This window comes from Hibiscus syriacus, unplaced genomic scaffold, assembly GCF_006381635.1.
Source record: "Hibiscus syriacus cultivar Baekdansim isolate YM2019G1 unplaced genomic scaffold, ASM638163v2 tig00110393_pilon, whole genome shotgun sequence".
Lineage (NCBI taxonomy): Eukaryota > Viridiplantae > Streptophyta > Magnoliopsida > Malvales > Malvaceae > Hibiscus > Hibiscus syriacus.
In genome coordinates this window covers 1,604,056-1,676,144 of record NW_024062721.1, presented here as the reverse complement: position 1 = coordinate 1,676,144, position 72,089 = coordinate 1,604,056, and the positions used below count along the sequence as shown (strand labels likewise).

At 33.7% G+C, this 72,089-nt stretch overlaps 3 protein-coding genes and 1 pseudogene across 3 annotated transcripts in view; all 4 read left to right on the top strand.

Moving 5' to 3' along the window:
* The first annotated feature begins 25,133 nt into the window (after positions 1-25,133).
* LOC120123448 (CTD nuclear envelope phosphatase 1-like) lies at positions 25,134-28,778 on the top strand. The gene is made up of 6 exons (XM_039142339.1): positions 25,134-25,566; positions 26,688-26,816; positions 26,890-27,010; positions 27,138-27,219; positions 28,029-28,182; positions 28,290-28,778. Exons 1-6 carry the CDS (start codon positions 25,297-25,299, stop codon positions 28,368-28,370), a joined length of 837 nt encoding a protein of 278 aa, XP_038998270.1. The 5' UTR covers positions 25,134-25,296; the 3' UTR covers positions 28,371-28,778.
* A 3,403-nt stretch (positions 28,779-32,181) lies between these two features.
* Positions 32,182-34,664, top strand: LOC120123479 (putative serine/threonine-protein kinase-like protein CCR3). Its single transcript, XM_039142362.1, has one exon. It carries the CDS (start codon positions 32,244-32,246, stop codon positions 34,638-34,640), a length of 2,397 nt encoding a protein of 798 aa, XP_038998293.1. The 5' UTR covers positions 32,182-32,243; the 3' UTR covers positions 34,641-34,664.
* Positions 34,665-42,133: 7,469 nt separating this feature from the next.
* LOC120123543 lies at positions 42,134-67,995 on the top strand (annotated as a pseudogene).
* Positions 67,996-70,198: 2,203 nt separating this feature from the next.
* Positions 70,199-72,089, top strand: part of LOC120123466 (hyphal wall protein 1-like) — a 5,752-nt gene continuing 3,861 nt past the window's right edge. The window contains 2 exon segments of the mRNA XM_039142352.1: positions 70,199-70,634; positions 70,720-70,843. Of these exon segments, the coding sequence (XP_038998283.1) occupies positions 70,445-70,634; positions 70,720-70,843 (314 nt within the window). The 5' untranslated portion in view covers positions 70,199-70,444.

Below are 72,089 nucleotides of genomic sequence, written 5' to 3'. Positions count from 1 at the left end.
TACCCTTCAAACTTTCCATAATTACTATTTAATCTAACTCTGAAATATTTCTATTTAAGTCCTTGAACTTTTAACTTATTTCAAAATTAAGCATAAAGTTTCCAAAATTTACATTTTAGTCACTAACTCTGATTTTGGGATGTTACAGTATGAATGAACCCCAGGATAAGAGAATTAATACATGTATGTGAAAGAACGAAAGTGATTATATGTGCACATGTGAAGTGAATTATGTGTTTATATGAAAAGTGATGGAAGAGATATGAAAATGAGAAAAGTATTTATAATTAAGCCCATGTTATTTAATATGAGAGCTGTAGGTATAATTGGTATGTCAAGAGTTGAGGGATTAACAGTGGTCCTTCGGAACATAGTGGTCATTTGGGACAAATATTCAGTGCCCCTAGTGGGAATTTATTCGAGCTGTGGTGACAGCATTCGTGCACAACCTCAGTGTACTCATGTACCTCCTGTTCTCAATAATGTATATGGGCATTCAAAGATAAAATGAATGAAAACTCTTATAAGACGTAAATGTTCATTTGTGCATATCATGTTTATATATGTCATAGTGTGGTATCTACATGTGCATTACAATGTTATAATGGATTGATAGTAGTACATGTTCATGATATTATTATTATGTGTTCATTTTATGCCTCACTAAGTCTGTGACTTAGAGTGTAAGTGATTTACACATAGGTACCAAGAAACCAGAAGATTAGAATTAGGAGTGGCAAGGACAACATCACTGCTAGAAGATCATATCAGAAGTAACTGATAAAGTATGTATTTTGTTGTGTATAATGTATTGACATGTAAGAAATGTGTTAGTTACGAATGCTATGATATATTTTGTATCATTCTGGTCAAACTTTTATAAGTCAACAACTTTATTGTAACGAAAGTTTTAAAATTTCTTTGATTTTCTTTAAGAGTTAAAGTTTGAAAAGTCAATGTGACACCTCAGACTCGGATCCGGGTCGGGTACGGGTTGGGGTGTTACAAAAAGTGCAAAATGCATGTGTCAAAATGGGAAGAAAGATCAACCGTAAGGGTATTCAAATTAGAAAGCCATCGAATAACAGGCTTCAATCTCGGGCAACCCAACGGATTGGGTTCAACAACTATCGAATCAGCTGGATGTGCTCGGTAATCAAACTGCAGTTCAATGTTAGGAGATGTTTTCTTCTATTGTTTGTCAATCAACGCCAATGGATTACACTCAAATGGTAAGGGGTTTAGAGGGCATTGAGAATCAGACTTTTAGGGAAAGTTCGATGGCTCGGGAAGGATTCGATTGTCAAGTCGAGCAGTAAGTGTAGTCTCTTTCTCTTTGTTATTTGTGACGTATTTTTTTCCTGGAATTGTCAGGGCTTAGCTAACGACAAGTTTAGGAGGATCTTCTAAAAGCTTGTCCGTGGAAATTGGGTGGATGTTGTGGCCCTCTTTGAACATTGGATTTTTGGTTTTACTATGGATAAAGATGTAGCAAGTTTTGGTTTTGCAAATTCATTTAGGGTGGAATCTCATGGTTTCAATGGTGGCATTAGGCTACTGTGGAAGGAGATAATTTAGATAGAGATCTGTCATATATCGAATCAGTTTGTTCATAAAAGAGTGCTCGTGGAGGACAAAAATGGTTGGATTCATTTTACGACAATTTATGCTAGCCCACAAATGGAAAGAAAATGTAATATTTGCGACCAACTTGAAAGTCTGGACCCGTGTGGTAATGCTCCTTAGGTTGTTGGTGGTGATTTCAATGTTATCTTAGATGATGGTGAGAAAGCTGGTGGGGGTTGTAATACTAGTGGCGGAAGTCGATTATTTGTTGATTTCATTCACCGGTGTGGCTTAGTAGATCTGGGTTTTATCGGTCCACCATTTACTTAGTCTCAAGGAAATCTACAGTAAAGACTTGAACAGTGTCTTGCTAGTTCTAATTGGCTATTTTATTTTCTGGACTCTAGGGTTACTATTCTTGAACAGATTGGTTGTCCATTACCTACTCCTTCTCTAATTGTGGCAATCTAGTCCGAGATCTCTGAATCGAACTTTTCATTTCATTGTTGCCTGGCAAGACCACCTCACTTTCATGGACCTTTTGATGGGTCATGGTCTGTGGATGGTCCGATTATGGGGAATATCCCGGCTTTCAAGCACGGGCTAAAGAGTGAACTATGATGACGTTCGAGCACATTAGTAAACGAAAGAAGCACCTCTTGGATTGAATTTAGGGTATTGATAAGGCTCTGAATTGATCCTCTAACCCTTTTTTGGTTAAGTTCATAGATAAGTTGCAAGCAGAATTGATCACTATTTTAGAGCAAGAAGAAAGTCTATGGTGTCAAAAGGCATGTGCTCAATGGGCTCTGTATGGGGATAGGAATACGAAATATTTTCATACAGCGACGTTGTCTAGGAGGATGAATAATAGAATTTTAGCTCTTGAACGAATGAATGGTAGTTGGTGTACTTATTCTAAGGAGCTAATTAATATGTTCTGTGATTACTATCAGTCCCTCTTCACCACATCAGGTGAGTCAAGGAATGTGGTAAAGTTGAAGGAGCGTTTTAAGGTGCTCTACAATGTGGAGTATAATTCTATGGTTGTCCCAATTTCGATAGATGAGGTTAAGAATGCGGTCTTTAATATAGGCAACTTTAAAGCTCTAGGAATTGATGGATTATGTAACACCCAAAATTACAAATTACGGTTAGTAGTTTCGGGTTTACCCGAGAGGTAAGTGGACCATGTGAAATTACAAATTAAGTTGTTGGGCTTAATTGTGTTGGCTTTGGGCCCAATTAGTTATAAAAAGGGGATTTTTAAATATGAGATAAAATGTAAAAGACCAAAAGTGCAATTAAACCCTTGAGTGAAATGGAAGTTGATTTTAGGGTTTTTATTATGTTTTAGACATGGGTTCCTCCCACACAACTCTTCATCATCTTCTTTTTTCTTCTCCTTCCCCCTTCATGCTTTCATAACCTTAGGTGGTGGTAAGATTTCATTTTCTTAATTTTATTAAGTCTCAAATCCATCCCTCTTACTTCTTATAACATCCTTATACCCATATCTATATAACGGTCAAAATATTTAAATTTTACACTGCATGTACCGATACCCAATGAAGAGGTACCAATACCCTACACTCCCAGCAGACTTTTTCAAGAGTGTTTTCACACTAAAACGGCTCTAACATCACCCAAATGATTCACAACAACTAGAATCAATCCAAGGTGTATTTAAACAAGTTCTGAAACCATTGATAAAAAAGAATTCATTGAGAAACAAGAGAGAAAGCATCAAACATCAAGTTTGTGCATTTCAAGCCAATTTTCCTTCAATATTCATTTTACTTTCAAGAACACATATTGTGCTCATTTGTAATCATCTTTGAGTGTTCTTTTCTTGTTCTAGAATTGTGTAAACACATTGCCTTGTGAGGTTCTTCTATAAGTTTACGAAATTTGTATTGTTCTCTTTGAGAACATTCTTGAGAAAAATAAATTAGTGAATTTATGGAAAATCCTTAGTGTGGATAGCTAAGGTAGTGGACGTAGACTTTGGTTGAGAAAGTTGAACCACTCTAAATCGCTGTGTAATTATTTTCTATTTTCTGCAAAAGCTTCCACCAAAAATTTTATTACCAATTTACCCTCTCTTGGCTATTTCGTCGATCGATTAACTCAACAATTGATATTAGAGCCTCATTCATTTGAATGTTTAATCACCTCTTGAGTCGATTCGGGAAGATTTATATCGATATTCAAGTCATCAATGACCTCCACTTCAAACTCCAACTTCGGTCTTGATTTTATGCCCGTCAACAAGCCTCTTTTCTTCAATGGAGCTAATTATGCTTATTGGAAGAATAGAATGAGATATTTCATTCAAGCAAGTGATATGGGAGCATGGAATATCATAGAAGACGGATACTTCATTCCTTCCACTCATTCAAGATTAGGGAGTGAAACAGAGACAAGAATGTTACAGCTAAACTCAAAGGCTATCCATATTATTTTTTGTGCTCTTGGACCAGATGAATACGGAAGAGTTTTATCTTGTACAACCCCCAAAGAGATATGGGATAAACTACAAGTCACTCATGAAGGCACAAACGAGGTAAAAGAATCTAAAATTAGTCTTCTAACTCATAGCTACGAAAATTTCAGGATGAAACAGGATGAAGACATCAAAGCTATGACGGATAGATTTTCCACGAATGTTAATGGTCTCAAATCATATGGAGAGATCATTCCAAACGAGAAGCTTGTAAGGAAGTTAGTCTACTCCCTTCCAAAATATTGGCAATCAAAGAAGACGATGATCATCGAGGCTAAAAACTTAAAATCTTTGACCCTCGATGAGCTTATCGGTTCTCTCCTCATGCATAAAATGATGCTTCAAGATGAGGTAGACCTTGAGAAAAGAGATGAGCCAAAGAAGGAGACGGAGAAGAAGAAAAATTCTGGAATTGCTCTCAAATCCACGAAAGATGAGAGTGATTCAGATGAAGATGAAGATGACGATGACGAGGAAATGACATTATTTGCCAAACGATTCAGAAAACTGATTAAGCCCAACCAAGGAAGAAAATTCAAACGAAATGAAGACTTCAAAACTGAATCGAATGAGAAAGACTCGATCATTTACTACGAATACAAAAAGACGGGTTATGTCAAATATGATTGTCCATAATTGAAGAAGAAGGGTCAATCGAAGAAAAAACACAAGGCTCACGTGGCTACATGGAACGATGATGAAGGTTCCGATGAAGAGGAACAAGAAGTAGCAAACTTGTGTTTAATGGCCATCGGGGAAAGCTCTTAGGTAACCTCTAGCTCATTTAATTTCAAAGATTATTCTTTTGATGAGCTATTAGAGGAATATACTGGTTTGGCTTCAGATTATGAGAAATTATTTTTAAAATACAAAAATGATATTTCAAAATTGAAAAACGAAAATAATCTCATGTCCAAGATCAACACTGATCTTGAAAGTAAAATCAAAGATTTGCAAATCAAACTAGATGAATTTGAAAAGAAAAATATTGATTTGCATAATTTACTTTCAAGAGTAAATGATGATCATAAAAAAGTTTGATGATCTTAAAGCTTCTTTTGATAAAGTTGGAACAAAACGTTTTGAAAATTGAGAAAGTTCAAAATCCAACTTTGTTAGAAAAAGTTTTAAAAACTACAATCATAGAGGTCCCCGAAGAACCTCTAATGGAAAAATTTTTAGAAGTATATGGGTTCCTAAAGAACTCATTACTACTAAAGATAAGGATATCCTACACAAATGGATACCCAAGGGGACTAGGATTTTGGAATCTAATGAATATGGACCCAAAAGAAATTAGGTACCAAAAATAAAAAATTAATTTATGTTTGTAGGAAAATGAGCATTGCTACAAGACACGAGAAATAAATTCAAACTCATGGTACCTTGATAGTGGATGCTCAAGACACATGACCGGAGACAAGAGCCGATTCATATAGATTAACGATAAAAATGGAGGAGATGTGACTTTTGGTGATAATTCAAAAGGTCACATTGAAGGTATAGGTACTATAGGTAATACCTCTTTCATACAAATTAAAGATGTTTTATATGTGAATGGGATAAAACATAATCTATTGAGTATTAGTCAATTTTGTGATAAAGGATACAATGTCTTATTTGAAACTAATGGTTGTAAAGTTATTGACATTACATCTAATCGAATTATGCTTGTTGGTCATAGAATAGGAAACATTTACATGATAGTTGGTTATGGCATAGGAGACTATGACATACTAGCATGCGTGTTTTACAAAGACTAATTCAAGAAGATTTAGTAAGAGGGTTGCCAAAGCTAAAATTCGATAAAGATAAAATCTGTGATGTTTGTGCTAAAGGAAAACATCAAAGAGCTTCCTTTAAGTCCATTAATGATGTATCAACTAGTAGATGACTATTCTAGATATACTTGGGTTCTATTTTTAAGTACTAAAGATGAAACATTAGAAAAATTCATCACGTTTTCAAAAGTAATCCAAAATGAAAAAGGTTACTCCATAACTAGTGTTAGGAGTGATCATGGTACTGAATTTGAAAATCTTGAATTTACTGATTTTTGTAATTCTAATGGTATTAGCCATAATTTTTCAGCACCGAGAACCCCTCAACAAAATAGAGTTGTTGAGAGGAAAAATCAAACTTTATAAGAAATGGTTAGAACCATGATTTGTGAAAACAATTTGCCAAAATATTTTTGGGCGGAAGCCACAATACCGCTTGTTATGTTATTAATCGGTTAATGATTAGGCCAATTTTAAAGAAAAAATCCATATGAACTTTTCAAAAATAAAAAGCCTAGCATTAGTTATTTTCATCCTTTTGGATGTAAATGTTTTGTTTTAAACAACGGTAAAGAAACTCTTGGCAAATTTGATTTTAAAAGTGATGAAGGAATTTTTCTGGGTTATTCCTTAAATTCTAGCTTACCGGGTATTTAATAAAAGAACTTTTATGGTAGAAGAGTCTATACATGTTGTTTTCGATGATAATCCCCTTCCGAGGAAGGATTCTTGTGTGAATGATGATGTAGGTATTGTAAACACAAATGATGTTAGACATGACGTTGGAGAACCATCATCAAAGGAAGAAACGAAAGATGAGGAAACTCATGATGTTCTCGAGAATCCAACCATTGAAGAAAGGGAAGTCTCTTACCCAAGAGAATACAACTATGTCAAGGATGGTGAGATAATAGGTGATTCATCCAAAGGGGTAACAATTCGATATTCTCTTAGAAATATATGTAATTATGTTGCATTTAATTCATGCATAGAGCCTAAGAATATTAAAGAAGCATAAATGATGAACATTGGATTATGACTATGCAAGAAGAGTTAAATCAATTTGAGAGAAGTAAAGTATGAACATTAGTTGAAAGGCCTAGTAATAAATCTAATGTAGGTACTAGATGGGTATTTAGGAATAAGCTTGATGAAAGTGGTAATATAGTGAGGAACAAGGCTAGACTTGTTGCTCAAGGCTATACTCAAGAAGAAGGCATAGACTATTATGAAACATATGCTCTCGTAGCTAGGATGGAAGTAATTAGAATGTTATTAGAATTTACATGTTTCAATAAATTTAAATTATATCAAACGGGTGTTAAAAGTGCATTTTTAAATGGTTTTATAAAAGAAGAAGTGTATGTGGAACAACCTCCTGGTTTTGAAGATTCAAAATTTCCATATCATGTTTTTAAATTGACAAAAGAACTGTATGGTTTACAAAAAACTCCTAGTGCTTGGTATGAAAGATTGTCAAATTTTTAATAGAAAAAGGTTTTTCAAAAGAGAAGGTTGACACTACATTTTTTTAAAGCATAAAGGTAAAGATTTATTAGTAGTTCAAATTTATGTTGATGATATAATATTTGGTTCTACTAATGATGCTCTTTGCCAATAATTGTCTAAGCTAATGCAGAGTGAATTTGAGATGAGCATAATGGGAGAGCTCTCATTTTTTTTGGGACTCTAAATCAAGCAAAGAAAAGATGACATCTTCATAAATCAAGCAAAATACGTCAAGGATATGCTCAAGAAATTTATATTGGAAAATGGGAAACCTCATGCCACTCCAATGAGCTCATCAACAAAGCTTGACAAAGATGAAGGAGGTAAATGTGTAGATGTTAAATTATATAGGTCTATGATTAGCTCTTTACTTTATCTAACCGCAAGTAGACCGAACAATATGTTTAGTGTTTGCTTATGTGCTAGATTTTAATCATGCCTTAAGGAATCACATTTACTAGCTATTAAGAGAATCTTTAGATACCTTAAGGACACTATTAGTTTAGGGCTTTGGTATCCTAGAGACTCTAGCTTTAGCTTGCATGCTTTCTCTTATGCGGATTATGGATGATGCAAAATAGATAGGAAAAACACGTCCGGTACTTGTCAATTCCTAGGAAATATGTTGATTTCATGGTTTTCAAAGAAAAAAAATTGTGTTGCATTATCTACCACTGAAGTGTAATATATTTCAGCTGGTAGTTGTTGTGCACAAGTTTTATGGATGAAAAAATAACTTTTAGATTATGGAATTGAAGTAGGTACCATACCTATCAAGTGTGACAATACTAGTGCTATTTGTCTCACTAAATATCACATCCAACACTCTAGAACTAAGCATATTGAAATTAGACATCATTTCATTAGAGATCATGTCGCTAAAGAAGATGTAGTTCTAGAATTTGTTGATACTTTGCACTAATTAGCGGATATTTTTACAAAACCTTTAGATAAAGAAAGATTTTGGACACTTAGGAGAGAATTAGGTTTAACTGACCTATCTTCACTTAGTGTTTAAAATATTTTTTTAGCACTTTTAAGTAAGATTGAAAAATGCTTATAAAAATAATATTTTTTATTGTATTCTTTGCTATTAGTTAGGGGGAGTTTATGATCTTTAGTGAAAATTAATTATATGTTCAAATAATGTTTAAGGATAGATTTGATTGATTGAACATTGTTAATTTTCGATATATGAGTTGTCAATACCACTAGAGCTAATTAATTTAGCATTTTGAGTATTTAAATATATATTTTTAACTTTTCTATGCGCCAGGTATCGATATCCCCTTGCTAGGTATCCATACCCCCTTTGAATAGGTACTGATACCCCATTAGGTTTTGGCCTCTTAAACCCCCAAATTATCATTTTGTTCAAAACTCTCTTCTCTTCTCTCTCATACCGTTCACCCTCTTTCTCTCACCCATAATCTCTAATTTGCCCAAAATCAACGTTTCAAGTCAGAATCTCTTCAGTTTTCAACTCCTAATCTTGCTAGCATCATTAATTTTGTGCAAACAACATTAAAATCCACTCAATCTTCATCTTTCAAGGTAATTTTTCTAAAACAACTATTTTCTTGATTTTGAACATAATATTAGTTTTAATTAGTTCTAGGTTGAAATAGTGATCGGGCATTGCTTAGATTTTGTTTTAAAACAAGAATCTACAACTAATTTAATCAAAAACACAAGATTTGATCAAAAAAAATTTTAAATTTCGAAAAAAAAAATGATTTTAAAATCGTTGTTTTTTATTTAATTATGTTGTTTTGAAAACTCATATTGATTTTCAAACATAGTTTTCAAATTTTGCCCATTAGGATTATTTTAGAGAACCTTGAAATATTGATGAATCATTTGAGTTTTGGGATTGATTATATTGCATACATATGTTTTAAATTGCAGGTATTTATCCTATTCCGATTTCTTAAACCATATCTCATAAATGTCATAGGTCATCCTCTAGTCGTTCAAACCAACCACCAAACCCACCACCTATTCAACAAATTCCTAATCTCGATGATCCCGAAATGACAATTCAAAACTCATGTTTTAACGAACCTGGCCGTAGGGATAATATTTACCATAGGTTTGTCTATCTCTACGAGTCGTATAAAATTCGAGAAGAACGTATCCCTTCTTCTCGAGCCATGTTAGAAATGAATTTTAGATATCTTCCTACCTTACAAGCTTGGAAATTTGATAAACTTTTTCAACTCAAACCATTTGTTTACCAACAACTTGTTCCAATTTTCTATTCAAATGTTGTTTGTATCTAAAACCAAGCTAAAACCAAAACAATAGGATTTCGATCCTATCTTCTAGGTCAATTCATTTATATTGACTCGGAATACATAGCTAACGCATTTGATTTAGATAATAGCGGATTAGATAATGAAAAATAAGTAGTAGGTTCTCCTTACAAGGTCAAGTTGAGTGCGAGTGTGTTAGATCACCACGATCCTTTTCTCCATCTGATGTTCTCTTGGTGGTTTAGACCATCCGGAGGAAAATACTCCACTTTTAGAGCTTTAGACCTTTGGTGGATACATAGTATCCAGAATAATAAGAAAATAAACCTACCTCAAATTATCTTTTCTGAACTCGTTGAAATCGTAAACCTTGTCCCTAATAAAAAAGTTTGTGAAACTCTAGTTTACGGTTCTCTTCTGAGTAACCTGTCTATCAAAGCCCAGCTTAGAGTTCGGCTTGATGTAGCATCCCTCTCAAAAATAAAATCAATCTGACATCTTTAAAGAAATCAGGATGGAAGAAGGAAAATGATAATTGGGTTCTATCCACTAAGAAAACACATGGAGTTAGTTCTTCACGAGCTCCACCGGCATCAGACGATAATCCAGAGCTTCAACAACTTATGCAAGATATCGACGATATTGATGATGAAGCACACGAGGATGAGCCGGCACAACAAGAGGATCAAATGCCTCCATATTTTAGATCGTTTTTTGAGTCATTTGATCTAAGGTTTGCATCCATAAAGTCCTATCTAACTGCTATGGGGTCTCAACAACGGGAGATGAACAAACGTTTAGATGTGCTCACACTCGAGATACGAGCATGTTATCATCCTCCTCCTGATCCTCCTTTAGATGACTAGACCTATCTTGCTTTAGTTTTCTTGGATTTAGAACCTATTGTTAAAACATTTTGAATGATTATGGATTATTTTGTTTTGGATGTTGGATGTTTAACTTTGAATGCTTATATTTATATATCTGGTTTGGTTGGATTTTTTAAATTTGAGCTTAACGTTGATTACGTTTTTGCATCATTTACATATTAGTTGCAATATGACCAATTTATCATTTCATATTGTTTATGAATATTGAATTATGGAACTAATGGCTAACATTTCTCGTGATTGTGATCTTAGCAGTTTAAGCTATATTTATTTAAATCAATTGGCTAATATTACAAAATCTTATTTAAATTGTTTTATCGACTCTTTTTGATTTAACAAAAAGGGAAAGAATATAATAAGGGGGAGTAATAATTTTCAAAATTGGGTTTCAAAAATGATTTTCAAAGAAAATCTTAAAATTACTTAAATGTTTTGTTATATTAAAAAGGGGGAGATTGTTGAAATTTTTTTGAAGTTTTGATATAACAAGTTAAATGCTATTTGATTTTAAGATTTTATAATCATTTTTAAAGTATATTCGATTAAATTATTCGAATATCAAAATATTACTCCAAGTTTTTCAAAGGTAAATTTCAATCCTTACTTAAGTGTAAAATTGTGTTTTAATCTTAAAATATTTTTAAATAAATTTTACAAAGTGTTTCGAGCCTTAATTGAGCCAAAAAATAAATTTAGATATAAGGGCTTCGAGAAAAATAGATTGCCCAGAGGGTACCGATACCCCTCCTAGGGTATCGATACCCCTATGCAAGATTTGGCTCCGACAATAACATAATGCCCTACGGTTACCGATACCCCTATCCATATAACGATCAAAATATTTGAATTTTACACTGTAGGTACCGATACCCAATGAAGAGGTACCAATACCCTACGCTTATAGCAGATTTTTTCAAGAGTGTTTTCACACTACAACGGCTCTAACATCACCCAAATGATTCACAATGGCTAAAATCAATCCAAGGTGTATTTAAACAAGTCCTGAAGCCATTGATAAAAAAGAATTCATTGAGAAACAAGAGAGAAAGCATCAAACATCAAGTTTGTGCATTTCAAGCCAATTTTCCTTTAATATTCATTTTTCTTTCAAGAACACATATTATTCTCATTTGTAATCATCTTTGAGTGTTCTTTGCTTGTTCTAGAATTGTGCAAACACATTGCCTTGTGAGGATTTTCTGTAAGTTTGTGAAATTTGTATTGTTCTCTTTGAGAGATAGTGTTTTCAAGAATTTGGGCTATAATTATTGAGGGATTTGTAAGGTTGCTCTTTGTCTTCAAAAGAAAGACAAATTAGTGAATTTGTGGAAAATCCTTAGTGCGAATACCTAAGGTAGTTGACGTAGACTTTGGTTGAGAAAGTTGAACCACTATAAATAGCTGTGCAATTATTTTCTATTTTCTGCAAAAGCTTCCACCAAAATTTTTATTGCCAATTCACCCCCTCTTGGCTATTTCGTCGATCGATTAACTTAATAAAGACTTAGTCTGTGAGGGACATAAATGACCCAACATACCTAAAAATACTCGTAGGAGTAGGCTATATCGAGTGTAACCATATTAAGCGTAATACACTAAAGTATCTTTAATCGAGAACGTATACATATAGTTGGGATTGAGGATCAATACATGAGATACCCGATGAGTAGTACGATAAACATATCAGATTCAATACTGACAAAAAGTATGGGGCTTTAAGAACGTTAGTGAACTGGGAATGGATAAGTCGTTCCACTACTTCAAGGGTTTTGGGAGAAGTATAATAAGAGCATTAGGAGTGTTGTTACCTAGTATTGAACCCGAGTCAGGTATCGGGCTAACTAGTGATTCAGTCAGTGAACAATAAGCATAATCGACAGAAATTTGTGAAACACCTAGAGATCTCTCTAAAGTCAGAAATGACTAAAATGCCCTTTAAGTACCAATTAACCTTTCCTTAACATCATGAGTGAGAGGATGAGCGAGATAGTTTAGGTGAGAGGAAATGACCTAAATTGACTTTAGCAAGATCGGTAACGAGTAACTAAGCCACTTTGATTTCCTTATAAGGGCATCGACTAACGTGTATTAAGAAGTTATCTTTAGAGAAAGACTTACTATAATAACGAGATAATAATAATTGTGTGATAACCATAAGAGCCTTATGAGGTAAGATTCTATAAGACTTATTCCATTGTGTGCAGCTCGGGAAACGATGAGGACACCCAAGTTAATTTAGCAGTAGAACGGTCATCTTATGTGCATAGAATATTTAGATATATCCAAGTCAGTGCAAGATGAACTTTAGTCTCTAGTTGAACATGGTACTGATGCTATGTGACCCATAAACATTCCGAATACTCAAGAGGAGTAGACTAGCCAGGAAAGGTGCTGATATTGTATAACCCGGACCTATCATAAAGTTTTAAGAGGTCCCGATACTATGTAACCTGGACCTCTCCTGAGATACTTGGGAGATGCTGATGTTGTATAACCCAGGTCTACCCAAGGTACCTCTATTAAGAAAACAAGGGTATAAGCTACGTGACCCTAAGCTACACCACGATCCTTACTTATTATTGAGTGATAGTATCGGCGTCTCTGTGATACCGAGTACCGTTATTGTGTTTGGCATGGTGATGCATTATAGGATGATAATGAGGTTAGAGACTTAGTACTTATATACTCATGGTGGGAATTTTAGAACTAGAGGACCTTACATAGGTAGCACTGATTGGAATAATACTTGTACCTATTGCTTAGTATTATGTCTCTAGTATACTTTAGTTTATGAAATTATTATGCTGCTCTAGAATAACGATTATACTGCTGAGCTTTGTAAGCTCAGCCTTTAGATGTTTTCTGATGGTAGGTCCGTAGCTTGAGCAGTTCATGGAGCATAATCACCTTAGGACTTCCAGCATCTCCGACAGAGTATTGTATTGTAGCTTTAGTGGTCATGTGTATTCATAGAACCTTACTTATGTATTTGAGTTATAAACTTCCAGATGTATTATTTTGATTTAAATCATGCTTTACGGAGCTCCAATTTTGTAAAACTATTTTTACAAAAGTTGTTTATGTTTTATTATGATACCATCCAGTACATTTGAAAAGAAAATAAACATGTTTTGAGGATCAGGGGTTGCCTTGGCAGCCTAGTATGGCACTCTAAGCCCAATCGAGTTTAGGGTGTTACAGCTTACAAGCTGGGTTTTACCAGAAAAATCAAAATGTGGTCGGTCCATCAATTTATAAATTTATTCAGGACGTTTCTCAAACGGGATCTATTCCTTCTAATCTCAACAAGACACTTTTGGTTTTGTTGCCAAAAAAATTTAATCTGAAATGGGTTAGTCAGTTTCATCCGATTAGTCTTTGTAATGTGGTGTACAAAATAATTACGAAAGTAATTATGAATCGGCTAAAGCCTTTCCTTCTTAAATGGGTTTCGGAGAACCAAACTAGCTTCTTCCCGGGTCATTCGATAATTGATAATGTTGCCTTTATCAGTCAACCAAAATAGCCAAGAGGGGGTGAATTGGCCTTTAAAAAACTTTGTGGTGAAAGCTATCAAAAATTAAACTTTTGCACAAAGAATTTAGAGTGGTTCGACTTTCTAAACCGAAGTCTACATCCACTACCTTAGCATCCACACTAAGGATTTTTCAAATCTATTAAATTTGCAGACCTTTAAGGAAAAGGTGTAACCTTACAAACACTTCAAGCTTTATACCCCAAAACCTTGAATACACATTATCCCAAAGAGTAATTACAAATTTAGCAAACAAAAGAAAGACCTCATGAAGGCAAATATGTTTTCACAAATTAAGCACTTGCCAAAAATCACACTTGAACAAATTTAACAATGTAGCTCACAAGTGTGTTACAAAGAATTCGACAATTTTTTCTTTGAAACGCTATTGATGTTGGTTTGATCTTGCAATTTACTTTCTTGTTGTTCTCCATTTGAATCTTGGTCCCTTTTATGTCTTCTAACATCAATCTATTTGTTTGGAGCCATTGGAATCATTAATTTTGAGCATTTAATGCTCACTTGCACATTTCGTATCGATACTGAGATGTTGGTATCGAGACCGAGCATACTAACGATAAACTTTATCACTGTTGAACCCTTGGTATCGATATTATTTGAATGAGTATCGATACTCAACCACAAGTCTCAATACTAGGACCATGGTCTCAAGACTGAATTAAAAAGCCTTCTAGGATATTGGTATTGAGATTAACACACTGGTCTCAAGACTGGGAAGGGTTTTTGGCTAAAATACAAGTGTTTTGATCTTTAAAACAAAACTTACAATTTGTGAAATTACTTAAGAACACTTATGATTATTTTTCACACTTAAAAACACTTTAAAATCTTTTATGAAAAATTATATATAAAATTATGAAATGCAAATTTTAACAACTTAAATCATTTAAAAATTAATGTTATATCAAAATCAAAAGTTGGTTCAACAATCTCCCCCTTTTTGATATAACAAAACCCTTTGTGAAAATTTGTTTAAGCTTTAAAAATGATTTGTCAATTTAGTTTTATGAAAAATAAAATCTCCCCCTAAGTAAAATAATTTTTGGCTAAAAAAGTTTTGGCTAGCAAATTTTACACTTACACATATTTATCCCTCTTTTTGTTATAACAAAATCAAATTTAGCTTCAAAAGAAAAATATGTTAATGTAATAGGGAACTAAAATATTCAACAATAAACATAAGATCAAATTCATGTTTAACATAAATTAAACAAGTTAATGAGATCAAATAAGCATAAATTCATCACAATAGTAGTTTAAACATAAAATACCATAATAAAATAGTATCAAATACAAAGCAACATAAAGTGCTAAAATAAAATCTATAAAGTGCATGAAAATAAGTCATAATGCAATAATTCTAAAAGCATCATAAATATGTATATTCTTCTAGATGCGGCAGAGAAGGAGAGGGAGGCATCAAATGATGACGTATCGAACAAATATCATTCTCAAGTGCATCCAAGCAAGCATTTATGTTCCTGAAGTTTTTAACCATAAAATCATACATGGTCTTCATCAATATCTCCTCTTGAGGAGGGGGCGTTGATGGCTCATCCATTTCATCTTCTTGTTCCTCAATGACATCCTTGAGAAGTCGCCTAAAAGCACGCCACCACCGGTTATTATATTGAAATCCCAAATGGCCTTGTGGGTCGGTTTGAGATTGATGATATTAACGAGATGAATATAGGGGTCATAGACGATGGACACTCTAAACTTATCCCTAAAAAATTAACTAAGGATACAACTATAGGGAAGATTTTTGGCATAGTTTGTCCCTTTAGACACGACATCGACAAGCTCAAGGAAAATGATCATGGCAAAATTAGGACGGATGTCGTTCTTAATATGATAAAGCCACCAATAATCGCAAGCGCGCATATGGGTAGATTTACCACCTGAAGGATGGAAAAAGCATGTAATGAGAAGTAAAAGGACAAGATCGGGGAAATTGAGAGAGGTAGGTCTATAATTTGGAAAGCACTCCATATGAACATGTGCATTTTCCTTAAAATGACCATCATCGTTGTTTATTTTTAAGAATGAGGCAATTAATGCAGGACAAAGAGTGAAGGTCTTTCCCCTGAGGTATGACTATATCCCTACTACTTTGTTTACATCCTCCTCCTTATGTACTAGGATAGCATTTAAAAAGAAAGCATGGACAAGGTTAGGATTAACCAAGGAAGGAATGCTAAACAAGGCTAACCAACCCCAAGTGACGAATGTTTCAAAACTAGGAAATTGATAATCCCCATACATAAGAAAGTTTGGATCAATGGTACATTCAGTTCAAAGGGGTTTTATTTTGAAAAATCTATTGAATAGATCAAGGGCATTAGAATCCCGAAAACAAGCATTTTCAAAACTAGCGGTGTTTGAGGATTGACCTTGTTCGGTAGTGCCACGAGTACTAAGACGTTTCAAAATTAGTTCTAGAAGGCATTTTAGATAGAAACAATTGCTAATGATTAGAACAAGTTCTCTTAGAAAATTTATCGAACACTTGGAGGACAAAACTAAAACAATGGTTCTAGGTGAAAATAGTGAATGAGTTAACCTCCTGCAAGAAAAATGTGTATATATATGTACCAATAAGCAACCCAATTGCAACCAATTAAGACAAATTTTAAAAAAATTCGAAACTCATATATTAAAAAATTTGAAATTTTTTGAGTGAGACATGTTGTTAAAGTAATGAATATTTGTTCAAACAAATTATAAAACATTTATAGATTCAAAAGGAACTTAAAAACATGAATTAAAAGAAAATTTTAACATAAATTTCAAGAAATAAAAATGGGTTTAAAAATTGATTACCTCAACCTTTTTTTTATGAAAATTTATGATGATGCAGAAGTTAATCCACTATAGATGGAGAAGAAATGAGGAATTTTGCAGAAAATTTTAGTTAACCGAAGTGGAGATGAAGGGTTTTTGAAAGGTAGTGCAATTTGGGTTTTGAAACTTATAAAAAATGATGGGGGGGGGAACAACCCATTTTAATGCGTAGAGGGACCCTAGTGTCAATACTGAAAGACAATATTAATACTGATTTTGGTTACTGAAATTTTGGTCTCGATATCGATAGATCAGTCTCGATACCAAACGCTTGGAAATGCCAAAATTGAGGTTTTAAACCCTCAAAGCATTCCATAATAAGCACCTCATGATTTTAAGACTATAAGAAACATTATAAACTTATTTAGGCATTATAGATAAAGATTTGATACTAAATTTAATGTTTTGCTAGGTATTTTACTAAAAGTGTATGTTATGGATTTTTGAAGAAATTATTGGCTATATCAAACAAGGACCAAAACATACCAAAACGAATTTAAGGCCATAAGATATCAAATTAAGCATATAAGGTCACAAGAATCCAATTCATGCAATATTAACTCCCCGTACTAAATGTAATAAGGCACTAGGAAGAGACAAACAATCAAGCACACAAAAAATAAGTATAATCACATAAAAAAACAAGATTGCATGAAATTGAAACATTTTACCACTTGAAGTAAGGTGGATTGATTAAATTTTCTTTTCTTTAAGTTTTCTTCTTTAATGTGTTTTTGGAGCTCCAAAATAGCTTGGCTTTCCTCACCATAGCTCTAACACACCTACAATAGACAATTATGTAATTTTTGGTACCCAAATCTTCTTGGGTCCATTCATGTTAGTTTTGAACAATCTAGTCCCCTTAAGTATCCATGGAGATAGAATGTTGATGAGTGTTCTGAATCGATAATATTTGCTCGTTAATTCTTCGATCTTATGAATTTATTGTTGTTGATTTGGTTGTGTTATGCTTATTTTCGTGCATGGTTTTACTTTCCAAAATTAGTAGTAAAACGGGCGCATTCTACATTTTTTTATTATTTGTTCACGGTTGGAGACATGGGCACGACTCTAGGCATAACACTGTTTGAGGTGGCAGTTTCTAGAAGGTTCAGTCAGTAGTAGTTTTCTAGAAGATCTAGTCAGTACCTTCTGGAAGGTGGACGGACAGAGATATCTTAGGAGATTTATTTTTAAAATTTTAAAGTTTGAATTTAGAAAACATTTGGAATTATCTTAAATATTATTTTTATTTTAATTTCTATATTTATCTCTACGTTTTTAAAGGCTATAAATACCCTCTTGGGGTAAGCCTAAACACACAACTCAAAATTTACTCTTCTTCTTCTTTCTAGTTTTATAAAATTATTTATTTTCTTTTATTTTCAAGTTTTTGTTTTCATTTTTATTTTAAGTTTTATTTTCAAACATGCTAAGTATGACTTTTGTCATGCTTACCTAATTTTCTCATACGCCGAGAGCTGAAGTGATGACTCAATTCCAACGTGAGAATTGAAAAGCACCTTAATAACTTCGAAATCTCTCTCAATCTCTGAGCTTATTTTCAAAATCAAAACAGTTTTCAAAATCAAAGATTGACTTTGGTCAAGATGTTGTTGCGATTAAATGTGTGGGAGAAAGGATCGGCTTATTGAAAGCACATTCGACTTCCTAGGAACACACTTGGGAGATTGCCTTGCCAATAGGGAATTGAGATCTGAATTAGTATTTATTGAAACAACAATCTGAGTCGGTCTTCACGAACTTAAAAGGTTATTGATCTAGACAATTGATGTTGATCATATCACTTTTCGAAGTCGGAATCAAATATTCCCTTGGGTATTTAGTATACAAAGAAGAGTTACGAGGATTGCCCTTATAGACAAAGTAACCGACGTAAATACTGAAGGGAAAATCTAATTCGATGATCCGAAGGAAATTGAGTCAAAACGAGGCTTGAGGCTATTTTTACCATATTCATTTTCAACCTTCAATTTTATTCTCTTTATTTTTTCTTTAAATTGCTTTTTATTATTTAATCATTTTTACCAAACCCTTTTTTTTACTACTTATCACCTGGTTTAATAAATTCAAAAAGAAATTGGAATTTTCTAAGTCCCTGATGATCGACCCTTACTTCTCTTTACTACGTATTTCATTTATTTATTAATTGAGAAGAAAGAATTTATTTTGACATCAAAACGACAGTTGTCAGATCTCAAAATTTTCAGTAGTAATGAGTCCTTTAGATACCCACATACTCTTAACCATTTTTCCTTTATAAAATTTAGGGAATAAACATGTCTATTGTAAAAGTCATTTTTGACAAAATTTGATTTGAAGCAATCTTCTCTTTCAAATTTAATTTTAATAATTTTGTCATAATTAGCCTTTTATTTCTTAAGATCGTCAATTTTCATTGATCCTCATGAACTTTGGAAAGCAAGTTTTGCAAGTCTAAATTATTTTTCTCCAAAGCATTTAATTTTTCTTGTAAACCATTGACTTGACTTTCAAGTTCACTATTAATTTAGGGGAATAAGCATGTCTATTGTAAAAGTCAATGACTTGCAAAACATTTAATTTTTCTTGCAAATCATTTTCGATTTTTCTCCCGAAGAGTAATTACAAATTTAACAAACAAAAGAAAAACACACAAAGGCAAATATGTTTGCACAAATTAAGCACTCACCAAAAATCACACTTGAGCAAATTTAACAATATAGCTCACAAGTGTGTTACAAAGAAGTTGATAATTTTTGCTCTAAAACTCTATTGATGTTGGTTTGATTTTGTAATTGACTTTCTTGTTGTTATGCATTTGAATCTTGGTCTCTTTTATGTCTTCTAGCATCAATCTAACAATTTGGAGCCATTGGGGATTGATTTGAGCCGCTGAAATCATTAATTTTGAGCATTTAATGCTCACCTGCACATTTGGTATCGATACCGGGATGTTGGTATCGAGTCCAAGCATCCTAACATTCAAATTTATAGATGTTGAACCCTTGGTATCAATACTATTTGAATGAGTATCGATACTCAACCATCGGTCTCGATACTAGGACCATATTCTCGAGACTAAAAAGCCTTCTGAGATTTTGGTATCGAGACTAGCACATTGGTCTCGAGATTGAGAGGGGTTTTAGCTAAAATACAAGTGTTTTGAGCTTTAAAACAAAACTTACAATTTGTGAAATTACTCAAGAACACTTATGATTATGTTTCACACTTTAAAATCGTTTTTGACAAATTATTTATAAAATTGTGAAATACAAATTTTAAAACTTAAATCATTTAAAAATTCATGTTATATCAAAATCAAAAGTTGGTTCAACAAATAATATTATCATTACCCAGTATGTAATCCATTCTATGGGGGAGAAAATCTAAAAAATGTGGTTGTATGGCAATAAAGATCGATTTGGAGAAGTCTTATGATCCTCTTGAATGTGAGTTTATTGTTGATACACTTGTTGATATTGGGGTGTCTATCCAACTACGAACGTTGATTATGCAATATGTATCTTCGGTGATAACACAAATCTTATGGAATGGGATCAATCTGAGTCGTTTACCTCCTTCAAGGGCATTTCAACAAGGTGATCCTCTTTCATCGTACCTGTTTGTGTTATGTATGAAGGGACTTGCTTTGATTATCCAGTTAGCTACTGAGGCTGATGTTTGGAAACATTTCCATAAAATGAAATGGAGCTCACATAAGTGGTTTGTTTGGTTTTACAGAAGTTTCTGACTTGGGGAGGCATTTGGGGGTCCCCTTGTTACATGCTAGGGTTACTTCGGCCTCTTACAATAACTTGGTTAAAATAATGCAGACTAAATTATCTGGATGGGCTCCTAAAACACTCACCTTTGCTGGTTTATTACTTCGTCTAAGGCGATCTTGGCGGTGACCCCGATTTATACTATGCAGATGGCTGTGCTTCATAAAAAGATTTGCTATGAGATTGAGAGACTAATAAGACACTTTGCTTGGGGGTTTCGTCTAATGAGAGAGGGGTTCCTTTGACTCTGAGAAGAGCTATGCAAACCAACTACCCAAGTTGGTCTTGGTTTTCGTAGTCTTCACACTCAAAATGAATATTTCCTTATGAAACTCGCCTTTCATTTTGTAGCCAAGAAGGATGCTTTATGGGTTCAGTTTCTCTGAGCAAAATACAAATATCAAGAGCGAATTTCGGCTTCGTTATATAGGCCTAATTGCTCCCGTCCATGGAATGGGATTCACATGGTGTGGGATAGTGTTTGTGATAACATAGTTCATTGTGTGTGGGATGATCTAAGTTTTGATTTTTGGCGTGATCGTTGGTTGCATAGGGAGGATCCTCTAATATCGTATCTGCCATCAGGTTTGATTCTTTTGCTTAGGCGGGTTAACGTGGCGAATATGAGTGCTAGGGATGGTTCCTGGCATTGGGATCGTTTCCAATCCTTTTTGCCTCTGGCTTTGTTACTTCGTATTGCAGCAATGTGTGCACCCCTCCCAATAATTCGTAGTGACATGGTTGGATGGAATGGATCGTCGGATCTTTAATTCACCACTCAGTCGATGTATAAAATCTGATTGGAACTGACTGTGGAAAGGGACAATGGGCTATGGAAAGTGATCCATACTTATCGAGGGATTCAAAAGTTTAAAATCTTCTTGTGGCTTGTTTGCACCGACAAGGTTATGACGAATCAACGAAAACTTCTTCGACACTTTGCGGGTGATGATCATTGCTCAATATGTTGTGCCGATATGGAGAACGTGCATCATATGTTTCGAGGTTGTTCCCGAATTCGTCTGTTATGGGCAGTGTTCGTCCAGGCGGATAAGTTAAGCGAGTTTTTTACTATGGATCTCCATAAATGGATTGTTACTATGCTTCCCATTTCATAAGACCGATGGAGGACTGGGATTTACTTTTTGTGACACTTTTATGGCATATTTGGATCAACCGAAATAGTTGGATTTTCCAAAACTCACGCAGGAACCATATTTATATCGTCGAGAAAAGTCGTCGCCTCCACTCCATTTGCAGCCAAGCTAGCTAGGAGGCTGTAGCAGCCAGGTCAATCTTAAGGCTGATTGTGCCCCGCAATACTGTGTTGCAGAGGTGGCACCGGCCCAACCCTAGGTGAATCAAGCTAAACTCGGACGGTGGGAGAAACCTATGCGATGGCACTGCTTCATGCGGTGGTGTTTTTCGTGATTGCGATGTTGGGTGGATCCTTGGCTACTATAAGTATATCGGAGTATTTAAATAGATAAATTGTACTTTGATATAGAGTGATACTTTTTTTAGTCACTCGAGTATTTAAATGTTACAAACTCGTCATTTTTTTGTTCAAAATCGATACTCTGAGCTGGACATTAACCAACTAACTGAGATATAATTAAATCTGATCCTAAAACCGTTTCATTTTTATCGTATCTTAATCAACATGTTAACTTCCACCTCATACCACTATCATTTTTTATCAGAAAATGATGATTTTGAAACATATAATTAGTTGGATGATCATTTTATAACTTTTAATAGTTTGAGGATTTAAAAAATAAATACCATATAATCGAGGGACTACTTTATAACTTTCAATAATCAAATAATTCAATAAAATAATATACTTAGAGCATATATATATATATATAGTGATATAAAAAATTTAAAAAATATTATCATATCATCTATAATTGCAACCATTAAAAATAATTTATTTTACTCCTTTTTCATATGTCGTTTTATTTTAAGAATAAAATCTTTTTATATAAATATAAAAATAGTTAGTTATTTAAAATTTAATTATAAATAAATGAATAACCTAGAAAAAGAAGATGCATGTAACTTTTAATAATTAGTGGGCACTATATAAATGATGTGATTAAAAAATTAAAAAAATTCTCCAAAAAGAAAAGACTCCATTATGAAACAAGACGTATGCCTTTTTATTAAAAAAAATGATTTTGTGATATTTGTTGTCCATTTTGATCTAAGCAGGTGATTAGAAAGCGTACGAACCTAACAATTTTAATAGTTAAAAATTAAAAATATTTAAAAATTAATTATTAAATAATTGCAAGTTTTATTATTTTATAATCATTTTAAGTTAATAGGAAATTATTAAAACTTTGTACAATTGAAGCGATATTTTTATCAACAATCAATTGGTTTATTAGAATGAGACATGTAAATATCCGAATGATTATGAATGGAGTAAGTTGTATTGGAATGATTAATTTTACCTTTGTAATACTCGATTCGAATTAGCCAATCAATAAATAAAATAACGTACTACTCTTTAATTTGTTAAATTCCGGAATGGATCACCAATATGATTGAAATATGTAGCAACCAAGGTACAAGACGAATTAAAACTACAATAAATGTTATTCTTTTATGTATTTTTTTGTTATTCTATAAATAATTTAAAACAATAATGAGATAGTACATTAAAATAAGATTTAACTAATTAATAATGTGCATATATCTTATAATCGTGACCGCATGAATTTGAATCTTATAAAGGGAATGTCTTCCTTTATCAGTTGCTATTTTTAGAGAATCGTTAACATATTATCAAAAGATATGTTTGATAAAATATATACGTAATTTATATAATAATTAAGATGTTGTAATAATTATTAAAATTTAATAAACTTGATGATCATTTTGTAATATTTTAATAACTTTGATAATTTTTTATAGTTTTTTAAAAGTTTGAAGATTAAAAAATATATTTGATCATAGTTTAGGAACCTAAATATATTTTACCCAAATTGTATAGATGAGGCCACGTAATACGATGGCTCCATTGCACTTCAAAGTCCAAAGTGATTAATCCGAAGAACACCTAGGAACACCCAAATGAGATATAGAAATAAAGAGCATTTGGTTCGTTTGAATATTTTTGAGGGAATTAAAACCTGTGAAGGAATTGGAATATGTCAGAAATTAGAATCCAATTTCATATTCTGCTTGGTTAGCACGAAATTGAATTGGAATCCAATTTCATATTATGTTTGGTTTGCAGGCATGTCAGATGAATTTTATTTCAGTAATATAAAATGACATGATTGTCCTTCTTGTTTTTTTTTCTTAATTTTAGTTTGTTTTATAAATTACATGTAGCAATATATTATAAAAATTTAAAATATATTAAATTTTAATTTTATTAATTGATTATTCATTTCAATAAATTATAAAAATCATGCTAATAAACATCATAAGTTAAAATCATCCCAATTAGAGATGGTCATGGGTTGGGTTGGGTCGGGTTTTTGGTCCACCCGACCCGACCCGAGAACAAGGGAACCTCCATCCAAGACCCGACCCGACCAAAATAAAGTTTCACCCGACCCAACCCGAATATATGAATTAAAAACTCGACCCGACCCGAAATAGTAAAAAAAAGTATTTGTATTCAATACAAACAGTGACTTAATTTAAAAAAATTATATATAGAGAGATATTATTGTAATTATTCCTAAATTTATAAGGTAAAATTATATATTTTTTGGGCCGGGTAGGGTATTTTTCACCCTAAACCCGAACCCGACCCGACCCAAATACCACACTTAAAAAAAACCCGACCTGATTCGAAATAATAAAAAAATTATTTTTATTCAATAAAAACAATGACTTAATTGAAACAAAATTATATATAGAAGGGTATTATTGTAATTATTCATAAATATATAAGGTAAAATTATATATATATTTGGGTCGGGTTGGATCGGGTATTTTTCACTCTAAACCCGAACTCGACCCGACCTAAATATCACACTTAAAAATCTGACCCAACCCGACCAAAATAAAATTTCACCCGACCCGATCCTAATATATGAATTAGAAATCCGACCAGATCCGAAATAATAAAAAAATATTTTTATTCAATATATAAATAAGTTATCAAAATATTGATGAGTATAATATGATCAAATTTCAATTCTCTCAAACAAAGAAATTAAATTCTATCATAGAATGGATGAAATTCACTTTTTTTCGTATGATTGAAAGTTGAAGTTATGAGAAATTTTAATTTCCTTTGAAAATTTAAACCAAACATAAAAAAAAAAAAAAAATTGTTGTAATTGAATTCTAATTTCCCCTTTGTGAACCAAACGCCACATAAAGGAGAATCAGCCATCACTCGCCTAGCTTGGCGCGTAAATCAGCGCTACTTTATTTCATTTTCGTTTCCTCCGGACTTTCTCGAATCAGTGCCACTACTCTGATAGAACTGCCTACCCAAGAGAGGAGAGAAGAAAATTCTTTTAACCAAAGAAGAGAAATATTTCATCCGTTAAGTGCTAGCCGTATCGAACGAACCGTTCCGGTTTGTTTTAAAACCCGTTCCTGTCTTATCGTAAACCGGTCGAGTTTGAATGGCTGAGTTGACTCAGGCCGAGGTGTACTCGCCTCGGTCGTTGCAAGTATGGAGAGCGCTTTTGATTTGGCTGACTTTTTTCTATCAGATCTTTGCGCAGATCATCAGTGCCGTTGGTCAGTATCCTTTGCCTTCGTCTTCGACGCACCGTTTCAAGCCCTTGCCTGCGGGTGACTCGACTGCAATCGAGTCTCCCGCTACGGTCGAGATCGCTGCCGTTTTGGACTCTCCTGTTCCCACTGATGAAGACCGCGTCAAAAAGCTCACGGTAGTCCCCCCCCCCAAAAAAAAATCCCCGTTTCCCCTGTATTATTTTCTAAAATTTGTTTCAGAATAAATGCCCTATTATTTTAAGTTTTCCTGTAGTAAAAAAAAATAGAAGCCTCAAATTTGTTAGAAAAATAGTTGGCTTTGTTGAGCATTTGAGCTTAAGTTGCTTCCTTAACTATAACATTGTCTTGCACTTAGACTCATAGTTCTACTTAATTTAACTCATTTAAGCATTATAAAAATAAAAAGGGAACTTAAGCAATTAATTTTTTAGATTATTACTATTACTTTGGGAGATGCAGAAATATAAGAAACAGAAAACCAAACCGGAGTACACTTGAGTCAGTTCAGTCGGGTCCATAATTTGTAATTTATTCGTATATGTCAACTGCCTTATCCGGACCTGGGCGAGTGCCAAATTCGAGCATGAATATGTCGGTATACTCGGTGTTTGAAAGGATTTTTGAATATTTGTAACATCATACCTTGTACCCATGCCTGAATTTGTTTACATAAATGTCTAGCACACATGCCTCAGGAAAATAAAGAGCCTGATTAACATTAGTATACCAGTCAAATTTGGGAATTGAATCAAATAAATGGAAAGTTAATAACAAAAATATATCAGGTGTAGGCCTACAACTTATTTAAGTGTATCTTGTGCCAAATTTTGGGATGTTTCTCTAGCCCATGAGCGCCGATAAAGATGCTAACTTTTATTACTTTTAAGGTAAGGTATGAAAACCGGTGAAACTATAAAACAAAATAAAAAATCTTCATCTAAACCTGGTAAAATATGAACCGAGCAAATAGCCCAACCCTTTTATATTTCTATAGATATAGAAAAAATTGTTTTAGTCGAGTACCAAATGATTCAAACTTGATTTAATTAAAGTTCAGGTTAACTAAATAACTTAGAATGTTTGTGTAAGTTTTTAAATTTTTATATGCAACTTGTGAAGGTTTAGCTTGTTTAAAATTATATTCACATATGAGAAGTAAGGTTTGAAAACAGGTGCAACTGTAAAGCGAAGTAAGGTGTATCATGAATATTTTTATTGTGTGTTTGGTGTATTATTGTTGCGGAGTTCTATTTAGGTCTGATTCATGCGCCTGCAGGTAGTTCTTGACTTGGATGAAACTCTAGTTTGTGCATATGAGACATCTAGTCTGCCACCTTCCCTTCGTAATCAAGCAACAGATGTTGGAGTGAAGTGTTTTGAGTTGGAATGTGTATCTTCGGACAAGGTATGTTATGAATAATAATTGAATTTTTATTTTAAAGATGTCGGTTCTCATTTGGGTGCTTTGGTCTATGAAGGAATGTGAAGGGAAGCCTGAGGTCACTTACGTTACAGTGTTTGAGCGCCCGGGCTTGCAAGATTTTCTAAATCAACTAAGTGAATTTGCTGAGCTTGTACTATTTACTGCTGGCCTTGAAGGTTTGCTCATAATTTTTCTTTGTTTTATTTTCAACCTATTACCCAATTTTCTTCTTATATTTCTTCCTCTCACTAGTCACTACCCTCTTTCCTGCATTATATCATTATTTTTAATGGCTGCCCACAGGCTATGCTAGGCCACTTGTTGACAGAATTGATGCGGAAAATCGATTTAGTCTTCGACTTTATAGGCCTTCTACAATTAGTACGTAAGTGTGCTTCCTCCACATGCTCCTTAAGTAATTTCTGGCCTATTCTCACATTTGTAGAGTAAAATCAATGAAACCTTTACATCTTTTGCATTACACGTTTCTTGCCTTTAGAATTTTACTGATACTGGTTCTTTATATTTCACTGCTTATTATCTGCTTGCTCGTGTATCCTATCCTATGTTAAATTGACCTTAGTCATGATATTTAAGGGGGACTCCTTTCCCTGGGATGTCCGTGTATATTGTATAAGGGCCAAAACCTGTTCGTATAAATTCCTTCTCTTTTTTCCTGCTATCTTTATGTAAGTCGACTTCAAATTTCTCGTGAACTTGAATTTCCAAAATGATATGTTTGTAAAGTTTTGCTTAGGATTTTATGAGTTCGTTTTAAGATGTGCTAAGGTGCTTTTGATTAATAAGTGGTGCTGATGTTAATATCTTTTCAGTTTTGTATGATAAAGTTTAGGAAATCATTACCAAGTCGTCTAATTTCCTTTCTAAAATATGAAGGTTATATTCTTTTGGCCAAATAAAGGGATTAGTTTAGGTGTCCAAAAACTCCCAACATGCTTTATGCCAAGCTTTAGATGTTTCAGACTTCAGTAGATACTCGTGTTTTTTGTAATAGCTTGCTGCTTTTCTTTGGATATAATACATACAATTTATCCAAGAAAAGCTTTAGATGTTTTAGGGCAAATTTGTGCTCCCAAAATGCATAAGCATACGTCTTGTTGGTGATTACGTGTCAAGTTCCACTGAAGATTTTGTTGTTTCGTTTAGTAATGTTTTTCCATTTGACATAAACAGGGAGTATCGGGAGCATGTGAAAGACCTCTCCTGCCTATCTACAGATTTATGTCGAACCGTTATTGTTGATAACAATCCTTTCAGTTTCCTCTTGCAACCGGTAAATGGGATTCCCTGCATCCCGTTTTCTGCAGGGCAGCCACATGATACACAGGTACCATCACGATTTGCATTACGCTAAAGTGGTTACTCTCTTGTGATATCAATTTGTATTGATGTCTGTTTACTTACAACTTTGACATCTGGTTTTATGTTGAAAAGCTTCTGGATGTCATCCTTCCACTTCTCAAGCACCTTTCTCAGCAAAGAGACGTGAGACCAGTTCTTTACGACAGGTTCTGAATGCCGGAATGGTTTCAAAAGCAAGGTATCCCCTCTTCTAGTTGGTCAATGTAGGGAAAAGATCGTTGGCACACCTTTGATCCTTCTCGGTACTTTTTGTGCAATTCTCTATCATCGAAAGGCAGCATCTTGTTGTATCATTCATGACCTTTGTATAGCATCCGAATTCTAGAGTTGCCAAGTGCCAATGAATGCCTCCAGAGACCTGGAAAACGAAGAATGTGATGATATCGCTTATTTGATTAGGTAAAACCTCTATGTATTAAGATGAATATGTGCCAAGAATTCTTGATTCTTGTTTGTAACTTTGTATACAAGCTCTGCGATTCTATTGGGTGTTTATGCATCTTTCGGAAATTTGTAAATTTGTTGTCAATCAATGATTATTTGTAGTTCACACATCATTTACCATGTTGATTTCAATACTACTACTTTCTACAAAATATGTTTTAGCACAAAAGAATAACATGTTTTCTTTCAAAATAAGTTTACTGATAAGATTCTCACATGCTCATGCAATAGGTGAGTCAGCTCGCGGATCACACATACACGTGGGATCCAACCATCACTCATGCTTTGCTTAGACAACAGTCCATAATGCAACACATGGCACTGGATAACTGGTGGAAGCAAATACAATTAACTCAAAGATACGAACTCTTGTTGTTTAATTGGATAGGGTAGGACCCGAAGCCACCAAATTAGCATTGACCTGCACTGCCACTGCCATTGATTGCAGTGTAAAGAATGAATTAAGTGGAAGGTGAATGCTTGTTTGGAATTTATTACCTAAAATCAATGGTGTAAGCTTGGTGAAATAACTATGATTACCTTTTAAGAGGGTTAGGGGCCCCTTGTATCATCAATTGCTCACTGCATTTGGCTACCTTCTTTCATACTCAAAAAAACAATATAATGTTATGCTTTTTGGTCAACTTAATTCATCATGCCTCTTAAACTCTCAATTTCTTCCCTTCTTTCCATTTCCCAACAATTACTTACCACTTTCATAATGTATATGAATAATTATACATAATAATGACTTAAATAATACTTGTATGTCTCTTACCAGTAAACTTATATACATAATCGAATCTTAATAATTTACCATTTGTGGGTAGGTATGGTAAGTACCGAATAAAATTCCATAATGTTTTCATTGATCATACGTTTTTAAATGGAGAATCTGTATGTCAAATGAACTCCCTTTTATCTTTTTATAGATGATGATATCAATCACAAATCAATTATTCAATATTGGTTTTTAAACGGCAGATGTGGTCGTATTTTCAATCACATTACGTTTATCACATTTGTGGACATAACCGATGTTATTATGATTATTGTGGACATAACCCTAAAACACCACCACTATCGAGCCACTATCAATATATAATAATTTATTTAATTGTCCGATCGTAACAGTAGCGGATGCACTAAGCCCCCATAGGGATCAAGTATATCCCTATTATTTTGGAAAAGTAGTTAAATTAAGAATTTTAATAAACTAAAATTAAAATTTTAGACTCCTATTTTTAACCGTAATTTAAATCTCTGTCCGTTGATATCAAACTTCTGTGTTAAAGATCCTTGGCTTGCCTTGACTAAAGGTGACGTCATTCTGTTCTCCAAAAATCCCCATGTTTCACGTCAAATCATAATAACTTCATTTTCTGTGCGTAAAAATCATGACATCTAGTCCACGAGGAAAGCTAAGTGGATCAACTTAATTATTATATATACATACTATAATTCAACATTCTAAACACAACATTCTCCTCTTCCGCTTTTTTCAACTACTTCTACTTTAGCATCCATGTACGATTATATCTTGTAATATATTTAATTTTTATGTAATTATTTTTAGTTTTTATTTAATAATATAAAAAAATAAAAATATTTTTATAATAACATTTGTTATTGATTATAAAATTGAAAATCAATTTATCGAGAATACTAAATTATATTTTTAAATAATAATATAAATACTATTGAGAAAGAGGATCATTAATTATTATATCAATGATAGACATGTTTTATTTTTAAAGGAATAATCTAATCGTTTATTTTGGTCTAAACTCTACTTTTCATGAGAAATATTCTCATTGCAGTAGCCACCAACAGATATATCAACTTGCTTGTATTTTTTCTTCAACATTCTGATTTCTGATCATGGCCTTGTCTAACTTAACGGCGATTATGATTATAAATATATGTATTTTTTTACAAATTTTGAATTTAAATTCTGATTAATTTATCCATTGAATATTAAAACTCTTTAAAAGCATATATTAATAAATATAATAAAAATTAAAAGGTAAAAATATTTTTCACCAATTCTACCAATTTGTATTTTATTTCTTAATTTTTTTTGAATTAATCACTTGTATCCGATCTATTGATCGACTAATCCAGATCAGGTATTGCAGAGACGAGGGCAACCCTCCCAACCCAGTTTTGCTCCATTCGCAAACGTCATGATTCGAACCCCTGACCTTGCTTAAGGGACCTAATGTCTAATCTCACTATACCAAATTTACTCAAATATAACAAATGTCATGAAACTGATGTTAAATATTTTATTTTTTTTACAATATTATTAAAATATTGAAACAAATAAAAAATAATTACTTTATTTTTATTGAATATTTTAATTCAATGATTGATTTCTATTTCGTCACATTTAAATCAATTTGATACAAAAAATAAAAATTTAAGGAACAAAAAGATATAATAAAATTTTAATGATTAAACTAATAACGTTGAAGCTGAAAAAACTATATAAATTAAATAAAGATATTAAAGAATAAAATAAATAATATATTTAAATATTTAAATTTTTATCTATAAAAATATAATAATTTCTAATACTAAATATTAGAGAGTAATATCAATCTTGACTTTAGAATTACTTTGAATACTAATTAGAATTCTATTTCTAATCACATATATTATGATGAGATTATTATTTAAACTTATTTTTTTTAAAAAAATTACAACCTTTTATCACTAAAATTATTTGATAAATTCTATTTACTTTTAAATTTATTGTTAATTTTTGAATGATTTTCATTTATGTTTGGGTTTCCTTTTCCTGAAACTTTTATTACTATTTTTATTTTCTAATAAATTATCCTAATGTTTTTAATAAAAAAACACCTAAAGAAAACTAAAATAGAAAATCTTTACTTATTCTAATAAAATCTTAAAATTTATTAAAAGTTTTGGCAATTATGTTTTCATTAATTTAAGGCAAAAATACATTAAAGGTCCCTATACTTTTGAAAAAAACTAATATAGTACCTATATTATTTTTTCTGTTAATGTGGTCCTCCAACTCATAAAATAAACTCAATGTGGTCATTTAACCAATATTTTTCATTGTTGGCCATTACAGTGTTGATATGACATTTTAATGTACTGACGTAGCAGTCTATAGTTGTTGATAGCGTGACGTATGACATGACAAATAGATTAAATTGATAACTCAAACATGACAGATGGACTGTCATGTCAATATCGTTTATTATCATATTAGTACTGTGAACTGTCACGCCAACACCATAACGGTCAACAATGAAAAAACATTGATCAAATGACAACATTATATTTGTTTTCCGAGTTAGATGATTACGTTGAGAGAGAAAAATAATACGAGGGCAACATTGATTTTTTTCAAAAAGGACATGGACTTTTATTATGCTTTTTTGTCTTAATTTAATTTCGTCTAGTCCCAAACACGGCCTTGTTTCCTAAAACGCTCTAAAAAACCTGAAAGTCCCACTTTTTCAAACTATTTCTTTCTTCTCTCGCCAAATGAAGCTGACGGACGGAACCGCCACCCTTTCCGCCGTCAAGCTCGACCTTTTTTAAATGAAGAAACCATACTTCCTTTTTCTTTCAGCCGTTAGTTTCTATCCCGTTATCTTCTTCCCGCCGTTAATCCATGCTTTGGGTTCTGGCTCAACGTTCGCCATCGCCTACGCCACCGCCACCGTATGCGCCATCATAGCCGCCGAGACGGATCAACGCATTATCTGCCACCGCCCCGGAAACGCTTCCTCATTCGCCGTCTCCATCCTCCCTAACGTCTCTTACACCACCGTCGCCGGTGGCCAAACAAGCATTTGCGCCCTACGTTCCGGCGGTTACGCCCTCCTCTGCTGGGAAACAAACGCCCCAAATTTTTCCGCGAAACGCCTGTACTATAACAACACCATTTTGCTACAATCCCTCTCCATCGGCGGCGAGAAGATTTGCGCGACGACGAATACGACGCCATCTGTGTCCTGCTGGAGACCCATCGAAAATGACCAAAATATCACCGATGAACTACCCACCGGTAATCACACCATGGGTAAAATCACATCCGGGTTTGGGTTTTCATGTGGGATTGTTTTGAGTGAAAATAACAGGGTGACTTGTTGGGGACGTAACTCAGTAGGGAAAGACATTGAAGAACAATTTGGGAACTTATCAGTTTCTAATATCGAAGCTGGGTTTTCCCATGTTTGTGGAGTGAACTCAGTTGGAGATTTAGTCTGTAAAGGAGATAACTCAAAGGGTCAATTAAACGTTCCTTCGAACAAAGGTTTAAACTTTGCTTCTGGGTTGGCTCTTGGTGAAGGTTTTAGTTGTGCAATAAGGAGATCGAATGGCACAGTTGTTTGTTGGGGTTCCATAAACGAGACTCCTGTTGAAGGAATCCAATTGGAATCCATTGTTTCAGGTTTAAATTTTACTTGTGGATTAACCACTAGGAATTTTTCAGTCGTTTGTTGGGGTCCAGGGTGGCCTGGGAACAATGCTTCTGCAAATGAGTTACCTTTGGGAGCTGAGATTTTACCAGGGCCTTGCGTCCAATCTTCTTGTAGCGAGTGTGGATTATATCCTCAATCAAGTAGGCTTTGTTTTGGCACTGGTAACATTTGTAGGCCTTCACCTTGTTTCAATTTTACCTATCCATTGCCACCGGTACCGGCAGCGGCTCCACCTTCGGGTGTTTCGAAGCAGTCCTCTCCCTTCAGAGGAAGGTTATTAGCTTTTGTAATAGTTGGATCAGCTGGAGGTTTTATGGGGATTTGTAGTATTATTTACTGTCTATGGACTGGGGTTTGTTGTGGGAGAAAGAAAGTTCATAACTCAGTTCAGCCAACAATCACTAGAACTGGTTCCAATGGTGGTCCAGGATCGAACAACAGTCTTTCGTCTAGGTCATTTTCGATCCAACGCAATAGCTCAAGAGCAATGAAGCGACAGAGAAGTGGAACATCATCCAAACATGCCGATAGAGCAGAGGAGTTCAGCTTGGCCGTGCTTGCTGCTGCTACCAACGATTTCTCACCAGAGAACAAGATCGGTGCCGGGAGCTTTGGGATTGTTTACAAAGGGAAGTTGTGGGATGGCCGTGAGGTGGCCATTAAAAGAGGCGAAATAGGTCAAAAAACCAAGAAATTCCAAGAGAAAGAGACGGCGTTCGAATCAGAATTGACATTTTTGTCAAGGCTTCATCATAAGCATTTGGTCAGGCTTGTTGGGTATTGTGACGAAAAGGATGAAAGGCTTCTGGTTTATGAATACATGAAGAATGGTGCAGTTTACGATCATTTGCACGATAAGAACAACATTGAGAAAAGAAGTAGTTTGATAAATTCATGGAAAATGAGGATCAGAGTTGCATTGGATGCGGCCCGGGGAATTGAATATCTTCACAATTATGCAGTTCCACCCATTATCCATAGGGACATAAAGTCTTCCAACATATTACTCGATACAAATTGGACAGCAAGAGTTTCGGATTTTGGACTTTCCTTGTTGGATCCAGAATCCAACCAAGATTACAGGCCAATGAGGGCAGCTGGAACGGTTGGTTATATCGACCCCGAGTACTATGGCTTAAACGTATTAACAACAAAGAGTGATGTCTATGGACTCGGTGTCGTAATGCTAGAACTTCTTACGGGGAAAAGGGCTATATTCAAGAATGAAGAAAGTAGTGGCACACCAATAACACTGGTGGATTTTGCTGTGCCTGCAATAATTGCAGGTGAAATGGTGAAGGTGTTGGACCCAAGGGTTGGACCACCAGAGCTTAATGAAGCTGAAGCAGTGGAGCTTGTGGCATACACAGCAATGCATTGTGTGAATTCAGAAGGCAAAGAAAGGCCAATAATAGGTGACATTGTTTCTAATTTGGAGAGGGCATTGAATGTATGTGATGGCAGCCATGGAAGCATCTCTAGTGGTGCTTATTCATTTGTTTCAGACTGAAATTATCATTTTTTTCTATCAATGATTTATGTAGAAAGAGGCTTCATTTTTTAGTAATTTTTTTTACTCCTCCGTCTAACATTGTGAGCTGTTTGTGCACATTGAGAACAAACAGAAAAGATCAAATGGTTTTTAGTCTTATTATTAATTCTGGGTGGGAGTTCTATATGAAGGAAAATGACTTTGAATTTCTGGGGGAAAATGATTCGGATTACCAGGGTATGGTCAATACAATTATGAAAAAATGGCTGATGGCGGTGCCCTACCTCTTCCTTCTGCCCATATTTTATATTCGTCAGTACAAAGTGTGAAAGTGTTTGGAGAATCAAGAAGAAAAAAGGTGTGGTGAAAAGTATGAAACTTCATTATTATCATCTCTGCACATTGATTAAAACACAACTCTTTCGGCCATGTTTTGTCAATGGAACACTCTCTCAAGCATTTCTAGTTGTGTAAATCCCATTAAGCAAACCTCCTCAATCCTTGTTCTCTTTCTAACCACAAAATCATAATATCCACAAATCATAATATCCACAAAATCAAAGAGAAGAAGCTTACCGGAAACCGCTTATGATGGAAACAAGTTTGTAATGAAAAGAAAATATTGATGTTTTTGGAGCGGAGTAAGTGGCAAAACGATCAATTTAGTACGTGAAGAGAACATTGCTCCATCCAACGAAAAGCAGGCCGTGATGTTAGATTTCCCGAGATAGAGCCACCCAAATGGCATCATTGATTAGATTGGTGGACGAGCATCACTCGTCAAATACGATGCGTATAAAAAGTATTAGATCCGATTCTACTAATGTATAATAATCTTATGTTGGACTCATCAACCAAAATCCTTTGAAAACTTTAGTGTTAGCTAGTTCATCGAATGAGCAAAAGAAAAAGAAAACTTTAGTTTTTGGTTGCTAGAATGCAGAATTCATGTCTTAGAATCAAATTATGGAAAAAAGATAGTGTATAAAAATGTGTTAATAATGAACGAAAGTGAGCTTGAAACCGTGTGCGTGCGTGCGGGCACCTATATATATTGCACTAAATTGAATTAAACTCTTGATAGCTATGCAGGAAGCAACCATAGTACTCAAATGTTATAAGCTCAGTATTCCCTATAAATTTTATCTATAGAACTTCAACAACAACAACAACAAAACCCTATTCCCATATGCAATGAGATAAGAGGGAGGTAGGGTAGTAGGCTGCCCCCAATGCCAGGTTGAGAGCAACTTCCGTGGAAGACCTCCGGCTGTCAGAAAATTGAAAATAAAGATAAAATACAATGCATGTATAAATAAATAAATAAATGCATAAGTGAACAGTCTTCATATGCGCGTTTGTAATGGGAAGTTATCCCTGCAAATAAATCCCTACGTAAAAATCTATGTATATAGACAGAAACGTCAGTCCCGACTAAATTTAAAAAGAGGAAACATGACGAGAAGGAAACACAATAGTCAGCGATAGTAAGGTACGAGAAGGAATAAAGTCAAATGGGTTAAAACCTAAACAAAGACAACACTACTCCATAACCCTAGTTCTAAGCCTTCATAAATTCCAATGACATAAACATATAAAAAGTAGAAGTAATGAAAATTACTACAAAGGCATTAAAAAGTAGACAGATATGCTACATCCTATGGCTATGACCCACACTACTCGGCTACCCTGGTCTTAAGTCTCCATACTTTCCTGTCAGAGGTCATGTCCTCGGTAAGGGATAAATCCTTCAAATCAGATCTCAAGCAGTCTACCCACTTCCTCCTTGGTTGTCCTCTCCTTCTGGCAACGTCAGCTGTAATCGACTCTACCCTCCTGACCGCATCCGACGGTTGTTGCCTAAGGATATGCCCAAACCACCTTAGTCTCCCCTCCCTCAATTTTTTGGATACATGCACCACCCCCAATGACATCCTAATTGCAGAGTTTGGTGTCATGTCCCACAGAGTCCTACTACATGCCCATCGAAGCATTCTCATCTCTGCGGACTCCATCCTCCTTACGTGATCTTTCTTGATTGCCCAACATTCTGATCCATATAGCAATGCTAGTCTTATTGCCATTATATAAAATTTTCCCTTAAGTTTTAGAGGCACTTTCTTGTCACACAAAACTCCAGTAGCAGCCCTCCACTTTAGCCATCCCGTCTTTATACAGTGTGTAACATCATCATCTACACCCCCATCTTTATGTATCATAGACCCTAGGTACTTGAAACAATCCTTTGAGGGGAGAACGTGTCATTCGATGCATACTTCTACATCTTCATCGTTTTGGTTCCCACTGAAGTTTGAACATAAATACTTTGTCTTTTCAATATTGATCCTTAGACATTTTTCTTCCAAAGAAGTCTTCCAGGTAGTCAGTCTACTATTTAGCTCATTTTTTATTTCAGCAACTAGGGCAATGTCGTCAGCGAAAAGCATACGCCATGGAACACCGTCTGGTGTCGCATAATAGATGTCATCCATACTCAAGGTGAATATGTAAGGGCTAAGAGCCAAACCCTGGTGGAGTCTGATTTCCACCGGGAATGTCTCGGTGTCACCAACTGTAATCTTGACGTATGTAGTAGATCTACAATACATATCACGAATCGCCCGGATATAAGCAGTTGGGATCCATCTCGTTTTCAAGGTCTTCCAGATCATATCACGGGGTACGCTATCATACACCTTCTCAAGGTCAATGAACGCCATGTGAAGATCTCTATTTTTTTCCCTATATTTCTCCATAAGCCGTCGAAGTAGATGAATCGCCTCCGTAGTCGATCTGCCTGGCATAAGGCCAAATTGGTTTTCCGAAACCCTAGTAACCTATCTCAACCTAGCCTCTATCACCCTTTCCCATAGCTTCATGGTATGACTGAGTAGTTACCTCTGTAGTTACCACAACGTTGGAGATCTCATTTATTCTTATATATTGGTATAATCGTAGACTCTCTCCACTCCTCTGGCATCTTGGTAGTCTCTAAAATAATATTAAAGATATTGGTCAACCACTTAACTCCCTCATCTCCTAGGGTCAACCACACAGTGATAGGAATTTGATCTGGACCGACAGCTTTGTCCCTCCCCATCTTTCTAAAGGCCATTTTGACTTCCTCAATCCCAATCCTACTTGTATGGCAGTCATTGGCCGTAGTATGATGGTCGGCTGACCCATCAACGTTACTATCTCTACAGGGAGAGGCACTGTTATTAAATAAGCCAAATAAGTAACTACCCCAAACCCTCTTAATATCATGATCTTTCACTAAAAGAACACCATTGTTGTCCTTAATAAACCTAATGCTACCTAGATCATTTTTCCTATTCTCCATGGATTTTGCAAGCCTGAAGATGTCGTTTTGTCTTTCCTTGGTGTCTAATCTCTTGTACATTTCCTCGTATGCCTTATCCTTTGCTTTAGCCATTGTTTTCTTGGATTCACGCTTTGCCTCCTTGTATCTTTGTTTAGCTCTCGATCTTTCTTCGTCATTATTGCATTGTAGGAACTTCGTGAAGCAAGTTTGCTTTGTCTTCACCTTAGTTTGGACTTCGTCGTTCCACCACCACGATTCTTTATATTCCTTGACCTTCCCTATTGACAACCCAAGGGTGTTTTTGCCCACCTCTCTGATGGAATTTTCCATATTTTTCCATAACATATCTGCATTATTTGAGTTTGTAGTTCCAAAACCTGTATGAAACAAAACCTTACTCCTAAAGTCATCAGCTGTCGCTCCATGTAAGTTCTTCCAAAGGATCATAGGATTACCTAGTTTAGCCCTCCTATGAGTGATCCGCCCGTGGCTTACGCGGAACACCAAAACCAACAATCTGTGTTGTGATGCACATGCCTCTTCAGGGAACACCTTACAGTCAATGCAAGCCCATTGATCCCGATTTCGAACCAGGATGTAGTCGATTTGGGTACAATGTCCCCCGCTATGGAACGTAATCAAGTTCATATCTCTCTTGTTAAAGAAGGAGTTAGTGACCACCATATCGTGTGCAGTAGCAAATTCAAGCAGCGTACGCCCCTCATCGTTCCTACTACCAAAACCAAAACCCCCATGAACACCGTCATACCCGTCGATTTCACTACCTACATGGCCATTGAAGTCTCCCCCTATGAAAACTCTTTGGTCCTCCGGAATGCTCCTAAGTACATCATCTAACGAATCCCAGAAGCAACGTTTTTCACCCTCCCCTAGGCCAATGTGTGGGGCGTACACTGAAAGGACATTCACCACTTCCGCTTCTATAATAACCTTAATCATCATGATCCTATCACGGTATCTACAAACTTCAACTACATTTTCCTTGAGCCTAGAGGATACCAAGATACACCGTCATACCCTCGATTTCATACCTACATGGCCATTGAAGTCTCCCCCTATGAAAACTCTTTGGTCCTCCGGAATGCTCCTAAGTACATCATCTAACGAATCCCAGAAGCACGTTTTCACCCTCCCCTAGGCCAATGTGTGGGGCGTACACTGAAAGGACATTCACCACTTCCGCTTCTATAATAACCTTAATCATCATGATCCTATCACGGTATCTACAAACTTCAACTACATTTTCCTTGAGCCTAGAGGATACCAAGATACCCACCCCATTTCTAGCGTTATCTATGCCTAAATACCATAACCTGTACCAGTTACACTCTCTGGTGTGAGCCCCTTTCCACCTAGTCTCTTGAATACATGCAAAATCTATTTTCCTATTACTTAGTCTGTCGGTCAGCTCCAGCAGCCTAGCATTTAAAGTGCTTACATTCAACGTATAAAATCTAAGACTAGTCTCCTTGACACCACTCTGTCGAGCCCGCCCCCTATACGCCCTATGGGATCTAAAAGAAAGACATGACCTCAAGTAATCATCAATAGCCGAAGCTATGAGGAACTATGAAAAAGGAATCCAAAGAAGACAGAAGATGCACCAATAAAACGCTAGAGAATTTAGGGGTACTAAGAAGCCTAGTTGGATACTTAATAGGATTTTAATTTATAAAATACTATTGTTATTTTTATTGCTAAAATCCTAGAGTTAAAAAGGGGGGAGAATAGAATAATATTGTTTTTTATTATTATGCGGGGGTAAATATTTATGAATACTTTTAATTGCTCAAAGCCTAGTGTTAAAAGGGAAGAAAAAAGAATAATATTGATTGTTGATTTATAAAAAACGTTCTAATGTTTATTATCAATTTCAAAGCCTTTTTTTTGAAAAATTTGAATTGGATACTAAGTTTATTGCTAGTAATTTGGTTAATAATGATATTAAGTAGGTTTATTAACAATTATAAGGTAAATTACTTAAAACACTAGCATAGCACGTTTAAATACCTGGCCGACCACTATATGTATCTGGCCGGCAAGTAGGAAGTAGTTGCTATTTTTTGACAGGTTGTTTTTCGGCGAAGGTTCAGCTGTGGAACTTTAATGTGGTTGCCGATAACGTTCACCTGCAAAAAGTAAAAAGCACAAGCAACTCCAACGAATATTAGAGAATTTCCCTAACTTTACCCTAATATTACAGATTTCAAATAGAAAACAGATATATCAAAGCAATATAATCAATCAAATCTAACGAACTGGAGTACTCTGATTCTCGTCTATGATAATTAAAAAAAAAATCGAAAACGAGTGATAAAACTTTCAAATGGAAGGGGAACACTTGGAGGGGAAGAAGGAATCCAGGAAAGATTTTTAAAGAGGAACTAAATAAATATGAACTGGAAAACGTGAGAGAAAGGGGGAATTATTGAGAGATTAATGGAGATGTGGCTGTGAATTGTTGAGGAGAGAGAGATCTTTAAAAATATACACTCTCTAAAAACTTCAAAAACAAACAGAAAATCACCCTGATCTGCAAAATGTTTCACCAAAACAAGGATCTAAGACAAAGCAAAATTTAAACAAAAATAACGGGAGAAAAACGATCTAATAGCCAAGCACGACAAGCATTACATTCACAACCAAAGAGAAAACAGAAACAGAGAGCGTGAATGAAATCTAGAGAAAACAAGTTGAATGAAATCTATAGAACTTCATCATCCTTTATTTTCCATGGGATTTGGAGATGATGATCTTTAAGAGAACTCAGGACTCTAGTCCCATTGAATTGCTAGGTGAAACGTCTATTCGGATGGATTCAATGTGGTTTTCCCATCAGCAGCAACGAGATCATAAGGCGAGTCATCCGAGAATTCAGTCGGCATGGGTTTCCAGTGCAGAGATGGCTTCCACTCAGCTTCTTTCAGTACTTCTAGAATCTCCGCCACCACTACTTTGCTCCCCTCAAGTGAGAGATGAATTCCATCTCTGATGAAAAGCTTAAACTCGATAGTTTTGTTTCGAGATTAACTTCATTACAGTTAGTCGACTGCAAAATAAGTAAAAAGATAACTTACGTGAAGCAAGTTTTCCAATTATCTCTTCGTTGAAATGCAGTGAAAAGATCAATCACCTTTACATCCAATTCCTGGCTGAGCTTTATACAAGCTTCAGAATACGCCCGGCATAACTTATTTGTTCGAACAAGGTGGCTTTAATATTGACTGATTTACCGAAGGGGCGTCTTAGATTGACTAATTGCAAAGTATAAGTGGAAAAAAGGGATACAAAACATGCATTACATCAACTTCTGTTTTTATCAAGTCTCTCTTCATCAACGGGAGGACAAGTAAGAAATATGAGGCGTGTTGAATCCGAAAAGCTCTGGTTTAGGGAAAAGAAGGAAAAATAGAATGAGCATTGCATGCTACTATCATACAGTGAAAAAACCTGCCACGCTGCGGTTAATGCTGCTACTTAACAAAGACAAGCAAACAAAGGAAGAGCTGAAATTTTGAATCACTCGCTCGAAACCATTTTCTTGTAGTCGATTTGATCCAGCAGTTGATTTTGTATCTTTTGTTCATGAATACATGTTGGAACGTTTCTTAGGCTCCATTTCATAATCTAAAGCTCTAAATTTTATCATATAAGTAACTGATACATTAATGCTAGCAAGCTACAGGCTTTCAGGCCATATATTCAAAGTATTGCTTTAGCACTCGTACATAAGTCAGTTTCTTTTAAATTCTACAATGATGAATCAATCTCAACTGAGACTGGTGTTGAGATTTGAGAAAATACCTTGAGATGAACAGCTATTTTCCTCATGTTGTCCCAAATTTGGGAGTGCTTTCCAATACATGGCTGCTCCATATGCATGAATCGCTAATTATATGTATTAAAACTAATAAATGAACACTCATCAATCACATTAAATTTTCATATAAAGAAAGAAGGGAAAAGAAATTTAGATTCTCTTTTCAATCCTACCATTCAATAACCTGATTAGTAAAGCATTCAGGAAAGTGAACACACCGGCTCACTCCTCAAAAAGGGGAAAAACAAATGCTGTATTTTAGAATCAAAAGAACCATGATTATCATTTATAAAGGAACTAAAAATAACTTTAAAAAAAAGGCAGAAAATACTTTGCGGGCATCAAATGCTTTTTGTTTCCCTTCTATATCAGCCTTTTGCCAACCAAATGCTCCTCTCTGCTGTATTTATGAAGATAGATGTTTCAACTTTGCTTGCTGGTTGGAAAATTTCCGAGTTTTGTCCCCTTGGTCTCCATCCCTTCCAGTTTGACAATGAAATTAAGAACAGGAGGTTTTAGTGGAAAGGGACTTAAAAATCAGCAATGAGTGATAAAGGTTGGAGTTTGGACATTCGCAAAAGGAAAGACGTGGAGTCTAAAGAAAAGCAACAAAGTCTGGTTGATGTGTCTATTTCATCTCTCTGTATTTATGTAGTTGAGATTCGGTGACAAAATTGTTGACTATGCACCGAAAGTGTGCATAATAAATGCAACTTTCGGTGCTGCTTGAAAAAAAGGGGGGACAACAGCTATTGCTGAATTTTGAAAATGGTAAAATCTCAATTTTAGTCATTGTAATTTAGGGTATTTATAAATTAGTCCTTAAAGCTTCAACTATAAATACCCTAGCTCATTTAGCTTCAAAACCATCCCAAAGCATTCTAGCTTTCTTCCAATACTAGAGAGAATTTAGAGAGTTTCTTGAGAGTCGTTTTCTCTTTTTTATCAAGAGAGAATTATCATTGTTTTCTCCTTGGTAGATCGAGAGAAGTTGTAATTCATATTTTCTCATAGTGAAATTCTTCTACCGTTGCCCGTGGTTTTTACCCTATTTTATTTAGGAGTTTTCCACGTAAATTTTGTGTCTCTTTTTATCTTCATTTTTTATTTTCTCAAATTATCAGTTGCGATTTTGCTCTATCCGATAGCCATCTTCCGCAACAATTGGTATCAGAGCCAGATTAGAGTGTGTAATATATGCTTATTGTCTTTGTGGTTGCCACCAAAAGATGGATCCTCCAACATAAGAAAGTAAGAAGATATTACCCATTCTTTGAAGGTTCCAGAGAACTATTCACGATAGTGAAATAATGGGAGCTATCCGTAAAAGAAGCTATGGCAACGAAATTTGATATTGAAAAATTCAATGAGAGAAATTTCTCATTGTGGAAATTGAAGGTGTAAATTGAAGATGAAGGCTATCCTGAGGAAAGACGGTTGTCTAGCAGCTATTAGTGAAAGGCCGGTGAATTTCATAGATGACAACAAATGGAACGAGATGAACGAGAATGCTATGACAAACTTTCATCTAGCATTAGCAGATGAAGTATTGTCAAGCATCGAGGAGAAGAAGACAGCTAAGGAGAAATGGGATCATCTCACCAAATTGTATGAGGCCACATCGTTGCACAATAAAATATTTCTTAAGAGGAAATTGTATACTCTCCGGATGTCAGAATTTATTTCAGTGACGGAGCACTTAAACACACTGATCACGTTATTTTCTCTGCTTACATCCTTAAGATGTACAATAGGAGAACAAGAACGTGCTGAACTTCTACTTCAAAGTCTATCAGATTCGTATGATCAACTCATCATCAACTTGACAAACAGTAATGTCACCAGTCTAGTCTTCGATGACGTTGCAGCTGCTGTTCTACAAGAAGAAAATCGGCGTAAGAACAAGGAATACAGACAAGTAAATCTGCAACAAGTAGAAGCGTTGACAACGATGAGAGAGAGATCAACTGAACGTGGCCAAAGCAGCAGTCACAAACATGGTAGATTGAAGTCGAGAAGCAAGAAGAATTTAAAGTGCTACAACTGTGGAAAGAAGGGTCACTTGAAGAAGGATTGTTGGAGTCTAAATAAAAACTCCAATCCATAAGGCAATACAGCAAACACTTCAGATGATGGAGATGCTCTATGCTGTGAAGCGTCAACCACCGTGGAAGGTAGAAAAAGATATGCAGACATATGACTCATTGATTCGGGAGCAACATATCACATGACCTCAAGAAGAGAATGGTTTCATCATTATGAACATGTCTCAGGAGGATCTGTGTATAGTTGCAATGATCATGCCTTAGAGATCATTGGCGTGGGAACCATCAAATTGAAGATGTATGATGGAACAATTAAAGTTGTTCGAGATGTGCGGTACGTGAAAGGCCTGAAGAAAAATTTATTATCCTACGGATTGTTGGATAATAATGCAAGCAAGATTGAGACACGGAAAGGAATCATGAAGGTGTTTCGTGGAGCGCTTGTGGTGCTGAAAGGCGAAAAGATAGCAGCAAACTTGCACATGCTGAAGGGAGAGACTTTGCTAGAAGCAGAAGCCTCTGTTACCTCATGTAGTTCAGATTCTGCAATGCTATGGCATCAGAAACTTGGACACATGTCAGAACAAGGAATGAAAGTTCTTGTGGAGCAAAAGCTACTTCCAGGCTTAACAAAGGTATCACTTACTTTGTGTGAGCATTGCATAACAAGTAAGCAGCACCGGTTGAAATTCAACACGTCAAATTCTAGAGGCAAAAATGTTCTAGAATTAGTTCATTCTGACATATGACAAGCACCAGTTATATCCCTAGGTGGAGCAAAATACTTTGTCTCATTTATTGATGATTACTCTAGGAGATGTTGGGTGTATCCTATTAAGAAGAAGTCAGATGTGTTTTCAACTTTCAAAATCTTCAAAGCGCGGGTGGAACTTGATTCTGGAAATAAGATCAAGTGTTTCAGAACAGATAATGGAGGAGAATACACAAGCGAAGAATTTGATGACATTTGCAGGAAAGAAGGCATCAAAAGACAGTTCACAGTGGCAAACACTCCTCAACAAAATGGAGTGGCAGAGCGGATGAACAGAACCTTATTAGAAAGAACAAGAGCAATGTTAAGGGATGCATGCCTAGAAAAATCATTATGGGCAGAAGCAGTCAATACCGCCTGTTATTTGGTGAATCGAGCTCCATCAACTGCAATAGAGCTGATGACACCAATGGAGATGTGGACTGGTAAACCAGCTGATTATTCAAACCTTCATATATTTGGAAGTATTGTGTACGTGATGTACAACTCCCAAGAAATCTCAAAGCTGGATCCAAAATCCAGGAAATGCAAATTCTTGGGGTATGCTGATGGAGTAAAGGGGTATCTCTTGTGGGATCCCACTGCCCGTAAAATGATCATCAGTAGGGATGTTATCTTTGTAGAAGATAAACTACAAAGAAAAGAAGACGATGATAGCGCTGAAAAGTCAGAGACTACACAGATACATGTGGAAAAAGAGTGTGAACAATGAGATTCTTCTGAAGCAGAACTAGCACACGATGAACAAGAACCAGAAAGTTCTGAAGCTCCAACAACTCGTCAATCATATCATGTGAGAAGACGTCCCAATTGGCACTCAGATTATGTTATAGAAGGTAATATTGCATACTGCCTTTTAACAGAGGACGGTGAGCCATCAACATACCAGGAGGCAATAAACAACTCAGATGCTTCACTGTGGGTGATGACGATGCAAGAAGAAATTGAAGCCCTTCATAAAAGTAATACATGGGACCTTGTACCACTACCACAAGGAAGGAAGCCAATTGGTAACAAATGGGTCTTCAAAATCAAGCGAAATGGTGACGATCAAGTTGAGAGGTATCGTGCAAGACTGGTGGTCAAAGGATATGCTCAAAAAGAAGGTATTAATTTCAATGAAATATTTTCTCCTGTGGTTCGACTAATAACAGTTCGAGTAGTTTTCGCAATGTGTACTACATTGAACTTACATCTAGAGCAGCTAGATGTTAAAACAGCTTTTCTTCATGGAAATCTTGAAGAAGAGATTTATATGCTCCAGCCTGAAGGTTTTGAAGAAAAAAAAAGAAGAACTTGGTTTGCAGGTTGAACAAATCTATGTACGGTTTAAAGCAGGTGTCGAGGTGTTGGTATAAGAGATTTGATTCCTTCATTATGTGCCTTGGATACAACAGACTTAATGCAGACCCTTGTGTTTATTTTAAGAGGTCTGGTGATAACGATTTTGTTATATTGTTGTTGTATGTGGGATGACATGTTGGTTGCAGGACCCAACAAAGATCATATTGAAGAATTGAAGGCACAACTGGCTAGGGAATTTGAAATGAAGGACTTGGGATCAGCAAACAAGATTCTAGGGATGCAAATTCACCGAGACAGAAGTAATAGGAAGATTTGGCTTTCACAAAAGAATTACTTGAAGAAGATCTTGTCACGATTCAACATGCAAGATTGTAAGCCAATTTCTACCCCTCTTCCTATTAACTTCAAATTATCCTCCAGTATAAGTCCTAGCAGTAAAGAAGAGAGGATGGAGATGTCTCGAGTACCGTATGCATCAGCAGTGGGAAGTTTAATGTTCGCTATGATATGCACAAGACCATACATTGCACAAGCAGTGGGAGTGGTTAGTCGGTACATGGCGAATCTAGGAAAAGAGCATTGGAATGCAGTAAAGAGGATCATGAGATACATTAAAGGAACCTCAAATGTTGCATTATGTTACGGAGGATCAAATTTACTTATCAATGGGTATGTTGATTCTGACTATGCAGGGGATTTGGATAAAAGCAAATCTACTACAGGATATGTGTTTAAAGTTACTGGTGGAGCTGTAAGCTGGGTTTCAAAATTGCAGTCAGTTGTGGCTACATCCACAACAGAAGCAGAATATGTAGCAGCTACACAAGCCAGTAAAGAAGCAATTTGGTTGAAGATGCTATTGGAGGAGCTTGAGCACAATCAAGAGTATGTCTATCTTTTTTGTGATAGTCAAAGCGCCTTGCATCTAGCAAGGAATCCAGCATTTCATTCAAGGACAAAACACATACGAGTTCAATACCATTTCATTCGTGAAAGGGTGGAAGAAGGGACTGTAGATATGCAGAAGATCCATACCAAAGATAATATAGCAGATTTCATGACGAAGGCGATCAATGCTGATAAATTTACCTGGTGTCGATCCTCTTGTGGCCTGTCAGAGACGTAAGCAACATGATGGTACAAGGTAGAAAGAATGGTGTGAATATATGATTGTTCCAATCAAATCTTCAAGTGGGAGATTGTTGACTGTGCACCGAAAGTGTGCATAATAAATGCAACTTTCGGTGCTGCTTGAAAAACAAGGGGGGCAGCAGCTATTGCTGAATTTTGGAAATGGTAGAACCTCAATTTTAGTCATTGTAATTTAGGGTATTTACAAATTAGTCCTTAAAGCTTCAACTATAAATACCCTAGCTCATTTAGCTTCAAAACCATCCCAAAGCATTCTAGCTTTCTTCCAATACTAGAGAGAATTTAGAGAGTTTCTTGAGAGTTGTTTTCTCCTTTTTATCAAGAGAGAATTATCATTGTTTTCTCCTTGGTAGATCGAGAGAAGTTATAATTCCTATTTTCTCATAGTGAAATTCTTCTATCGTTGCCCGTGGTTTTTACCCTATTTTATTTAGGGGGTTTTCACGTAAATTTTGTGTCTCTTTTTATCTTCATTTTTTATTTTCTCAAATTATCAGTTACGATTTTGCTCTATCCGATAGCCGTCTTCCGCAACAAAAATTTGCGTCAATTTTGCTATATCAAACTTTTAATTAGATTGATGTTATGAGTTCATTTTGTTGAAAAATATTGTATTGAAAAATTAAGATTTTAATTATGATTATAAAAAATAAATCAAATGAAAAACGGAAGGAATGATATGGAACAAATCATGAAAACGCAAAAGCAAACGAAGAATTGTTTGCTTACGTATGGTTTTGCAAATATCAATATTCCGGCTCATCATGTCATTCGTAGTCTTAACTAATAATATTTTTCTTTTTATTTTTTCCAAAATGAAATTTCATCTCTTTCCAATGTTGGGGAAATCGGGTTATTTATCACACGAATGTAATTTCAAAATTGACCTAAAATATCAAAATCAAAACCACCAAAGATTGCACAGCGGATAAACCCGTCAAACTATTGAATATTGAAACACAATGGAAAAACCGAATAAAAAAAATAGAGAGAACACACCGAATTTACGAGGTTCGACTAGAATATCGTCTACTCCTCGAGCACCACACCAGATGATAATTTCACTATCAACAAATATTACAAAAAATGGAATTCTTTAGAATTCCAAAAGTGAGAGAATGAAGAAAACAAGAGGAAGAGAGAACTTGTTTTGGGATGATTTCTAATGGAAATACTTAGGTCTATTTATAGTTGAGTTTTAAGGGCTAAATTTATAAATAACCTAATATTTTAGGGACCAAATATGAAATTGCCATGTGCTAAGTTGGCCACATACCAAAAATTAATTTTCCAATAAGTTGGCCATCAATCAAGATAAAGTTTCCAATAAGTTGGCCACCAACCAAGATGAAATTTCAACATTGCCAAATTTGACAATTTACAAGCCACATATAACAAATCTCCACCTTGGCTTGAAATTACCAAGCCTACTCAACTTCTTAAACTCCCCAAATTTGATGAAGCTCTTTTAATGTAGTGTCTCTAATTGCGCTCACAAGCGCCATACAACCGAAGGTGCTCAAATTTTCAGGATGTTAATTAAGTTCAAACAATGATTGAACTTGATTACTGTTACCACCTTGGTCATCATATCTGCATGATTTTCTAATGTCGTAATTTTCTGAAGTAGAATCTTTCCTTCTTCAAAGATCTCCTGCACAAAGTGATACCTCACGTCGATATGTTTAGTCCTTGAATGGTAGACTTGATTTTTCGCTAAGTGAATAGTGCTTTGACTGTCACAATAGAGACTAATGTGACTTTGAATAACTCCCAAGTCTTCCATCAACCCATTAAGCCAAATTGCTTCCTTTATAGCCTCTGAAACTGCCATGTATTCTGCCTCTGTAGTAGACAAAGTCGCCATAGATTGCAAAGTAGACTTCTAAGTTACTGGGGTTTTAGCAAGAGTAAACAAATACCCAGTAGTTGATCGACGCTTATCCAAATCACCAGTATAGTTAGAATCAACATACCCAACCACATACTGACCAAGTGTTTCATCTTGTTCAAAATCTAAACCAACATCCACGGTTTGTTGGAGATACCGTAGAATCCATTTCACATCTTGCCAATGTCCTTCTCTAGGATCATGCATGTACCTGCTTACAACTCCAATTCCTTGTGAAATGTCAGGACGTGTACACACCATTACATACATCAAGCTCCCAACTGCATTAGTATATGAAACTTTTTTCATATACTCTCGTTCTTCGTTAGTTTTAGGAGATAATTGAAAACTAAGTGAGAAGCCAATGGGATACTTACATGTTTGGTATTTCATTCATACCAAACATTGTAATACTTTTCTCATATATTGCTTCTGAGTTAAACAAAGTTTTCCTCTCTGTCTATCTCTTCTTATCTCCATACCAAGATTCTTCTTGGCCTCACCTAGATCTTTCATCTCAAACTCATGATTCAACTGAGCCTTTAATTTGTCTATCTTCTTTTGACGCTTCAAAGCGATCAAAATATCGTTAACGTATAAGAGAAGATAAATGAAAGATTCATCTTTGAGCTTTTGCAAATACACACAATGATCATATTTGCTTCTAGTGTAATTTTGCCTCCTCATAAAGCTATCAAATCGTTTGTACCACTGCCTCGGAGATTGCTTCAATACATATAGCGATTTGTTTAGCTTACAAACCCATTTATCACAACCACCATCTTTGTAAACTTCTGGCTGAGTCATATAGATCTCCTCTCCTAAATCACCGTGCAAGAAAGTCGTTTTTACATCAAGTTGAGCTAGCTCCAAATTCAACTGTGCTACCAAGGCCAACAATGTTCTAATGGAGGAATGCTTCACAACAGGGAAAATATTTCATTGTAGTTGATTCCTTCTTTTTGAGCGTAGCCTTTAGCTACCAATCGTGCCTTGTAGCGAACATCGTTCTTGCTATGAGGTCCATCTTTCTTTGCAAGTACCCACTTGCATCCAATTGCTCTTTTACCTTTCGATAATTGTGCCAGTTTCCAAGTGTTGTTCTTTTGGAGAGATTGCATTTATTCATCCATGGCACTTTTCCATTTATAACTTTCCAAGCTTTGTATTGCTTCTTGGTAAGTGATAAGGATATCATCATCAACAACTGGAAGAGAATAGGCCACCATATCAACAAATTCCTTGGCCTTGTAACTGCAAGTGGTTCTGGTGTCTCTAATAGTTCTTGGGTTTTAGACTCTTCATCTTCTGATTCTTTTATTGTAGTTAAAGAATCAGTTGCATCAACTTCGGGGATCATTATCCGCTGAAACTCCACTTATTTTGGAGTATGCTCCACCTGCTGCGGAATACTACTTGTCTAGACATCTTCATTTGTTACCTTCTTTACTTGGGCATATTCATCAAATGTAACATCTATACTACAAATTATCTTCTTGGTGTCTAAACACCAAAGGCAGAATCCCTTCACTCCATGGGTGATTCCTATAAAGAGAGCCTTCTTTGCTCTCGGATCAAACTTGGATTCCTTCACATGATAATAAGCAGCGGATCCAAATATATGCGAGGAATCATAATCAATAGCAGGATTTCCATACCATACCTCCAATGGTGTTTTTCCTCCCATCGTTGATGACGGCAGACGATTGATGAGATGCCCAGCATATGTCACAACCTCAACCCAAAGACGATTGATGACATACATCAAACTTTCTCCAATAGTGTTCGATTCATAAATTCTGCCACCCCATTCTATTGTGGTGTATTTCTAATAGTGAAGTGTCAAACAATACCATACTCATGGCAAACATCAAAGAATGAGTCACTTTTATATTCCCCTCCATTGTCCATCCTAAGACGTTTGATCTTTCTACCAGTCTGGTTCTCGATCATATTTTTCCATTTCAGGAAAATTCGAAGCACTTCATCTTTAGACTTTATCGGATACACCTAAACTCTTCTGGAAAAGTCATCTACAAAAGTTACAAAATAATGGTTTCCTCCCAAAGACAATGTCTTTGAAGGACCCCATACATCTGAGTGAATATAATCCACAATACCTTTTGTATTATATATAGTGGTTCCAAACTTCACTCTCTTATACTTTCCCAGAACACAATGCTCGCAAAACTTCAATTTGCAAGCCTTTGCACATTTCAACAATCCTTTCTTTGCCAGAATTTGCAAGGATTTCTCTTCAGCATGTCCCTACCGCATATGACACAACTAGGTTGTGTCCAAATCATCACCTCCAGAAGCTGCTGCAACTGCTCTAATAATTGTACTACCTTGACAGTAATACAAATTAATTTTCATGATGCCCTTCATCATCACAAGTGTGCCATATGTGACTTTTAAAACTTCATCTCTCATAGTGACTACCGAGCCTTTGAATTCCAAGGCTCCCAACGAGATGAGATTTTTCTTCAAACTAGGCACGTATCGGACATCAATCAGAACTCTGGTTGATCCATCTTGATTCTTCAATCGAATTGAACCTATCCCAATAGTTTTACAGGCATTGTCATTACCCATATAAACAACTCTTACATTTAGTTCTACTAAATAGGAGAACCACTCCCGATTAAGGGATATATGATATGTACAACCCGAATCTAATATCCATTCATCTGAATGTAATGTTGTTGATGAAGCAACCAATGATATGTCAGAGTCATTTGCATCATGCTCTGTAACACATTCATCTGGAGCAGCTTTTTCTTTCTTCTTCAACTTCGGACAATCTTTCTTCCAATGGTCTTTCTCATGAAAAAAAGGCACATTGATCTTTTCTTAATCTGGACTTCGACTTTGATCTCCCTCTTCACTTTTGCTTTTGACTTTTCGAGCGACCTCTTGCCACCATGGCCTCCGTTGCTTTGTATTTTCTCTCATTCTTGGTTTTCATTCTGAGCTCATAACTATACAAAGTAGCAGTTATATCTTTAAGGGTAACATTATCCTTACCATGAGTAAAGTTGTCTCAAGGTGCTCAAATTCATCTGGAAGAGATGACAACAACATCAAAGCCAAATCTTCATCTTTGAAGGTTTCATCCATGCCCAATAAGTCTGTCACTAGCCCATTCAACGCAGCGATGTATTCATTCATACTGGTGCATGGTTGATAATCAAATCTGAACAATCTTTTATTCATGCGGAGACGATTCTGAGAGTTTTTCTTTAGTAATTTTTCCTTCAATGCTTTCCACATCTTACTTGTAAAAGTCTCGTTTTTGTAGCCATACTTCTACTCCCTGGAAAGACAAGATCGAATCGTGTTGCACGCCAAACGATTGATTGTTCCCCATTCTTTCTCCTCCAAATATTTAGGTTTTTCTTTCTCAATGGTGATGTCTAGACCTTGTTGGAATAAAGTGTCTAACACCTCGCCTTGCCACATGCCAAAATGACTGGATCTATCGAACAACTCCACCGAGAAATTTGCATTTGACATCATCCTCCTCACCGATGCAGATGAAGAGCTTGATGTCTCAACTGATCCGTATTTTGGCATTTTAATTCTAACAAACTGTATCTTTTCAGCAACGGGACCACCAGGATAACCTCAACCGAAGCTCTAGATACCAATTGTTGGGGAAATCAGGTTATTTCCCACACGAACGTAGTTTCAAAATTGACCTAAAATGTAAAGATCAAAACCAACAAAGATTGCACAACGGATAAACCCATCAAACTATTGAATATTGAAACACAATGGAAAAACCGAATAAAAAATAATAAAGGAGAGAACACACCAAATTTACGATGTTCGACTAGAATATCGTCTACTCCTCGGGCACCACACCGGATGATAACTTCACTATCAACAAATATTACAACAATTGGAATTCTTTAGAATTCCCAAAGTGAGAGAATGAAGAAAACAAGAGGAAGATAGTACTTTTTTTGGGATGATTTCTAATGGAAATACTTAGGCCTATTATAGTTGAGTTTTAAGGACTAAACTTATAAATAACCTAATATTTTTGGGACCAAATATGAAATTCCCATGTGCAAAGTTGGCCACCTACCAAAAATTAATTTTCCAATAAGTTGGCCACCAACCAAGACGAAATTTTCAGTAAGTTGGCCACCAACCAAGATGAAATTTTCAACTTGCCAAATTTGACAATTTACAAGCCACATATAACATCCTTCATGTAAATAAGAAATAGATTGTTATCTAAAAATTATTTTAAAAATTAATAGATGTAATTCACTAAAATCATATATAATATAGTGAACTGAATCCATAAAATAATTTCTCTTTTTTATACGGGAACAAAGAGGTTTGATTGATTAAACAAAATGCACTCATGTCCTCCTAACAAAAGTAGAGTTATATATATATATGAGAGAGAGAGAGAAAGCAATAACAATAAAATTAATGGCAAATTATTTTAATGACAATCTAACTATAAGATTGGTGTCGATATGATTAATATTTTTAAAATTTTATCAATATGGTCACATAATTATTTAAGTGGTATCATTTAAGATACATGTCATTAAATCTAATAGAGAAGTGATGTGACAGTTAACAAAAAAATTTACAATTATATATTTGATACTTAATACGTGTACATTTGATTGGATGGAAAATAAACAAAACATAACTTGACATTTAAGGGGATAGGACCTGGGTTCTTTAAGATGAAAATGGAGTGTTCAAGCCATTGAGTCAACTACTTCATTTGGTTTAGCGAGTATACAAACAATTATTTATCTCATTGTATTGTTTGTGATATAAAATAAAGAAATAAAAATATTCAAATGATATTTAACTTTCAATATTTTTATATTTTTAAATAAAGTATAGTATTTTTAATATTTTATTTATAAAATCAAATTCAATATTTGTAACGCCCTCAATCATGGGTTAGTAATTTCGGACTAACTCAAGAAGAGTTTCATAGACCCACTAGACTTATAGAATAATTTGGATCAAGATAAGAACTAATTGGACTTAGGTTAGGCCCAATTAGTAGCATGAAGGGGTACTTTAGCATTTGTAGGAAAGAGGAAGGATTAGAAAAGTAATTATATCATGATTCAAAACAAATATTGTTTTCTTTTATTGATGATGATGTAATTTGCCCTACCCACTTCCCATTTCCCTCATTTTCATCATCCTTTTGTCCTTTTACCAAATCTTTTTCTTTTCCATCTTTTTTCCTTCAAGAAAATTATCAAAGGTAGAAACTTAACAATTCTCCAAGCTCATTTTATAATTTCTAAGGTAAGAATCACAATCTCTTCACTCTAAGCTTTCATTTGAGCTCCCAATATCATAGTTGGTTATAATGACCATTGATATGAGTTTAGTGCGGGTTTAGGAAACGAAGGATTTCTAGTTCGTTTTTTGTAGATTTGAGTTGGAGAAAGTGTTTTTAGCCTCATTTTAGTCTCACAAACAAGTTAGCAATTCATCTTCCCATGTTATGCTAGTAAGGGAAGTTGGAGAAGGTTCCAAAACTAAAGAAAAATATAAATTAGCTCTTGGGTGATTGGAGATGTTTTTCTTCAGCTTGGAGACTAAGGTAACACATTTCTAATCTTCCTATACCATTTGTGGGTCATCAAGTACACTTGTATAGCTTGCATTAACTTATGAAGCATAGGAGCATATTCATGGTGAATGCTAGTTTATGTTGTTATTAAGCAAGGAAAATGACTCTTTATGTCTCCTAATATATCACATAAGACTTAAACACTAATTGATGGCCTCGAGAGGGAAAATGGGTAGGATTAGGTTGCATTTATGTGCCCAAAACAAGGCATTTCTAGGCTACAGTATCAGTACTACATGAACAATGCCAATATTATTCTTTCAATGGTCAAAATAATAGAGTGTTCTAGCTACGAGTATCGATACTTATTCTAAGAGTATCAATATTGTCTCAAGGGTACTGATACTCAAGGGGTAGTATCGATACCATTTTATAATTTAGGATTATGATAGCTTATTTTGGTACCGATACTAAAGGGAGTATCGTTACTGAGGTGAGAGTATCAATATCTTAATTAAGTGTATCGATACTTAGTTATTTTTCTAAACATCAAAGCTATTTTAGGTATCGATACCTAAGAGGCAGCCCTAAGAGACCAATATTGATACTGTAAGGCCAATATCGATACCCTAGTCTTGATTTGGGTAATAAACCTATCACATCTCAAGTAAGTTGGGTTAGGAGATCAAATGTAATCAAAACTTAATAAATAAGATTCCAAGTGAGAACAACACTAATGACTATAATTACATCTAGAAACGATATAATTTAGGGAATCATAAAATTAGGTGCTCGAGAAACGATCAAGATAGTCGAGCTACTTTAGTAGCTAGGTAAACACTTGTGTGGTGGAATGTCCGACCAAGTCTTAATTAGTGCACAAGGTACTTCTTTATCGATCGGGTGTAGATGCCCCAAGTACTCGTATGGAGTAGATTGGTTGGGTGAACTTTCCGATGTAGAAATTTAGGATCTCACCCTAGGTAGGGTAGATGGGCGTGTGTCTCTAAGATGTAGCGGAACCCTTCGACTACACCATAATGCCCACCTTTGTATGTTTGTTTAGATTTGTATTTTTGTACAAATATTTATGTTAGCGAGCATGATCATATAATGGACACATATAATATAGTTTGGTTATTAGTGTGACACTAAACTTGTAAGCTCAGCGTTCGAAATTTGCTTCCGTGATTAGGTTCTTAGAAGGAGCGTTTAAGGAGCTTATTGCACAGTCTACATTCTAGATCGACATCACCTTTTCAGTACTTCTTGAGCATATTTTTAGAGGGATCGTACTATATATGGGCCTTTCGTATTTGAGTAGTGATTGTATTTGTAACACCCCCAACCTGTACCTGACCTGGATACGAATATGAGGTGTCACATTGACTTTTCAAAACATTTACTTGTACAAAATAGTGAATAATTTTAAACCTTTCACTAAATACAACTAAATAATTTACATAAAATACAATCATATAATTTTACAAAATCGATTAGAGCATATCATATTCAAATATTAATTTACATGCCAACCTGTAACACCCCCAACTCGTACCCGACCTGGATACGAGTCCGAGATGTCATATTGACTTTTTAAAATAATATTCTTACAAAATAACAGAACATTTGGACTTATATTAATAAAATACGATAATATACTATTGAATTATGTTTCATTATAACAAATTTAAGGAAAAAAATATTTTATGAATAGTACTATATTGTATGAATAGTATCGATAATGTGTAAATAGTACAGTGAACAGTAATTAACAGTACCGATATACAAAAAAATCGAATTTAAAATGTGTATCGATGCATTGCTATAGTGTACCGATACACTGCTACAGTAATTTCAACCCAACATATATAAAACTCATAAAAGTTTAAACTTTCATCACTATAAAGTTACCATTTACATAAATACGTTTAAAACATTACAAAACTCGATTAGAGCATACATACTTAATCTACCGACTTTGTTTACATGCCAACCTATTTATCACATAACAAGACATAGTGATCTGATCTACCGACTTTCGGTACCTACGTGTAAAACGCTTACACGCTGTCATAGACTTAGTGAGGCATAATGATAATGTCATAATAATATGAAATGTAATGAAATCACATATTTAATTCATGCAAGTTGTATAGCCATGTATCTTACCCATAATCTTATCAAATTAACCATCATGAATTCATATAATAAGTTTACTTGCCCATGAAACCATACTGAGAACCTGAGGTATGTGAGTACTATAAGGTTGTGCACTATGTTGTCACCACATCTCGTATAAATGCACCGAAGTGCCATGTAGAATTGCACTGAAGTGTCGTAGAATTGCACTGTAGTGCCATATAAAATGTCCATAAAGACCACGTAGAAATTCCTTAAGAATCATATACATATGTCAATGATCAAGTATGTGTCTCAAAAGACCTCGCACATGTTCCAAAGAATACATATATGTCCCAAAGGACCGCGTAGACCCTCTACTCTTGTCATGCCAACTAAACTTATAGTTCTCATCGACATAACATGGGCTTTCACCATTCATGTAGTATATCTCATAAACATATAATTTCCTTACCTTTATCACATGGCTCATAAACTTTTCATTCATTTCATTTCAAACATATCACATAATGCATATGGTATGAATTCATATCATGTTTCATAATATGGAATGAATCATGTATCAAGATGTTAAATCTAGACTTATCACAAGTCTATAATTGAATATACTAACATAATCATGCTATGCATATGCACTCACCTAGATCTCTTTGTCTTTCCCTCGATCGATCTTACTTGTCAATTATTCCGAAACTCGTTTAGGCTCAATCTACATAAACATAATTTCCGAGGTGATTATAAGAAGTCTAAACCTTATAATTCAATGCTAATAACTTAAAATAATTGAATGAGCTAAAATTCCTATTTTCCTTTAATTCAATTCAAAATTCCCATGTATCGATACACCTCTTAATGTATCGATATACCTTCAAAATTGGTCTTAGTGTATCGGTACCCAGTCATAGTGTACCGATACACCCTGCCCATATCAGACTTTTTCACGCAAAAATTCCACAACTTTTCATTAAATTTCCTTATATAAAACTCCTTTTATATTACCAAATTCAACTATAACCATTTTAATTAACTTCTATCATTCCAACACTTTATCATCTCCTATATCTCATTCAGATTCTTAAAACTAAGAATCTTACTAAATTTTCCATGTAATCCAAACTTACTTCTAACAGTTATAACTTCTTATTCACGCCTATGACAAGCCAAATTCAACTTTTAAATTCATTTATACATCCTTATTCAAAATTTCACGTATCCACTTCTTATATTTAATCCTTCATAACTTACAAATCTTTGAGTTTCTATGACCTTTTTCATCTCCATCATGTTTCCTAAGTCTTCCTTAACCAAAACCATACTTAAATTTTAAGGATTAACCAAAAGAAATCCAACTTACTTTGGCTTGGGTGCTTCATGGTGGAGAAGAATAAAGAATATGAGAGAATTGTTTGGAAACCTTTGTTTCCCAAAACATGTTCCACATGGGTTATAAAATAACCCCAAATAATATTTAATTATTTTCCTTATTCAATGACTCCTTTACCCCTTTATTATTCCTTCATTTGCTAATTCATCCTACACCAAATATTTCAATTAAATCCTTAAATTTCTCAATTTATCTATTTTTGTCACTAAAATTTAAAATCTCACAATTTGGTCACTAACCCTGTATTAAGGATATTACACAACCACAATCAGTATTACAAAATACATAATATTAAATTCTTTTCTGATCTGATCTTTGGAAATGAGAAACCGACATGTCTTGCTTAACTTTTATCATTCTTCCTCTTCTCGGAACATACGTGTGAAGCAATCACACGCTAAGTTGTTGACTTAGTGAGACATATAAAGCATATAATAAAAACCATAGAACATTTCATATAATATAATGCATACATGCACATATACCATTACTATCATGATCTTTATCATTATCATTAACCAATTTATCATATGATCTTGTACTTATTATTTCTGTATATTATATAACACGTATATCATTTCACAAAGAAACACACATAACATCATATAATTTCTGTAACATATTTCATATCACCAAAAGCATATACATCACATATATTGTATTTGTTATTATCTCTTTATTAGCCCATGATACACTTGTGAGAACTAAAGATATGTGAGTGCATTGAGGTTGTGCACAAATGCTGCCATCACAGCTCGTATAGGGTCCCCCTAGGGGCCTATGAAATTTGTCCCGAAGGACCTATGTAACTCTCGACTCTTGGCATGCCAACTATACCTCTAGCTCTCATATCACATAACATGGGCATTATGATTTATAACAGTTCACATCACTTGTATCATATAAACATGTAATCTCATAACTCGTTCTCATATAGCTTGTATATCATTCTTGTCATATAACCCATATCACATAGGTTCATATCATGTAACATATATCACATATGCATGTAATCACATAGATCGTATTATATAACTTATATCATTTCTCATGTGTTCATGTAAACACATATGTCATATCTTGTTCATATATACATTACATAGCACATAAAATAACATATAAACTTATACATGTATTAATGTACATACTTTCATATAGTTTGTATATCAATGTTATATAACTTATCTCACAGTTTTACATAATCACTTATATCACATTAATTATATATTATTTTATTCTCATATGTTTACACTAATCATGGTCACATAGAATAATATGTCAAACATATCACATAATTTATATTACATGTTCCTATAATCACTTATGGAATAATGTATTCAAACATGGGAAATAGACTTATCATAAATCCTACCCAATGATGTATCAAACATCCATGTATAACGTTATGGATGCATTGCAAATCAAATAACATTTTAGGAGTCACTTCTTACCATAGTAACTCCGTCACTGACTCATCGCAAGCCAATGATTTTTCGATAACATAAGTACAAATTAAATTTTCACTCACCTTAGTCTCACTAAATTCCAAATCCACTTCTATGATTTATCTCTTTGGATTGATCCTAACTTTGTGGTCATTTCAGAACTTGTTTGTGCTCGATATCTACACAATCATACATATAATATCCATATCAGCATTCCAAATATTATGATTTGATCCTTCATTTCTTAGACTAAAAGAAATATATAATTTTATTTTCCTCTTGAAGTAGTATCGGTACCCCCCATAGGGTATCGATACTTCCTTAGCTGTGGTATCGATACCTAAATTGAATTCGAAGTTCTTGTTCCAAAAATGGTATCGATACTGATCTTATGGTATTGATACCCTTGGTATCGATACTACCTACCAATTACTTTTACAAAGGTACAATTACATTTAAACACCCCAATTATGTGAATGTTGTACTTAAATCACCAATCTTTTCAAATTTCTAAAATAGTCATATTTCAATCTAAATGCTCATTTCAATTCCAAAATAGTAATTTCCAACACAGTACATCAACTATTAGATAATTATACAACTGTTCACAACTTTTTTCAAAATTACCAAATTGGTCCCCTAACTTTTCAAAAATTACAAAATGGTCTCTGTATTTTTTCTAATGCTTGTAGAATACTTACTACATCATTTTTCAGACCTTATATAATTTTTCCATAATTTTTCCCACTCCAATAACCCATGGCCAAATACTTTAACATTTAAAACCATGTTTTCATGATTTTGCTCGATTTTGATTCGATTCAAGCATGAAATCAACTTTCAATCAACCTTATAACATCTCTACAATCAAATCCCTAATCAACTCTCATCAGAACACAAAGTTCTACAATTTCCTCTTTTGGCTGAATTTTAAAGAATAATTTCTGGAAAGATTGAACGTGCTTTAACCATAAATCAAGCTTGAAAATGAATCTACAACCTCTAAATCATCAAGATTTATCATCAATTTAATGAATCCTATCATGAACATAAACCCTTAGATTTAGGATCTTTGAATTCCAGTAAGATTAAAAAGAAATATTGGTACCAAATGATAGCGTTTTTCGCGTAGATCACTTCCTATTTCACGGCATAACTCAAATTCCAAAGGAATTGGCTCAAAAATTGAAAACAAAATATTTTCTTTCCTTTGGGAGAAGCTCACAGCAATGAAGAAGAGATGAACAACTTTAGCATGAAATTTCATATATTTTTCATGCTTATCTACTTTTAAATTATCATTTAATAAATATCAAATTCATTAAATTGAGAAAATATCAATTTACCCTTAATAAAAACTTCATAATTACCTTTAAACATATACATCTCAACCTTATCATCTTCCAAACAGAGACATCTCAGCCTTATCATCTTCTAATAGTAAAAGATGAACAAAATATTTTCTTACTTTACCATTTTACCCTTGCAATTTCCAAAACTTGTAATAATGCCATTTTAATCCAATTATCCAAAATAAACATAGAATTAAAACCTTAAATATTATTTTACAACATTTAAAAATGTGAAAATAATATATTTCTTTTCTTATTTTTGAGACGAATTGTAATTTTTTAAAATTACCATTTTAGTCTCTAAACTTTTTTAAAGTTTATACTTTGGTCACTAAACTTTTAAAATCTTATAATTTGGTCACTAACTAAATCCATTTATGGAATAAAATTATTTTTGGGAAAAATACTACTTAGGTCTTTAAATTTTTCCCAATTTTCTACTTTGACCATAAAACTTTCAAAATTTACATTTTGGTCACAAGTCCGCTTTTTGGGATGTTATAATATTTTAAAATATTTCTTTAAATTAGTTGGATGTATTTTGGGCTCCTGATTTGTAAACTTAAACACTACTATTTCATTTTATGTTTATGATGAATGTTTTAAATTTGTCTTTATAATTGTTTCTAAAAGAAAAATTTTTGGGTTAATCAATTCAGTGGTCTCGTGTAGCGTATTAATCCTTCGATCTTTGGATCATAGTGGATTAGGACATTACAATATTTTTTATATTTCTAAACAAAATTTATAAAGACTTCATATAATATAAAAATAAAAATATTTTTTATATTTAAACAAAATATTTTTTTATGTTTTTAAATAATTGAATTAATGCAAGATTTAAACTTAAAAAAAGTTAATTTTTTATTTTTAAATATTGCATTAGATATAATTGTTTTAAAATACAAAAATAAGAAACTTGATTTTTAAAATAAAAAAATTATTTTTATATTAGATGACTTCTATAAATTTTATTTAAAAATATAAAAAATATTCAACTTGGTTTTGAAAATAAAATATTATTCGCTTTGTTTAAGAATAGAAAAATATCGAAAGTTAACTATCATTTGAATATTTTTATTTTTATATGACTAATAATATTATTGGATAAATAAATGTTGGTGTAATCATTAAATTAAACGAAGCAATTAGCTCGATGGCTTAAGTAACCCATTTTAGGTTTGTACCCCCAAACGTAAGTTATCTTCTATTTATTTTCCCCATGATTGAAGGATTAATTTAAATTAATTTAATGGTGTTAATCGTTAGCTCGTTAAGCATAGAAAATTTTCCTTTTCTAAAACACAAGTTTTTATAAAACATATTAAAATAAAAAAATAATATTTATTTTTATTTTCTATTGAAGAATCTCCCTCCTATGTTAAGGACATCAAAACAACAAAAATCTTCTTTTTATTCTCCCTTCTTTTCCCACCCTCGAATCCAAATCCAAAAATCTAATAACAAAATTTTTAATTTTTTTCTCATTGAGAAATTCTATGGATGCGACGCTTTCTCTTTCGTTAACTCTTTCATCTAATAGTATTTCGATCGATTTTAACAATAATTTGAAGCGGGTTGCGAAATGGAGAAACATAGTTTGAAATCAATGTGATTCAATGATTGATTTTGGAGATCTAATAGAATTGAAAGGTTATGAGCTAGATTTGTGAAGTTTAAGGTATTTTTTAATGAAATAAATACTTTTTTTTTTATTAATTTGTGGTATGTATAAGATAATGTCTGTTTAAAGATAACTCTCGATCATTTGACGTTAAACTTTCACACCTCTGGCATTCCTAGTACTTGAACTAGGGATCTCAAGGAATAACAACAATTCATTTACCACCGATACCACTTGATTCATGCCGATGAAATGAACACTAAGAGTTTGTTTGTTTTCTTATAATAAGTTTTCCAGAAAATATTTTCATCATTTTCAGGTGTTTTTGTTGACAGAAAACAAATGGTTAATGTAATTCATTTTTTTTATCACGAAATGATTTTTTATAAGTCATTTTACGAACTTTTCACTTCATATCATAAACACTCAAAATATTATTATTTTATATAATTAATATTAATATATTATTTTGGCATCATTTTAATAAAAATATTAATTATTAAATTATATTTATTGATAATTTTATAATATAATATAATATTTTTATTTTAATAATATATAATAAATTATTAATAAAAATAATATTATTTATTAATTTCATAAAAATAATATTATTGAATTGTTAAATATTTAAAATATATTTCTTAAAATATAATATAATATTATTATTTAATATTATAATTTTTAATAGCTTAATAATATTATTATTTTAATAAGTAATTAATATACTTAATAATATGTTATTTTTATTTTAATAAATATTTAATATAATTTATAGTATTTTTATTTTAATAAAATATAAAAATATTTTTATTTTTATTTAAAATTGTAGATATAATATTTTAATAATAATATTGACATAAATAATATTAGATAAATTATTCTAATATTTAAAAAATAATATTATTATTTTGTTAATAAATAATATTATTTATTGCATTTGATGTTTATAATAAAGAATTTAAAAAAAAAATTACCAACCAATAGAAAATGAATTACACAACATCATCCAAAACACTATAAAATGATTTACAAAAATGTTTTTCAGAAAATATTTTCCAAAAAAAGTAATTTATTTTCCGGAATTTGTTTTTCGTGAAACAAATGGACCGTAGATTCACATTTAAAGGCCAAAAAGAGGTAAATAAAAATGGTAGAGTCCAATCACCATTGGTGATGGTGGTTGACGGGGGCCAATAGTGTGGGATTATGGTCGAATTATGAGGGTTATGCGAGTTTGTAAGATTATTTTAATATGGTAAAAATGAATGAAATAAAAGTTCATGACTAAACTGAAGTTTTATCTAAAGCTCAGGTGTTAAATTAGAAATGAATCGTTTTTAAGGTGTCACATTACCAATGTAACCGTAGTTAATGGGTTAGTGAACACAGTGTGATAAATAGATAATATAAGTGACTGAAATTTAACTTTTGAAAATTTGAGGATCAAATCAAATAATACCAAAAAAATGAACCACTGTGATAGTTTACCTTGTATCCTTTTACCCTAATACAAGTGAGAGTTGAACAGAGCAGTATTCAAATAATCTCTCTCTTAAAATCTGATTATATATATTAGAATAAATAATATCACTGTAATAACTCTATACTAAAATAAAAAAACCTGATTATATCTCTATAAAATACATATCTTAAATAAAAATCCATATTGATAATTTTCCTCTGGAATATGATTCAACTATTTGATAAGAAAAATATTTTATGAGACTTCTTACCTAATATAAATATTTAGTTATCAAATAAATTCAATCACTAAATAATTTTTAACACTTAAATTATATTAAAATTCAACTTAATCGTGAATTAAAATTTGAGTCTTTAAACACTAAAATTACATTAAAAAATTAATTTTAACTATACATTAAAATTTACTTCAACACATAATAATAGGTATCTTGCAATCGTTAGATGATTCGACTATCTATCTAATACATCAAATTTTAAATTTGACTGGTCACATAAGACTCGATTTATTTTCTATTAATAATTTATAAAACAATTAACCTTTAATTTAATTATAATCTGAATAAAATTTAGTGATTAACAAATTTATTTATCATATGGTTTGCGTCAATGGCACATCCAGAAATTTATAAATAGAGGTTAAAAAATTTTAATATTATTTTTTCAACATGATGGGCATGTAATTTTTTTTAAATTTTTTTCTTTTTCTCTTAATATATTAAATCTAATTAATCTTATAAATATAATTATCCGAATGTAAAACCTTAATAAAAAGAAACACTTTTTTAATTAATGATTTCACTCAATAAATTCACATTTCAAAAGAAAAAAATAGGAATTATGAGAAAACTAACGAAAATGGAAGGATGTTTTTAGGACAAGAGTAAAGGAGTCGGTAGTCTTAATTTAGGAACTTCAACATTCATAGGCATCGAGTTCACCTTAAATTCATAGGGAAGTTGGATAGTTCAAAAATAAATGCCAAATAAATGCTTAAAATAAAAATAAGTAACTAAATTATGTTTTTTTGTTTTGGGTACTTAATTATTTTTTTAGTTAAATTAGGTACTTAAACTATTATTTTTCATTATTTTAAGTTATAATATTTTTTAGTTAGAATTTTTTTTTTCGATTAATAAGAAGTTGACACGTCATACAAAATTAAGTATTTATTTTGATCAAAAAATATTTTATAGGCTTAAAGTAAAAAAAAATATAGTTTAAGACTTATTTTGATAAAAAAATAATTAATAAACTTAAAATGGTTATACATAATAATTTAAGTACCTAATTTGATAAAAGATAACTTAAATACCTACGGAAAAAATAGCAGTAAGTAATATTTTTAGTTTAAGCCATTCCACATCCACATCCACATCCACATCCACATCCACATTCACGTCCACGTCCACGTCCACGTACAAAGATTGTTGAATTCCCACACAAATACCCCTGTAGAATTCATTTTTATAACATAAATCTCAGTAGTGATAAATAAAAAAAATTACAATCTCTTTAAAACAATTATTTCATAATTAACTTACTTTATATTTATATAGAAATAACCTTAATCATTAACAAATATTATTTAAATAAATTTATTCGTTAAACAAATTTTAACTAATAGAATTATAGTAACAGGAAATTTTATTATTAATTAAAATTTGAACTAATATGTGTTATGGAAAAAGGGCAAAATTTGATCGATAAAGAAGAAATTCAAATTTTATAGCATCCGTAAATACACGTCTTGGGAAGGTCTTACTTTACAGGGGAAAAAAAGGTAAAATGATGAAACGTGATAGCTTCTTTGGTCCACATTTATGGTTAATTCAACAATTGAAGACACCAAAGCATCAGCAAAACAACAGAGAAAGAAGCCAAGCCAGCAAGGCATTCAAAAACAATTTTTTTTCTTCCTTATTTTCCCTTTCTGGCATTCACATGGAATCCATTTAGTTTTCTTCAATTTCGATTACCCTTTGCATCAATCACCAATTCTTTCTTTCTTTTCTGTGATGATCATTTTTTCTTCTTTTGTGTTCGTAAAGATCTGGTTGGTGGTGGATCCAGGGGGAGGTTATTTGTGGTGAATCTTGAAGGGAAGGCTTATAGCTGCAAGCACTGCAAAACCCATCTTGCTCTTTGTGATGATATTGTCTCCAAGGTTGTTTTTCTTCTTTCTTAAATTTGATTCTTTTAACTCTTGGCTAAAATCTTCATCTGGGTGTTTCTGATTTGTTTGGATGTGCCGTGTTTGTGTAATGGTGGTTCTAATTATGATTAGGGGATACCTAAGTTTCCATCGTTTTATTAGTTCACAGCATTTATTACTACTTACTGGGAGCAGTATCTAGAGCACATTTTCATTTTTTGATGAAATTTATAATTAATGGGTTCAATTGTTGATTAAATTGAGATTTCGCCTATTATTAAACTAGGAATTTGGTTATTCCATGTTTTTTTCTTCTGGTTTATGGTGCAATGGAATTTGTATTTTGTTTTGCAAGTTCAATGGTTCTTCTATGTTAAATTTGTCATAGAAAAACCGGGTGGATGCTTGGTGGATTTCAATTATGTTGCTACCATCTCTTTTTAGGCATAGATGATAATTTGGTGTCCTTTGCAAGGGCTTGGTGCTTTGATGATAGCAAATTGCTGGTTGTATTTTAAGGCAAGCTTGATGTTTAATGTTTTTTATTTTACTTTCCTGAGGACTTACGCTAGAGATTAAACTTACTATGTACTGTGTAAATGTTATTCTCAATCATGAATTTTAGATTTTGCATATTTGGTTATGTGCTAATCGACACTTTGTGCTACCAACAAAAGTCGTAAAATGATGCTAATATGAAGAAGATGGTAATTGTCTTATGCATTCAAATCGCTTCAAAGTTAAAATGCATTATTGCTAAAGTATTAAGTAGTTATATATTTCATAGGCATATTGATGTAGTCGATTTCGGGTTTTTTAGGGGTGCTTTCACATTGTTACTAATTATTTTCATGGTGTTGGGGTAAAAAATATTGTTTGGGGTTCTCTTAAGCACAGTTTGTAACCATGTGTTTTGCTTGTGTTATTTCATTCAGTCCTTCCACTGCAAGCATGGGAAAGCATATCTCTTCAGTAAGGTGTAAGTTTTCTCAGTATAGACACCTCATTTGTGTGTGTTAAACAACTAATGTTTGCCCATGCTATAAGGTGTCGAGCTACTTCTATAACGACACAAGTAACGACGATGTCAAACTATGTTGCACTCATAATCTCTTGCTTAACGGATGATGAAAAGTTGTGCTTGTTGAATTCATTGTTGGTTCTGGTAATTTGTTTTGTTCATTTAGAGCAAGGCAATAACATTGCATTTTCAAGGATATATATTCCAAGGATGGACTTCATGGACATGCCCACTTGCATGATCTTTCGAGAAAATGGGATTTCAAGTTATCGGTACAGGGTGCTTGTTTTCATAAGTAGTTTTCATCTCCCGTTGTTTCTCAGAGTAAATGTTACTTCTGGAAAAAATGACGATAGGATAATGATGACGGGATTGCACACTGTGGCGGACATCTTCTGTGTTGGATGTGGATCGATTGTTGGTTGGAAATATGTAAGCTTTAGTATTGCAATTTTGGATTTCATGGTTTAATGTAGCTATGATTGTTTCTGTTGATTATATGGATTACTTCTGTTGATTTTAGGAATTTGCTCATGAGAAGAACCAGAAGTATAAGGAAGGAAAATCCGTCCTTGAACGGTGAGTGAATAAATCATAAATATAGCAACCCGGTTTGGGGTTAGGGAAGGATGTTCTTAATGTCGAACAGGTTTAAGGTGTCTGGTCCCGATGGAAGCAATTACTGGATCAGCCATGGAAGACGTGGGTGGGAGTGATGCAGATGATGTTTGATTAACAAATGAAATACGGTCAAATTCCAAATTGTACATTCTTTAACCCCTTAAATCCATTCAACGCTCATGTGAATCCTTAAAAAACCAGACCTATTTAAGCAGCTTGTCCAACTTGCTGTGAAAAAAAACATTATTGAGAACATTGAATTGTCGATTATATCTTAGATGGTGTTGAAAGATGATCGAAAATTATGTTTTTTAAATATTATATTATTAAATAATAGGGTAAATTATGCATTAGTCACCATCTATTTATGTGGTTATGTTTTGGTCATTTAACTATATTTGTTTAAAATTATACATAACGTTATATTTTGTTTCTGTTTTGATCACCATTTGTTAAAATATTAATGGTGATAATGATGTGTCACCATAAAATAATGTCAAGCCATTGAAAAAAAAATATCACGTAAGTAATTTTATTTATTTTTAATGATAGATGACAAAAGTTTAATATTAACTATGATTTTTAAAAAAATTATTTGAATGACCAAAACATGATAAGAGAATTGGTGAGTGACTAAATACATAAGTTACCTTAAATAATAATAGAGGTAGCTTGGTGATACATTAATGCAAAAATATTTACGTGAGCCAACAATATAGTTACCTTGATTTTCAAATAAAACTACTACCTCGTCATTTATACCTTTAAAAGTTACTTAACAAATAAATAATATTATTAACTATTGGATTTAATGTCATATAGTTTACTTTAGCATATTCTTATTTTTAGCTGACCCTTATTCCCATATATAATGAGGTAAGGGGAGGTAAGATAGTAGGTTGTCCCCAACGTCAGGTTGAGAGCAGCTTCCGTAGGAGACCTCCAAATTATGAAATACCCTCCGTGAGACGACCCCAAGGTTAAGATTCTTGTGCTCTACCAACTGAGCTGGATGGTCATTTCTAGCATATTATTATTTGTTTTACACTAATTTTAATTTTAATAATTGGGATTAGTCCGAAACCCGTTCACTAGATCGATGGATCGTAAAATGAATTAAGTAAAAATGTGGATTAAAACAACGTTAAGTTCAATTAGAAAAATAAATTCATTATTGATTAATAATGAAAAATAATCGTCTAATTGATCATGTAATTCTAATTATATGATTAAATAATAGTAAAAAGATATAGCATCCTTGTAACATCAATAACTTTCAATGTTATTAATTTAATCTTAATAATAATAAATTATTATACAAAAAATAGAGGACCAAAAAATGTTAAATTAAAATAGAAATATTAAATCCAAAATTTTAGGATAATAAAAGGACTAAAATCATAATTAGACTAAAATAACATCCAAAAAGGATTTTTTTTTAAAAAAAAGAGGGTTATTATCGTGATTATCCATCCCCTAGAAGCGAAACCCTCCTAATAACGTAGCTTTTAAGTAGAGATGGCAAAAAAAACCCGAATCGATAGGGAAAATCGAAAATCGAATTAAACGGGTTGGGTTCGAGGATGATAAACGGGGATGGAGAAAACTCGTTTATTTTAAACGGGGACGGGGACGGGGATAGGTTTGGTAATCCCGCCCTGATACCCGATCCGATAAATATTAAAAATAATTATATATATATATATATATATATATATATATATATATTTCAAACAATTACAAATCGTTCATCACGCACAATACTATTAAAATAGGCACATCATCCCACCTGAAAACCCACGAGTCATTGTTCCTGTTAATTATGGTACATACACTATTTTATTCACCCATGGCTAAAACCAAACTACTATCAGGAGACAACTCAGATTTAAGTAATCATTTCAGTTTCCCATGAATTTTCTAATGCTGGAACTTCACATGGAGGTGGAGTTACATGATACAACCACCACGGTTTCGATATAAAAAACGAAGCTGGACGGCATTGCGGCATTCTTCAAGCATATTATAATAAGCATGCAGAAAAAAGAATATTGGATTGAGAGAATGCACTGCAATAGAGGTGGACTAGACAAGAAAGAACGAGAATAGAAGGAATACTTGAGTTGCGGGTGACTCGAGGACGAAAACAAATTAATATTTATATATTTAATTTAAATATATATACCTGATCCGATACTCAGCCCGATACTCAGCCTAATACCCGGCCCAATACCTGTTTAAATAACTGTTTATACTAAACGGAGATACCTATTTCCCCGTAATTTTCCCCGATTACCTTATGAGAATCTCCGTTTAAATCCTCGTAATTTTTTAAATAGAAACAAGTACCGATTTTTAAACAAAAATAAAGACGAGAGACTAATATTCGACCTAAACTCGGCCCGTTGCCATCCCTACATTTAAGGGAGGGAAAAGGCAATAATGAGAGGTCCAGTTACAGTTGTACCGTCATTCAAGATTTCCCTCCAATTCCCATTTAACCCCTCCCTCCATCCCGTTATTTATCTCCTTGCCACTCTCCGCCATTGTCGTTTCCCTCTTCAATATTCTCTCCTTCTCTTCCTCATGTCGTCTCGTCTTTCGAGCTCCAAAGCTCAACCTAACTCTTCCAAAACGCCGCGTTTTGAAGTACTTTGATACGCGAGAAAAAAAATCTGAGGAAGGTGAAGATGAATAGGAGCTTTAGGGAAGAAACAGTTATGCAAGTGGCGGCGTTGAAACAACGGCAGCAATTAAGAGATTCGATGATGAAAGAGAAAGCAGAAGAGCTTTCATTGTTCCTCGAGATGCGAAGACGTGAGAGAGAACAGAGTAGTCTTCTTCTTAATCACTCCCCCGAAGACTTTGACTCACCTTTAGGTAAAGTTTTAAAAAATTCTTAGTTTAGCTATATAGTTTTCATTTGTTTTTACCTCGTAGTTTAGTATTTTTTTTTATATTGTAGGATCTAAACATGGAGCTTCACCGATATTTAATCTTTTGGCTTCGACAACTACTCCGGTGAGAAATACGGGTGATACGACTGATGATTTTCTTAATTGTGATAGTGATAAAAACGACTATGAATGGTAGTTGGATTTGCTTATTTGTTCTTTTTGTTTAAAATTTAATTTATTAATAGGTGGTTTGACGGAAAGCAAATGCGATAGCCGCCTTTCAAATTTGAAGTGAATATATTTGTTTTTGGTTAACGGGATGATTATGTTAGATTTGGCTTTAAAATTCAGTTGTTTCTTTACTTTTAATTAAGTATATTCTTGTCTTGTTTTGCTGCCTTCTAAGAATCATATTAAGATAAATTACCAAAACAATACGGAAGCCATTGGAACAACCAAAGAAATTCATGATTGTATTACTAATATGCTTAGCTTAGTTTTGCATTGGGGGTGTTAATATATATATTGCTAGGTTTCAGTTAATTTGATTAAATTCGGTTGAAGGATTAAGAAGACAATAAGAAGGTGGTGTTGTGAAAACGAGCTAATTAACTCAGAAAATCAACAAACAGTAAAGCCAATAAAGAACACAAGATTTAACTAGGTTTGGCAATGTGGCTACGTCCTTGGGAGCGATGAGCGGCTATTCTCTTTATTATTTGCAATAATACAAAATTAGGTTATAATTATAGTATATAAGAGTAACCCGGTACAATTACAAAAATATCATGTACCGTAACACGGGGGCAAAGCCCCCGCACCCCCAACCCACTCTATCGTAGCCCACAAACAGTAACGAAACTTCCCCAATGGACAGATGTTGATCGCTACATTCCCTCACTCCACTCAACTTCGCTCCAGCATCTGTCCTTCAACTGGTATATGAGTTATACCTAATAAATCTCCACCTTGACGAATATTCTGTCCCTTAGGAGATAAATAGAAAACCGAAGGTTTATCAAACATCAAAGTGGGTTGGGTTACCATGCTTCTCTAGCAACTGTAAACATTCAACAAGTCCAAGCAATGCATAAAGTTGTCAGTAGCAATGAGTTGTCTTTTTTCCGTTAGACTTTGATTTGGAATTTTTTTTCCAGACCCTTCTTTCTCTGATTTTCTTCCACGGTCTTGATTACCCTTAATATATAAACTATCAGCATGAGAGCTTTCGTTGGTTGTCAGCCAACAAGACTATAGTAATCTCTTCAACATTGATTGTTTTTTTCCCATATGTAAGAGTAGTCGCTATGTGTTCGTAAGTGGGAGGCAATGAACCAAATATGTAATTATTTGATTGAAGACATTCACGTACTCGGCCAAATCATGACCTTCCTACATATTCAGCCCATACAACCTCTGCTTTAGATACAATTATTCG

Bases quoted from the DNA above. Each gene is read 5' to 3' on its own strand.
- LOC120123448 (XM_039142339.1), top strand. From the start codon at position 25,297: ATGGCTGAGTTGACTCAGGCCGAGGTGTACTCGCCTCGGTCGTTGCAA. The intron at 27,011-27,137 runs GTTTGCTCATAA...GGCTGCCCACAG, and splicing joins ATTTACTGCTGGCCTTGAAG to GCTATGCTAGGCCACTTGTT. The intron at 27,220-28,028 runs GTAAGTGTGCTT...TGACATAAACAG, and splicing joins AGGCCTTCTACAATTAGTAC to GGAGTATCGGGAGCATGTGA.
- LOC120123479 (XM_039142362.1), top strand. From the start codon at position 32,244: ATGAAGAAACCATACTTCCTTTTTCTTTCAGCCGTTAGTTTCTATCCC.